This window comes from Centrocercus urophasianus, unplaced genomic scaffold (assembly GCF_019232065.1).
Source record: "Centrocercus urophasianus isolate 14NV4802_14NV808 unplaced genomic scaffold, USGS_Curo_1.0 seq_18, whole genome shotgun sequence".
Classification (NCBI taxonomy): Eukaryota; Metazoa; Chordata; class Aves; order Galliformes; family Phasianidae; genus Centrocercus; species Centrocercus urophasianus.
In genome coordinates this window covers 13,986,058-14,058,146 of record NW_024884733.1, presented here as the reverse complement: position 1 = coordinate 14,058,146, position 72,089 = coordinate 13,986,058, and the positions used below count along the sequence as shown (strand labels likewise).

General features: G+C 38.2%; 2 protein-coding genes and 1 long non-coding RNA gene across 5 annotated transcripts in view; all 3 read right to left on the bottom strand.

The window, feature by feature from the left end:
- Positions 1–10,833, bottom strand: part of ZNF644 (zinc finger protein 644) — a 74,722-nt gene extending 63,889 nt beyond the window's left edge. For both annotated transcript variants that reach the window (XM_042819234.1, XM_042819235.1), the window contains exon 1: positions 10,774–10,833. The gene's annotated coding sequence lies outside the window, so the exon portion shown is untranslated. The remainder of the gene's footprint in view (positions 1–10,773) is intronic.
- A 12,920-nt stretch (positions 10,834–23,753) lies between these two features.
- HFM1 (helicase for meiosis 1) lies at positions 23,754–55,737 on the bottom strand. Its single transcript, XM_042820190.1, has 39 exons — positions 55,667–55,737; positions 55,186–55,307; positions 53,760–54,072; positions 52,725–52,987; positions 51,723–51,770; positions 49,452–49,522; positions 48,613–48,745; positions 47,879–48,030; positions 47,390–47,517; positions 47,145–47,304; positions 46,527–46,727; positions 46,354–46,442; positions 45,460–45,503; positions 45,267–45,368; positions 43,413–43,558; positions 42,830–42,924; positions 41,953–42,086; positions 40,979–41,026; positions 40,412–40,492; positions 39,708–39,799; positions 38,891–38,997; positions 38,752–38,799; positions 38,448–38,545; positions 38,228–38,359; positions 35,940–36,025; positions 34,916–34,999; positions 32,741–32,898; positions 31,995–32,098; positions 30,327–30,479; positions 29,795–29,890; positions 29,290–29,408; positions 28,635–28,717; positions 28,376–28,485; positions 26,481–26,579; positions 25,678–25,738; positions 25,293–25,398; positions 24,891–25,048; positions 24,594–24,673; positions 23,754–24,328 (listed from the first exon to the last, which is right to left on the bottom strand). The coding sequence occupies exons 1-38, from the start codon at positions 55,735–55,737 to the stop codon at positions 24,607–24,609; spliced, it is 4,362 nt and encodes a 1,453-aa protein (XP_042676124.1). The 3' UTR covers positions 23,754–24,328; positions 24,594–24,606.
- Positions 55,738–61,839: 6,102 nt separating this feature from the next.
- On the bottom strand, positions 61,840–66,333 carry LOC122160846. Of its 2 annotated transcripts, XR_006168963.1 has the most exons (4): positions 66,089–66,333; positions 63,458–63,574; positions 62,441–62,474; positions 61,840–61,915 (listed from the first exon to the last, which is right to left on the bottom strand). It is a non-coding gene; the product is annotated as an uncharacterized LOC122160846 (long non-coding RNA). The 2 variants fall into 2 exon arrangements; XR_006168964.1 differs by lacking the exons at positions 61,840–61,915; positions 62,441–62,474 and adding an exon at positions 62,222–62,392.
- Between the last annotated feature and the right edge of the window lie 5,756 nt (positions 66,334–72,089).

Below are 72,089 nucleotides of genomic sequence, written 5' to 3'. Positions count from 1 at the left end.
TGCTACAGTAAAAGGACAGGTGAGGAAATGTGCTTAGGTTGATACATTTTTTGGCAGTTTTGCACTACACACAGAGTAGGATTTTTCATCATAATGACCTGCAGCTGAAACAGATGTTTTGCTTTAGTGTTCTAAAAGCACAAAACTTAGCATTAATTTATTCTCTCAAAGTGCAGAAAAAAACATGTTTAATATTGTTACTCACATAACAGAACAATGTGAAAAATGGAAACAGATGTTTCTCATTTAAGCATGAATAAGAAGGAAGCGAAAGAAGAAAGAAAGATGATGGAGTAGTAATGATTAAGAGAAATGTGATGGCTTGCTTAAGTCAGGACCATTTCTTCTGGATCTCCAGTCAGTCCTTAAGCATCGCATTAATGACGTGGTCCCCAATTCAGTGAGCATGCAGAAGTGCTCAGCTCCAGCTGGGGAAATGTTCTCACATGCCTCATTGATAATACTTTAAAAAACCATACAGCCAAATGAGTGCTTCGTAGTTAGCACTCATTGCTGAGGGTGGAGGTGTTGTTCCTGTGGATACTAAAGCACTGACTTCTCCTACTGCAGACATCTATGTTTGAGTTCCATCAGAGAAATTGAATCAAAATGAAAATACATTGTTTCCGGAAACCAGAAGGGCTCTGATTGTACAGCAGCACATGCAGCATGTTGTGTCACCCCAAAGCAGCAAGCTGGGTACCTCTGTGTGCTCCCTGCCAGAAGGCCCAGCTCCCGGGTTGCAGTGCCCAACACAAGCCCCATAGTGCCCGGCCGCAGGGCCCCACACTGTACAGGCCTTACGCCACTGTCCCCTGCAGCAGGGAGCACTCTGGGACTTTCCCAGTAGAAGCCTTTGGAAAAGCTGCAGTGACTCAGGTTTCACTGTGGGTAAACATGGCCATTCCCAGTCCACCAAAGAGGAGAAATAGCTAGCTTGCAGAAGTGAAGCTGGGAAAGGGGTGCAACGTGCCCTGATAGCTCTGAATAGTGGGATTTGTGTGCAGCCCACAGAACAGACCTTTCTGACAGGACCGGTATGACTTTCTGTCCTAAAGACCAAATCCCTGCTCCAGAGACCCCACCTGGCAGAAGGCAGGGATGAGCAGAGAGGTGCAGAGGCAGCCTGGCCCCTAGCAGCCTTGCAGAAGGGTAGCTACTCCCAATGGTCCCAAAAAGGAGGAATAACAAAAGAAATGTTCAGATTCCTCATGGATTACAGCACTGTTAAAAAAATCTCTCTTTGTCTCCAGGCTGTACTAATCTATAAGGAGTCATCAGACAGAAATACAAGCAGTATACAATTCCTTCCACAAAGAAATACTTGGAAGGAAAAACCGAAAGCCAAGAATCAAATTCTCTTCTTTGAGTTTGAAGGAAATGTCCCAGTTCTAGAAAACTCTCCTTTCCCTCTAACTTTTTAATATTAAAATAATATTTCTGGAATTGACACTGATTTCAGTACAGACGCTGAGAGAAATTTGGCCCTGTGTGCAGCCCACAGACTGTGCATGCAGAATTAATAATCTCGTTAACATTACTATATGCAAATGTTCCCAGAGTGCAAAGAGAGATTTGTATTTCAGATTAATATTTTATGGGAATTTTGTGTGTACACGATAAATGAATAAGTGAAGGGACACAAGGGGACATGCAGAACATGTGCATCACATGCAAAAACTGCATTAATTCTTAAATGTTTGCAATGGGCACAAGATGGTTAAGGAACAACAAGATTTATTATTGTAATTACATAGGAGGAGAGAGCAAGAGAAGAAAAATGAGAGATCAAGGGAGCTGCTTCATGTTACAGTTTCTCCAGCTGCAGAGCTGGCTTGAGGAGTCCTCCAAACCTTCCTGCCCCCAGCCCTTCTACCCTACATGCCTTCCCCTGGTTGCGGATTCCCATCCCTTTAATTCTACCACTCCAACCATTTGCATGTTCAAGCTCTAAACAAGTTCTTAACTACAGCATGGAATCACACCCTTAGTCGACTTGGTCTGCCATTCATTTTCAGCTGCTGTGTAACAAGGGGCAATGCCATATGACATCTCAGCATTGATACAGCACCGCCCATATGAAAAAGGGGCATGGAAGGGAGGACTGAGAATGGGTCTCAGAGGCTGGGGGTTGAGAGGCAGATCACTGCTTCCCCACTGCTTCAGCGCCTGGGTTTCCCCCTTGCCCACCTCTCCAGTTGTCCTTATTCCACTGAAGTTTTATTGCTACCCAGAAATGGCACAAAGCTCTCTTGTGCTTTAGCTATAAAAAATGTAATATTGTATTTGTCCAAAAACCTACATGAGTAAAAGAAGATCCCTGAGGGGATATTATTAACTGCCTGCTACTTATCATTGATGGTTATTCTCTGAGACAACTCTCCTGTTTAATCTTTATGCTCTCAACAATAACCCCTCTCTCTTTTTGATCAAGTGTTTAATTTTCTTGAAAGATTTTCTCCGACTTCAGCTATTATTGAAAGGGATTTTAATTTTACCCCAACTCTTTAATGGCTAAATCTTGCATATCCACTATTTCAGATAGGGGTATTTCAGTTATTCTAAGTAAATAGTTCAAGGATTTGGTCTTGATAGGTAGATGGAAAATTTCAAATCAAAACAAAATTGAAATTGCACTTCCTCTTCCACTCCAGAATAGACGTTCTTAGTCTCCCTGAGTGACCTGTCAGAGCACTGGAATAAGAAATGGAGACTGCCAGACTGCTGCAGAGCATCGTCCTGTGCCAGGGAGCTCCATCAGCATGAGTGGCAGCCCTGAGTGTGTGAGCAGTTAGCTGGGTATTTCATCTGCAGCTGATCAAAGATAAAAAAGACAAACAAAGGGAAGCGATGATGTAGAATGTATTCTTGCTTTCCTGGTCTCCACAGGCAGTATTACTGCTAAGTTTCCTCTAATTGCTTATAGAACTTTAAAGAACAACGGGAGAGAAAAATAAAGAAGCCATAAGAGGTTCAGTGGAGAGCAAAGCCCAGAAAGCCTTGCAGCCTGCTTACTTTCCCTTCCCACACACATCCTTGCTGCCACTTTATCTCTGCAGACCAGTGGAAGTTCTGATCATGGGAAAATTAACACTACAATTACACTTAAGAGAGCCTCTCGGCCTGATGCAAGACAGCCCTTAGTTCATCATCCTCACCCCTCTCGTACAACAGCCTATCTTCATGGCTGCCCTCTCAACACAGACTCCCTCACAGGATGAAATCAGCATTGCCAAGAGCTGTGCAGGACATGGCTACTCTGTGACTGGGAATTGAGGGGAGGAAGAGACTCACGTGAAAGCGAGCAGGGCCAAGCACCAGCAGACACAAGGCTACATAGGCCTGAATCTCTACATCAAAGCCTTGATTTTCCCTATCTGTAAAAGCTGCCTTGAGATGCTTCCCTTTTTCTCCAGGTTACCGGGGCTAATAAAATAATGCTTATATAATATCACATTGCCTGAAGACTATTTTTCCTAAATCAACATGTTTTCAAATATTCCACCTGCAGACAAACTAGTCTTCAATACAGGTACAACAGACTAAAATGAGGCCTAATAACATCCAGATCCCAAGATTAATCTAATATTTCAACATCTTTCAGAGTAAGCATCCTTCCTCTGTTGCATTTCTGTTGAGGCAGTTAGCCTCAGCAACCCCGTTTGCTTTCTCAGCATCTGACAGCAGAGCACACAAGCAGTACAGGCAGACGGAACACAGTGAGAGAGAGATGTAATCACCAAAGAAATGGAGCAACAGACTTAATAAGAGCGTGCTCTTCCCAGCAGGTCAGCTACACAGCAGCTGTGCACTTCTGGGCCAGTACCAAGTGTCTGCTACCACCCTGCAAGAGCCTTGTGGCTTTAGATTTTATTCCTATTGACTGCAATGTGTAAGTATTTCTAATGGTACTGCTGCTTCTCAGAATGCACTAGCTCAGCTCCAGCATAGGACAAACTTTTTCCAACACAATCTTTCTAATCTCTCAGCTCCAATGAGATGCGTAGAGAATCTTTCAGTGCTGCCCTTCACACTTGCATTCAAGTCCTCCCTGCTTAATGAGCCATGGGCTGTTGCTCTGAAACAGAGGACATTAACAGTTCAGAAAAAATAAACCCCTGCAGATTAATCACCTGGCTTCCTCATGGGCCCAATTCCAGTCAGCAGACAGTGTGAAAGGAGAATATCCCCATGTACACTGCCTGGCCGATAAGCGCGTTAGCCGATCGCTATGCCTGGCTTTGACAAGCATGTAGCATATGGGTCCTATTCCATTGTTTATTTCAGATGAATAACAGAGGTCTCCAAATGTCACTACATTCGCAACAACTGACAACTGCGTAACCATTACATGTCTCTCTTCACACTCCTCCTCCGTGCGAGCGAAATAATGCATGTTTCATACTTCTTACTTGTAAAGTGAACGTCTTATTGCTTTCTGAACAGCAGTAAACTGCTACGTATCCCTTCTGAGTCCACTACATAATAATCCTCACAAAAATCAGGATCTCATTTCACCTTGAGAGCTACACTTTGCTAGGACCAAGCTAATAATGGCATTCCTGCTTCTAGGTAAACCACTGGTAGCTTTACTGTTACTTAGCCTGTGCACTCCATTCCAAGAGGAGGTACATGAGTGTGGAAAAGAAGTAGGATCAAACATTGGCCAAAAGAATGGTAAACCCTTTGCTAAACTTCAAACATGGCAGAGGCATGACACAGCTTAATCCTCTAGAAACACAGAACAAAACCAGCCAATTGTGCTGTCAGCACAATCTCCTGAATCTCATAGCAAAGCAAGCTCATAAAAGACAAATGGGATATGGCATTAAACGGTTCAACAGACCTGAACTGCTTCAATTTATGTAATGACAATAACTCCCTTTTGCTATAACCCACCTTTTCAGCCCTGCCAGCCACAGCCTTCTATGGTTTGAGGGACTTTTTGAACAAGATTCTAGCATCAAACAAAGTAAATATCAGCCTTAACTTCTTGATCATTTCTTACTCACCTCCTATCTATTACTGGGTTAAAGCCCAGTCTCACTGAACTCCTGATTTAGCATATTAGCAGGGAAGGGTGAACTTCCACCCTCATTTCTTTCCTTCACATATGTACTAGCTTGTTTCCCAGGTTTCCATTTTTACAGTCCTTAGCGGCTATGGGAGTGTGATGCTTTGATTGCCTTTACCTTATCTTTCCTACAGGTCATACAGGTCACTGACATACCTGGAACAAACTGGGACTGTTATTTCAGCTGTCAGTCATGCTCCAGCTGGAAGGCAGCATCCCATCAGCAGGGAGACGGAAGCGCGGCAGAGCAGAGCAGAGGACAGTAGGGTCTTTGATGGCAGCTGTGAGCTTCAGCTCCTGCCTGCTAACAGGTATCCATGGGCACCGCTGCTCCCCTGGCTCTGTTTCCCTTTGATCATGTTGTGTTTCTATTGGAGCGTTTCAGTAAACAGGGCCCCTGTGATCATGTACCAGAGGCTAGATCCTCCACAGACTGAAAGTCAAAAAAGTCACAGTGCTTTTCCTGAGCCCTATATTCTAAGCCTCTCTCTGCCACCAAGCGGGGCCCCATCAGGCATGATGCTGAGCAGCACTGGAGTTAATGAAGATCAGCGTGAATGAAGCACATGCAGCATCACAGATCCCCTGAAACCAGTCCTTTTCAAAGAACAATCTGGATGTTACAAAACAAGCCACGAATGGAGTTCCCATAAATACAACAACACTTCAAACCAGGCTTCCTTGTAGACCTTCAGCCCGTGCTAGGATTGCAAGCCCTGGACTTGTGTGCACTAATTCCTCATTTCATAGAGGCAAAAACGCTGCCAGGAGGGATGCAAACGTTCGCTTTATGATGATGCATAGACTCTGCCTGGAGCTTCCCAAAGAAGCCTCTCCTTCCCTTCAGCAGCATACAAACAGCGCACACTACATGCTCTAAATGGGATTCGAGTCACTTCTTTCATCACTACTAAAGCAGGTACTGCTGGAGATAAAAGCCGCTGTCTCAGAAAAGCAGGTATGACATCTGGTACATAGCACCAAAAATAAATCTCTGACTTCCTCTCATACCTGCCAAACCTGCTCCAAGGAAATAAACCTGGGAAATGTTATAAATGCACACTGCTCTCTGATTTCAAAGGAAGAGCTGACCTATTTTTCAGTTTGCCCATTTTAAGCATTTCCTATGACAAAATCGGTTTGCTGAAACAACGGGTTATGTTTATAGTAACCAAAACTGTAAAAGAAAACTGCATGCATGACAAAGCCAAGCGGCCTGGTGTTTGCACAGGAGGTAATTCACGCTAATACTGCTATTTATAGTGCAGCAGCACCTCGGGGACCAGGGGCGCCCAGCACAGCTACCTGGTAGGCACTATACAAACATGAAATCGGATGGTCTCTCCCCTGCTGTGCACTCATACCTGGGATTTATGGAGCCCAGTTGTGTAAGTGGCCGTATAATGTGGGAGCGGTCCTCTGCTGAATTATTTTCTCTGCTCGTATTTGTGTAATAAGTATTTCCTACATTCATTCAATAGTCAGCCCAGCTTATAACATGGGAGATCTGGGTATTGGTGAAGGTGACCTACTTAAATCAGAAACAATTAAAGACCCGCTTCCCTGCTTCCTATTTACAAGCTTAACTAAGAAACCACACACAAAGAGATCACACTGAAGAAGCTGGGAAATGTTTCCCAGTGCTACAATTCTGGTCATACAGGAGGGTCTGCTGGGGGGATCAAAGAAGGAAGTACATGCGATTCTTTATTAGCAATGTAAATAGGACACATTTGGAGGCTGTCACCACCCCGATCGCTCATCTGCTTTTATTAGTCCTCATTCTTTATTCTTATTGTCTTTGGTTTTCTGCTCTTGTCGTTAAAGTTAGTTATGTTATACGCATCTGTTTAGCATATTCTATATGAAAATGCAAATGGAGATGAAAACAGTAAAATAAATATATGCAGCTCCCACATCACATATATATTTGCTGTGGCACATCAAATACAAAAGAATTGTTTATCATTTCTGAAGTCTGCTTCTTCATTATGTGCGTTACTTTTTTTACCAGCAGATGGCAGCTTTCCATTATTTTAAATAGGTTCTGTTATTATCAGAGATTTGAAAGCAGCTTGCAAAAAGCCTTGACTCACTTCAAAATTAATTTTTACTTCAATTTCCTTCTGCACCACCCCCTCTAGAAAAAGCAAGGGCTACACTGTTTGCTTCAGTTTACAACGCTGCTGCTGACTGAGGCTGACGGTTACCCCTGAGTTACCTGACCGCGAGTTCCGGCAGCGCTGTCAGCTGTTGTCCAGACTCAAACACTGCCTGCTGCCACCTGCTCTCTGATTCCCAGCCTGCACGGAGGGACTGCATGCAGCATTACTAACAGCAGCAGCAGAGGTACATGGGGCTGTACAGAGGGGCCAGGGTTTTATTTCCCTCGGTGTCACATGGACACTGAATTTAGAAAACAAAGAGTTACATCCACTGTCCTGCCAGCACCAGGCTCCCTCCTGCACTGCTGCTCAAGAAGGCTCGAGGGAACAAGACATCTATGCCAGGAGATACGGCCTGCAGGGTGCTTCCAGAAACCTGCTGAGGCCAAGAGCGGCCCTTACCCAGTCAGAGGTGCAGCTACAGGGCGATTCTGGCTGCCCTAGCACAGAAAGGAGAGTGATTACTTTATCCAGTGAAAGCTTCTAGCCGGGAGCACAAACGAAAGGGACAACTTTGTTGGTCCAACACGGCTTTAATAACTGGGCACAGACAGACCTTGGGCATTGCCTAACGCACACAGCACTTGCAGCAGTGTCATCCCCACCCTAAAACAGCAGGCCCTAATGCACCAGGAGTCACACTCCCATCAGCACTGTGCTGAGCCCCTCGGTCTGCATCAGCCCACCCTCCCCTTGTCATCCCAACAACTGCCTCCACCATGTCCCCTGTCTCTCGGGCAGCCTGATGGGGCTGGACCTGGTCACCACCCACCACAGCACGCTGCGCTCCTTTGGGCTGCGCAAGCCACAGGAATTTCGGCTGGATCGAAGCAATTACACGAACCCTGGCTTCTTGCAAGAGCAGCACAAAAATGGCAGCAGCAAGCAGAATTCCCCTCGCCATACATGCGGGCAGCCAGCTCGGCCTTGCACAGCATGAGGGTATTTCAGGCACACACCCATTTCTGCCAGCTCTTCAGCCACCAAGCATGGCAGCGGGTTAAAGCAGGCTGCACAGAAAAGGGGGTGAGAAGGAGGAGAGGGCTGCCCTCGTGGGCCCACAGGCTGGGACCTGACAGGCTTTGTAGCTTTTCATTCATCAGTTTTTTTCATTCTGCTTACACAGCAAACTGCCCCTTCCCTCAGGCTGTACAGGCCCTCTCACATCCTGCAACTTCTGAATTTCTGTGTTCCTTGCATTCTCAAACTAGAGAGGCAAACAGGTTACAATCCAGAGATCATTTTCCACCTGTTTAATACCTAAACAAAGATAAAGCTCCTAAACAGTGCGCGCAGATAAACACCAGTCTCTAAGCCATCTTGGGAACACAGCATTTTCCTTCACAAGCAGAGCCACAGAGCCTCTTATTAACGGTTTGCAGAGAGTGAGAAATTCACCAGGGTACTAAATTAGGAGAATATGAAAACAACAGAGCAGGCAGATGCATTATACAAATGGGCAAAGATAGATGAAAAACATGGGGAGGAGGAAGAACATCATTAGGGAAAATCAGGAATCCTGTTATGCTGTGAGAAACAACATGTACGTGATGTCAGGTGCAGGTAGGCCAGGGAAGGGGTTGACTACATTCTCTTTAATGCCACAGATTTCCAAAGAGGTGGGACACTCCACATGGGTGACCACCACGGGTCCTCATGCTCAGGACTGCGTTTGTAGAGTGTAATTCCAACAGTCTTTTCTAGGAATAAAGAGGAAATGGATGTGTTTATGAATATCATAATGATCTCCAGCCTTTGGTAGATCCTGAAACAATCACATAAGGCAGAAAATAGGCATCAGTCTCTTCCTATTGTGTGCCACTGTACAGAGAAAGCAGGTGTCCAAGTGAACGTGACGCTGTCCTCTCAACTTTTGTTTCCATTTGGGAAGTACTTTAAATAATATTCACAGTAGATTTAATATCGGTTATTACTCTGATTATTGCATTCCTAAGATAATAGATTTCAGAATTGTATTTTCCAGTTGAGGATTAAAGAGTTACATCTAGGCTTTCCACCTTCTTTAATAAAGAAAGATTCAACCTAGTCTCAAAAGCGGAACATTAATATAGAGGAGATTTGCTGTCATCTTAGTAAGGGTTAGCAGTAATCATTTAGCATTCCCATTACTTTGCCACCTAAGTCTCAATCTGCTCATGTTGAGAAGCAAACTGGCATTCTTAATACACGTCACCTGCATCACACAGATGCTCAGGGATGTGTCCCACAGCCGGACCCCAGCTTTTCCGCTCTACCTGGCAGAATGAAGGCAGCTTTGTGCCTCGGGGCAGGAGCAGGGCAGCTTTTCACACCTGTGCTGCACAGGTGCTCCAGACCCACACAGCCTGCTGCCCTCAGGGGAGGTGGCTGCAAACAGGACAGAACGTGGCTGCTTCTCTGGGTGGGCAATATGCAAACAGCATCTACAAGATGCATTTGGCACTGCAGCGCATAGCCAGCACTGGAAAGCCTTAGAGTGCCAGGCAAGCAGAGGTCCTTTCAACTGTCAGATAGTGCATGTCAGCAAGCAATCATTGCCTTCATATTGCAGGCACAGAGTCCCAGCTCCTGCTAACAGCTCATGTCCCCAGAAACAGGGGTTGGGGGATGGAGGAACAGAAGCAACAAACTTCTTAGGTGCAGAGCTGAGCCCTCTCAGCCTCACTCTCCAGAGCTAAGCTAGCTCCTGGCCCTGCTGCTGTTGAAGGAAACAGAGGGGAAATCCCACATACTGATGAGATGCTGTAGCTACACCCCATAGATTTTGGCTGAGATATAGTATTACTTCATCTCAAAGATGCCTTGGATAAAACAGGAGATCTAATGCCACACAATACAGGACGGAGACTCTTCATTTCCCCAGAATCTGCCCCTGAGCACTCACAGCTGGTTCACAGGCCTAGGCACTGTGTCACATTAAAAGTTAAACCAGCATCAGGACTCAGCCTCTGACTCTCTGCCACTCACTCTCTCACCGTGCTGCACTAGGAGGAAGGAAGACAGGCAATCCAAGCCCATAAGCTCAGCTATGAGCTTCCTCTTTGCCCTCTTTCTTTCTCCAGCTCTATCCCAAAAGCAGAACAGCAACCAGGTGACGTATTTGCTGCCAGTACCTTCTGTTTTCCTAAATTCCTATCAGAGCACAGAGAAGCCACGAGGCTTGAGAGCCACAGATTTCACTTGCAGCAAATTTCCCACCTCCCTCATGATTTACCATTCCAAACTCTTTGCCAATTGAGTTACAGAAAAAAGAAGAGACGAAGACTGAACAAAACTTGCTGTTTTGCCCAGGAAATTGAAAAAAATACCCAATTAGAAATTATACATATAGACTATGTTCTTGCCCCAAAGTATCACTACAGTGTCACGCAGAGACAAGAAGGGTTGAGAAGTCAGAATGGAGAAACATGACCATGTACCAGGCAGGGAACAGAAGCAGATCAGAGCCTCACAGCACTTGGCTCTACCAGGTGCTAGCGTGCAGGACAGGGACAGAACAGCCCACGGACAGAAGAGCTTCAGGACATTAAATACCTGGTGGCTGCAGCAACCAAGACAGGTTTGTCTTCATCCGCTCCTGAGCAGGGCTGTGGGCTCCTTCCCGGTGCAGGCGGACGTGGGTCGCGTCACGTGCAGCCGTGTCCCTGGAGTCCAGCTTCCTGCTGCATGCTCTGCAGAGGGCAGCAGCTCAAGCAGCTCGGGAACTGAAGCCAGCGAAAACAACTCAGCCTCTCATGTCACATGTCTCACTGCATGTCCTTGCACAAGATCTCTGCTTTCACCAGTTGATTTTGGGTAAATTAGAGTCCCACAAATGAGCATCCCCAACCTAGCACCACAAAAACGGAACTTTCAAATAAGTGGATGCTTGAAAAGATTTGCACTATGATGTGTTTAGCAAAGCTAGGAATTAAATGTATGGCTAAAATTCAGGATATGATTGTATGTGATAGAAGCCAGGCCGCAGCAGCAGCCAACCTATGATTAAAGTCAGGAATAAAACAAGGTCTGGACACCTACAAAGTGGAGAATACCCTCGAATGAAGCAAACACCTCAAACAAAAAGAACCACTAGAGCCCTTTCACCTTCTGACAACAGGTAAACTGAAGGCTAAGGGTGCTTTAGTGGCAAGTTTTCCCTGACTAAGAAATTGCAGTTTTAGATGAGCACCTGAGCAGGCCCTTGGACAAACTGCATGCTGCTATGTGCTCTGCAATTCTGCTTGGTTGGGGTGCGCGGCAAATGACAGGCAAATTCTCCAGCCAAGACTCACCTACTGTGGAACACATGAGGGAGCAAGAATATACTCACTGGGTCTGCGTGTCCCATAATATAAAAGTGTGGCAACAATTACTAACAAAAGAAATTGCAGCACGTACTGAATTTCATGCACGGCTTGTTTACTGAAGGTACGGATCCATACCCTGGAGTGAATCCTGCTCAGTGAAACTCCAAGTTTAAGTAAACGCAAATAGCCTCCACTAGAAATGTGAAAAATAAACAAAATATAATTTAATTTAATTTGAGCACCCAAGCAAGTCATTTGCAAGTCTGTTTAATGTTTAGGAAGAAAAAGCCTTAGTTCAGTCTCTACAAATGGTTTTACTTACTTCTGTTACTTTCCATCTCTTGAGAATAATCTACTCCTAATAAGGACAATTGCTTAGATTTATTACCCCACAGAGGCCTTGTTAAAGATCTAACAAAAATCCCATTTAAATGAAAGGACAATAGAATCTTTAAAGTCAGTGCAGAGTTTAATTAAAACCTGAAACAGAATCCATGTCTTTATGCATAAGAAAAGCAAAAACAGATTTCAAAGCTGTTAAACTACATGTAATTGGCATAAACTACCCATTGAGCCAAAGTTAAAAAAAAATAATGTAGGTTATTGTACGGAAATTGGAGTCCATTAATAAATAACAAACCTGATACATGTGCATAGGGGTGCATTTTTGCATGCGTTTTTTAATTTGTCTAATTTGCTAGGCATATCTTAGAGCAAACATGAGACGCGCGAGCTGTTAAGTTGAACAAATTCAAGTGGGACAAAAAGGGGCTGACTGAAATCAATGCATTAACATGCACCAGTATTTAAAAACGTTTCATAACGTTCCCAAAGAGAGCATGTAAACGGCAGCAGTCTCAGTGCAAAACTGCTGTGATCTGTGTTCCCATGTAGTCGTTACCCACACATGGGAGTATACAGCTCCTACAGTCATTTTTCATGCATGAATTCTTTAAAACTCCCAAATCACTGACAGAAATACACAGCAGGGCCTCCCTTTTGAAAGTTAACACCTTACGAACTCTTGGAGGGGAGGTGAAGGCAGATAGCAGCCCATGCATTGCACCGCTCTGGGACGCTCTGCCTGCAGCCCTGCTGGCCGGCCCAGCAAGGCCAGAGCAAAGGCCTGCAGCTCCACTGCTGCCAGCACACAGCCTGCATGCGCAGCAAAGGGAGGTGAGCCCAACAGCTGCTTTGGGCACGCTGCTTCCTTTTCAACATGCAATACATTTACAGGAAAAAAAGAACAAATCCCTTACTTCTGCATTAAATGCAAAGCACTTTTCCTTCTCTGCCTTTGCACACGCCGAGGGAGGCCCAGCTGGCAGGCAGACCTGGGCTGAATGCTGCTGCAGACGCTGGTAAAAGCAGCAGCAAGATGATGGCTGCACCCCGTGCGCTGGCTCTGTTCGCACCAGGTGGGTGTGAATGACGAAGCCGACCAGCTACCGGCTAGGCTTTTCCCCATTTAAAGTAACAGCTCTTTCCAGTCCTACACCACAAGGCCAGTCTTTGCTTCTACACTGCATTTCTGCACAAGCGAGAGCCGGCCGCACACCTGACTGAGCCACAGTGGCTGAAGGGATCGGCAGGGCCAACAGCCGCCGGCAGTCACAGACTCCCAGCCATTCCTCATGGAATTCTGTGGCCGTGCTCCTCGGACCGCACGGTCCTCCACAGCCGGGGCTCTCCCCGTCACCCACCCACCGCCGCCGCAGGGAAGATGGCGGCACCACCGACCCGCCCGCCCGTCTCCAAGGTGACGGCCGCGAGAGCGGCGCTCGAAGAAACGGCCGAGCGGCCTGCACCGGGTTCGAGCCCGGGCAGCGCCGCCTCTCCGCTCGCAGCCCGGCACGGCCGCCTGGCCCCCACGAGGCGGCGCCTCGGTCCCGGGCGAGCTGTGAGGGCGGCGGGAAGGCGGCGGCGGCTCCTGGCACCCGTCTGCGTGCAGAGAGGGAGCGCAGCGCCGCCTTAATTAAAAAAAAAAAAAAAAAAAAAAAAAAAGCTGGCTGCTTTCCGTGTACAGTTTTTCCAACGCAGATGGGCCATTCCTCAATGTGCCTCAGGCCGGAGATGGTTAGCGTAATTAAGAAAGAAAAGCCCGATGTGAGGCCGATGTAAGAGCCGTATTAGAACACTTAGCGTGCAGTGCATGCTGGGGGTTGTATTCCTCAATGACCTTTGTAAGGAAATATGTTTCCGAATGGCCCATCGCAGTCTGAGGGCAGGCACAGCTGCTTAGGGACGTTAGCCAGCGCTTGAAATGATGTTACCAATTCCACTTGGCTCATTTCCCTTTGCATCCGCATTGCAACTGGAAATGTAAATTTAATGCTACTCTTTGTTCAGCTCTTTCACTGGAGACACACGGCCAGCAGTCTCAAGGCCACATGTAAAGCTGCGAAGATGGGACGGAACCCGGGTGAATCCCAACACACCTGCAGCTGTCTGTGAGGCTACCAGGACTGCTAAGATACAATTAAAACATACACTTGAAAAGACATTTACTAATGCTAGCGACAGCTCTATTAAAGTTTAGGCTGTAGAATCTCTATTTTCTTAGTGTATTTCACCTGCCCTTGACATCCTATACATGAAAAAAAAGGTTATTTATTATTTTACAATTCAAGTATGGATGAATTATAATCTTGAAAGATGATTTTTCAGTCTGCTTTGTTTTCTGCACACCTGCAATTTATCCCAGTAACAGCATTGCTGAGAGGTAGGAGATGTGGTTCCCAGGGAGAATACTCACTCACTCACTGAAACTCATTACACGGGACAGCCCACAGAACTGCATTGGCACCACAGCTGGTGTCGCACAGGGCACAAGCAGAGCATGCTTTAACATGATATTCTCCATGAGTACTTTCATTATTGCTCATGTTTCACTTTCCCCACGATCACATTTCAGTCATACTGACTTCCAGAACGGCTGGCCAGTCAGCATAACCCAGTCTAGCAATAAGAATGCCTTCCTACTCACATCCACAGCATTCATCCATAGGAAAGGCAAAATGCTGATAGTGAGATGGAGGAATGCCCCAAACGTGTCACCACAAGCCTCTGTACTTCACAAAAGCAATAAGTGGTTCTTAAAGCCGTGTCTCTGAAGGACACCTGATTTTTTTTCCCCCCTTTTAAAAAATCATTATTTTCTTTTTTTAGTTAGGAGATGAACTGCATTAAGCCCTAGGCCAGATGTCCCTTTCCAAAATGCAAGTTACGGGACTGCATTTATCTCAAAAAGCTTTCTATGAGAATCTTCCTTAGGCATCCTACCTTGCACATCTCTTTCAGGGGAGCAGACTATGACCTGTTTGCACTTCAAGTTGTTCTGAGGTGGCTGACACTTTTCAGGAGGCTGGTCTGTGTGCTCGCCTTTATCCAGGGCCCCAAGACTCTCCTTGCAAGCCTGCATCAGGATGCTTCCATGTCTGACAGCGGCCTTACCTCTGATTGCAGCCACAAGTTTTGCAGTGAACACTTACGCACTGTCAGCACCTGACACTGTATCAGCCTAGCACTCAGAGAAGGTATGAAGGATATGAAAGAATACAGATTCTATGCATCCTCACAGCCCAGAAAAAGAAACAGTTTCTCACAAGGTTTGGAGTATGCAAAAGGTGTGGCCTGCAGTTAAGGCGGGGCCACCATACCCCAAGGCGCAGTGAAATATTTCAGTGCTAACAACTGAAAACTTGAAAGTGGAGGATACATTTTAAAATCAATCCCAGTGACAAATAACCCAAAAAAGAACATACAGCTACTTTGAAAAGCATTAATGCAGAATATATCTTAGTCAACAGCACAAGTCAGCGTTACTCATAAGCTCTTCTGATCCTTAGGTTTGGTCTTCCAGAAGAAAAGCACATTAAAAATGTGGCAGACATATTGTGTTTGAGTACACTCCTCTAGAGCTTGTACATACCTGAGTGAGCATGAGACTCAAGTCCCTGGCCTGGCCCTTCCCACAACAGGTTCAGAGGACCACCAGCCAGTGTTCTCTGTAAGGCTAAACCCAAAAAACAAAACCAGCAGAGACAAGGTCAAGTAATACTTAGCTCTTTTTGAGTTGAGTCATAACCTTGAATTATCAACTGTCCTTAGGTGCAAGCTTTGCTTTCTGATGAGCATATCCACAGGATCCAGATTTACATAAGAGTAGGTGTTATTAGAACCACAGGATAGAAATATTTGTTCTAAATCAAATCTGATCTGTTAGACGGCTAGATAAAATTTTAAAAGCTTGAAAATGAATGTCCACAGCGGGCTACTATAGAATAAATCTATCTTTCCATTCCTTCTTCCAATCTGATCATTTCCAAGTGATTTACAGAGCACCTCAGCCACTGCTCAGCCTGCTCTAGGGAGCTGCCCAACCTCCTGTCACTTCTAGAGCTTGGCTCTAACCTGCAAACAAAGTCCCAGCTCTTTCACAACACTGACAAGATCTCGGCTCACTGCATTTTCCTTCTTCATTCCACTTGGGAGTGCCAGATGTTCCTTCCCTCTGAGCACTGCTCAGTTCCTCTCAGAAGAGAAGACATCTGCCTGTCCTCTGGTAATTCAGTGGCTAATAGACAGTCACTGTGCAGCCTGCCTCTCCGTGCCCTACTGCATTCCCAGCTACAGAGCACAACAAGCAGTACTTCTGCAGCAAACTCAGCACACACTGAATGTTCATGACAAGCAGGCAGAATCCAAGGTGGATTACATGAGCTGTAACTGCAGGATTCTTTTTTCTTTGAAACAATCCTTTGTGTTTACATAGACTGTAGAAAATTCCAGTTTTCTTCAGCATTTTTGTTGTCGTTGTTTGCTTTTTATTTGCTTTTTTGAAGCTGGAGATATTTTATTCACTCAAAACCCAAAGGAACACACTTAACCATTCTAAACCTAAACACTCTTTAGCATTTTATTAGGCAGGCTGCTTCTGCTATCTCTATGACTAGTCCCATTTACTGTCACCTCACTTATTATTTTGCTCAGTAGTGCTCACCTTCATCTGCATGTATATGCAGATGCATCCTTCTAAGAAAAAAAAAAATGCAATCAAGCCTCTACTCAACTTCAGATCTACTTAAACTGACAGTGAAGGCATACAATACACTAGGAACTGCCTGGAAGTATTCTCAAGGAAATGCAATTAAATTTAAATAAAGTAAAAAAAAGATAAAGTTAACAGCAGGTCCAATATGAGTGCTGAGAATAGAACTTAATGCATTGTTTCTTTTTAGTTCCACTTACTTCCATTTTTTTCTTCTTGCCCTATGCTTAAATACTGAAGAATGCTAGCAGGAAAAAATGGTTGTGTTGTTTTCCTGATGTTTCTCTGAGCAGTATAAGATGGCCATTCTCCAGCAAAACTTCTGCAGAGGTAGGCTGTGATAATAGAATGCGCTTAAAAATGATGGCCAGATGGTGGCACAGTAAATGCCCTTCTTTTGAAGGGCTGTACGCACACGTTAGAAATATGCCTTGCTCAATATGCGTATTAGAGAGCATTAGACACATGCACTTCTCACACAGAGCAACTGCCTGCCAAAACGTATGTCAGCACACTATTTACTACCAAACCCAGAAGGAGCTTGTGATTCTAACATTGTTCCCATTAATGAGAAATATGTCACTGTACAAAAGCTTTTTTTCCTTTTTGTTCCTTCTTATCAAATCCTTCAAACAGCTGATAAATAGCTTTTATAGATTGGAGAATCAGACAGAATTCTGAATCTTTTATTTTACTAAAACCCCAGGGGTCAACTTATCACCTGAAAGCCATTTTACATGGACAATTTGACTTTCATGTGGAGTGTCAGAACATACCCTAGATGTGAATCTAAAATAAATTATACAGAATACTGCCTTATTTGTGCCAAAATTTATTGGTCCCACACTACAGTAGTTTTGAAAATTGTATTCCTTAAGCTACAGTACAGAGATATTAACTGCTTGAACCAAAAGTGCATTTCTGATTGGCTGCTATAAACTCTACAGACAAATTTCTATCGAATCACACACTTATCTGAAGCTATTTTCTACCATTCCAAGCAATCAACTTTACCTTCTTTCAAAACATACTCTGTTTTATTACCATGATCTGCCTTACACACTATCATTTCTGTGAACCTGTTACAGAAACTAAGCCTTCATGTAAGCCTCTGCTAATAGAATTGTCCAAAACAGTCACATCCAAGAAGAGAGAGATGCACTTGTACCTCTTACCTTCCTATCACAGGTTATTTTCCTCAAGCAAACCTCCAGCCTCTGAAATGCATCTCTGTGATATATCACAAGTCAAGCACATCTTTTCCACTACTATTAATCACTTTCTCAATCAATTCTACTGCCATCCTTTTGAAATAAAATTACTTTGATAATGTGTCGATGCTTTGCAAATGCTTCTTCTACACCTACCAGTACAATTTTTAGAAACCACTCAGCTGATCTCAGACCTAAACTTATTTTGACTGAGGAGGAGATACTGAAAATGTTATGAATGATCCAGCTGCTGAGTGACTATTCTTGGAGTAGAAATTTCCAGCTGGGCAGAAAAACCTCCTCCAGGCATAACTCATAAGACACGAAAATGGTGCCATGGGATGAAATAATTTTGTTTCTGCAAACAGCAATCTAACAAGTCCGAACTACAAAAGTTAAAATCACAACAAGCAAAAAACCTTTGGTAATCTTAGCAGTAAACTCTATTGTCACATTTCTATTCAAATGAATTTATAACACATAAAAAGCAAAAGAAATTGTTAAGAAGGAAGTTCTGCAAAGTTCTACTCCTAGCCTTTCAGGGAAGGAAGGGGCTGGTTGATGACAACAGCCCACATTTGCTTTCTCTCACACTGCCTGTCTTCTTAAAGGAATTGCTTGAGGATCTCTGGGAGCTCTGTCAGCTTGCTGGGGAATGGCAGAAGTCCACTTGCAGAACTTGGCTTTGCTTGTTGTCTAAGCTCTATGTGAGTATTGGTGCTGAAGCCGTGTTCAATAGTTGAAGATCTTTGTTCAGTAACTAGATATGACTATGTTGAAGGTAGTTCATTATTAAAATAGTCTAAAGCTATATTTCTACTGCAATAAATATATTTTAGAGAATTTGTGTGGTGAGCTGGAATAACTGCTATAGGATGGCACATGCAGCTTCAGCTTTGAAACACTCAGTGCTCATCCTGGCTGAGCACTCCAACTGATCAGTGATGGCCTATGTTGGATAGTAATTTTAGAAGCATGAACTTATCTTCAATAAAAAGACAACCTGAGGGAACTATCTGGGACAGCAAAATTAATACTGCACTTGTCTGTAATACGTCCTACCGTTTATAGAAGTGACTTGGGCAAGTTAGCAGGACTCTTTCTGTCTTATCTAAACAATACCAGAACCCTTGCACCACAAATTCACAGTACTGAAGAAAGAATGAAGAAATTGAAGTTATCCGCTTGCATTGATTAAGTATTCTGAGCATTTGTAAGTCTTTAAGCAGCCAAGATAAATGTTTTGGAACCCATTTCTAAAAAATGATCAGTTAATTAGCTCTAAAGCAGAAATTCACAATTTCATTGTGGATACAACTGATAGTGCCTAAATCTAGCTGGAAGTGAGATCAGATATCAACCTGCAGCAGCTTAAAAAAGTTACACAAGCTGACCTTAATATGTGTGACTATCGGGCTTTCACTGCAGAAATATATATATATTTCAATATCTTTTCTGTGCTGAAATCATGTCATTTATATGCAAATCAGGCTATATTCTACAGCTGTTTCTTCTCTGCTGAAGCCATGGGAATTATTTGCACTTAATAAAGCCTCATAAATAGGTTTTGCCTCCAAATGGGGGGGTAGGGGGGTGGGGGAGCAGCAAATATATCATAGCCATTTACAGTTACAAGCATCTTTTTATTTTGAAAGTTATATCCATCCCTTAATGGGAAGTTTCACAGTTATGAAAGAAACACTGTTACATTTATACAAACAAAATACCCTACCGGCCTCCAAAACAAAGTGTTTTACATTTTCCCCTATGGTCAGCCATCTAAAATATAAAAACTGTTATGTAGCATGAACTGAAAGGAAAGTCTGTGTAATTGTTACATACTAGCTCCATGTCCTCTATTTTTAATACAGACAAAAATCCAACAAATAAACAAAAACCCAACAAACACCTTGCTAGTATATCTGGGCACTACTTCTATTTGAAAAAATATACACCAGCTTTATACAAAATACATCCACCTCACGTACTGATTTCTGCAAAACGTGCAACATTATCGCACACCACTGCTCAGATGCCTGCAAGACCTGGCACATGGAAACAGTCAATGTAAAAACTGCGGGAGGACAGACCCAGTAACAACCAGAGCACATCTCACATGACCAAATGAAACCAAACGAATGGCTCTCACTGTAGCAGTTTGCATACTAGAGTGAATTGGAAAGCAGCTCACCAGCTGATATAAAAAACCTGTATCCGGACTTTGCATTCAGAACAGGACATGTAGTGCAGGACTGCAGGTTAATACTAGCACAGCTTTCCCAGCCACTTCACAACCACAGCAAAGCAGAACAGTGATCAAAGAACTCGTAGAGCAGGAGACAAATAGTTCCTGCCTCCTCCTATTACTCATGAGGTGCAGCCCAAGCCTACTTCATCTGAAAAAACCTGCCAAGAGCATATAGAGACCAGGAATTGTCTCTGGTAGAGAGGAGGGGGCTTAGAGGGATACAATTTTCTCTCATTAGAGGTTTGAGGAACAAAGAATGGCAACATGGTTAAACAGCAGACCTTACCCTCAGCTCTGCACTGGCAGCCAATAAAGCCAACAACTCTTCCAGCCCAAACTGAATTTCATCACTGCAAACTTAGCACAAAGTATACACCTCATTATATTCTTATGTAAACCTTCAATGAGATTTTAGTGCTCTACAGAAATTGAATTTTGCTCTGAGTAGTACTTCTCTATTTTTGGTTAAACAAAAGAGTGGGGGAAAAAAGGACATCCGTGAGTCTCATTTCATGGATATCTTTTAAAGATTGCACCAGTAGAACAACTGACCTACTGCTCTCGCTTCTACATATAAAGCAGAAGGGGTCAAGAGGTAAAGCATGGCACCCTTTCATTTAGATGAGAGACCACTAATTCTGGCATGATGGTGTCTTAGGGGCGTCATTTGTGCTCCACAAAATGAATGACTTTAATTATTTTCAGATGCATATTGGTTCAATTCAGCGGTTTCTGCTCAATCTTCATTATTGTCAATTGCCTTTACGAGCACCAGCTTTTATATCTCACTTAAGTAAGAACAAGTCCAAAAAAGTAAGATTCCTACTTGCCACAACTTTCATCATTATTTTAACAATTACTGTACAGTTTAACTCATTGAAGTGCTCAAATATATGAAAGAATTCCATGTAATTTAAATGAACACGAGACAAGATGCATACTCTTGTCACTGTACATTTGCAGTAATCCACATGCTATAAACTTACCTTATACAGAAACGTGTCTGGCAACATGTTTAAACACTATATATACTTTTCTGCTAGTAATTTTTGATCATGTCTTTTGAGTGCATATTGCATTTTCTTAAAGCACAGACACAGCTGACCTTACTTTATATTTTGAAACCAATACATTTGATAGGAAAAGGAAGCATATGAGGAAGACGAAGTTAAATTAAAAGCAGGTATGAGCATGTATTTTATTACAGAGTATCAGACAAGTAAGACAGTAAAATCTGACTCCTTGTCACACTGAATTTTCTTTCATGGCTCCACTGTGGGAAACAGTATTTTTATAACATACCTTTTATAGAATCATCCACAGAATAAAATCAGTGACATTCTGAAAGAATTACTTATACAATTCAAATGATTCAAACTCAAGTCACTTATTTAATGTTACAACACTATGCAAAATTAAAAAAATAACAAGATCCCCTCATACTTCCACAATATTTTTATTTAAGTCAGTATTTTATCAATGGGAAGCAGCTGAATGAAACAATCTTACAGTGAATTTAATTAGTATATTTTATCATCGACAAGGCACCTCAAAGGAAGCTGCATGCAGCAAAATCAGTGGGGCACAGCCGTCTTTTGCTGTCCAGAAATAGGACCATTCAACATAGAAAAATAACATCCTTATGGGGGGTAAAAGAGCCCAAGCACCTCATTTATGCAAGAGAAGCAATATTCATTTAATTTACTATTAATTTAGAGCACAGCAGCTTTTCCGCACTAACTGCACATAGTCACTTTCATCATCACATAATTTGATGGTTCCACTAGAGAGTAAGTCAGCCCACTTACAATCTGAATCCTCTTCTGACACTGCCTGCCTCTTTTAGGGCATATTGGTAAACAAGGTTTATGACCTTTAGATTATTCAGTTATATGACTAAAATTAGAGAGCTCTTATTAGCTTTGTCTATGCACTCCTTTTGGGGCAAGAGTAGGATTTTGGTCCCCGAGTCGTTCATATCTAGCATCTGCAGAGAAACACCAGAGTTCCTGCTATGGAAATCAGAAATAGTTTGGAGGAGGTAAACTCTGCTTTTTACGTGTCATAACACGTGACTAAGATTTGCTTACCTGGGACTGCTGGTCTGAACACAGCACTAGTACAGTAACTGTGAGTTACCTCTATTTGAATGTTTTAATTTAAAAAATAAACAAAAAAATACCAAGGGGAAAAAAAAAAAAAAAAAAAAAAAAAAAAACCAAAAAACAAGAAAGCCCATACAAACAATCCAACCTTGAGTAGATATTTCTAATTCTGCAGTCAGTTGTCCATATAAGTTGTGAAGCATAGTCACTGTGTATCTGAATACAGTTATTGCCAGGGAAATACACTATGGTTATCAGTTTCGATCTTCCAACTATTATGATTTGAAAAATGGAACAATAAGGAAAAAGATGTTACCATATGAAAAAATCATTCCTTCTTGAGACAGTGAACACTTGTACCACCAAACTGGTTCTCTGAAAGTGACTTAAACTGTAAAGAGACATCGAGCTAATGCAAATAATAAAGTAAAACAACAACAAATAAACTACTTATCTTTGAAATAATGTTTTTTCATTAGTGTTTAACATTATTATAAAGGCACTGCAGTACTGAATATATTTTCTGAAGTGTTGCCAGTAACAATAGCACATTTTTGTAATTTTCCAAGTAAGATATGTAGGACAATGGCTTCCTATGAAAAATAGTCAGGAATTGATCTTAGAAACCATATGCAACATACTTCAAAAAGCCTTGAAAGTATTGAAGTGTATTTACTATAGTGTGTTCTGAGTATGGATAAAATTAGAAGTTAAAGCCTTTTAAAATCAACAGAAGGAGAAATACAGTATCCAAGTCTGCTGTGTTCTGCTCTAGTAGAAAGGAAACATAAAAACAGTCAAGGAATAAGAGAAAACTTAAAAATGAAAAGATCTTGTTACTGCCACCCACTTCTTCAAGTCATGAAAGGGACTAAATACCAGAATTTACACTGGGTGCCAATAATCAGGCTGTCTAGGGACAGCTAACTCCTCTGAACTTACCTTTGTGCAGAATTCAAAGCAAAGCACAATAGTATTCAAGTTTATGTTCAGAGTTTAAGATAATCTTTTCAATTTTACCTAGAGACCATGACAAGCCATTTTCAGTGCCACTACAGCTTATGATACTGTGTATGACTAAAAGAACACAGGGATACATTAGGTCTTGATTTCCAATTGCAATCTGGAACACCTCTGGGATGTGAAATGATTTCCATACGATACTCACGTGGGTTTCATTCTGAGGAAACCAAGTTGCAGGCAAACTAGTGTTTTCCATACCTAACTCTGGTATCAGACTGTTCTCAGTTTCAGCCTAGATATAGTCAACTACTGGGTTGAGAGTAGGAAGGATTTGATAAGAGATCTGACATGCAACTGTCTTCTGGCGGCAATTAAATAACTGAGGTGCACCGAAGTGCGTTGAAAGATTGAGACTGCTGGAAACTGCACAGTCTAAAACACGTATTGTTTGGGTGTTGAGGCTGCTTGTACTTGGTCATTCTTTCTTATGGAGAAAGAGGGATTTTTATATATGTAACATATTACTAGCCAAGAGCTATAGAATCATGCATGGGAGTGAAACATCATTGTGTGTGCTTGCACTGCAAGCAACATTGCAAGAACAAACAGCTAAGGTTCCTTGCGCTATTTTAAAACTTTCACACATTTTGAATAATTAACATTGAAATTTAATATTGCCTAAAATCCAGATGAAGAGAATATCATATTTTTCTATCCAATGAACATGCGATGTTTATTGTTCAAACACAAGAGCTGTAAGAAGATAGCCAAATCCAGTACCTGGTTACCTAAGTATTGAGATGTGTTGAGATGCATACAGGTCTTTTTTATGAGATCAAGTATCAAAGTGAACAGTTAAATAAAGCTTTAGAATACTTTTTATAGACATTAAATAACTGTTCTGTTGAGATCTAGGACAGATGCTAACATGATGGAAGTTGCAGTTGTTTTTTTTTAAACAAGCTGGTAGTACTATCAGAAGGAGTAATAGCCTAGAGTAACTTACTATTCCATCACTCTTTATTTTAAATCCAACTGTTTAACAGAATCAGAAAAATTCAGCGTTAAAAAACTGACAAACAAAATAAAAAAGCTTTAAGAAATTTCCGAGGAAACAGTTTTTCATTCATTTAAACAGTACTTAGGAGCAGGCCATGTAATTCATAGCTTACAGCGTCAGCATGAGGGCTCCTCTGACACATTCCTATGTTGTTTCTTTCCATCTGAAAGCAATGAGGTCAACAAATGAAAATGTAAGCAGTTTTCAAAATGAGATAACGTACCCAAATTCCATTAAATAAACAACAACTTTTTCTTTTTTTAATATGTAATGATCTACTGTATGGCAGTAATCCCATTACTGGTAAATAGCTGCAAAACAAAGAAATTCTTTCAGTAGTATCTGAAATTTTGGAAAAATAAGTGCTTTTTTCTTTTTCTTTCTTTTTTTTCTTTTTTCTTTCTTTTTTTTTTTTTTTAAACACTTACAATATATTCTGTTTTAAAATATGTCATCAAGTAGTCCAAGTAAAGGCTTGACATCACTGGTCTCATCATCAGGAAGATATCTAATGAATATTGAGCAAAATAAAATAAAATTAGGTACAGTACATAAAAACTTATGAAATAAAAAACACTATTCAAAATATTTTCTTCCTAAGAATAGTTAACTGGTAGTACTACCATGCAAATTCATCTTTTGAATTTGTAGTAAATCAACAAGTTGCCATGAAGAAATAAGCACTTCACACGTAGACAGTACAAATAATACATACAACTTATTACCTAGGTTCCATTTCTTCTTTCTGCTCCTTCATGAAAATAAAAAAATTCTCTTTCCTAGTGAATTTGGAAGAGTCTGGGATTATGTTTGAAATTGAAGAATATTCTATTTTTTCCAGCTCTTGTGAAAGATTTGAATGTTTGTTTTCTTGAGAAGGGAACTGCAAGGTAAATGTTAAAATGTTAAAAAGAACTGCAGGATGGATTCTTGTAGTCCTAGTTCTTTGTGACACCAACATCACGCTGAACACAGAAGGCATGCTTGTCCAGAGTTTGGACAACACAGATAAGTTCAGAAATTCTGTATGTTCAATTCAATTCACATGTCAGATATGATAAATACATTTTCATATGGAAGACTAATTTAATTACTGGAAATCCTGTTATAGAAACATTTTCACTTACCATATTTACATGTCCACTCTGTACAGATAATTCCACTTTTGATGAGCTATTAAACACAGAGAGAACTGAGTTCTGAATACTGGTATCACTTTGTAATAGGCAAGAGCTGAAAATGCCAAGTGGAGAAAATGAAGTTATTTTTACAGAAGTGCAAAATGGCTTACTTTTCAGTTCAGGATTTTCCCTCCACACCTAAATGAAAAGTCATTTCAAATTAGTCAGCAATTCCTATTGTTCTAAAATTGAAATTTTACTCCATGCTCTCAGTAAACAATCTTCTACATATCCAGTTATGCATGTGAACATTGAACGGTGAACATAAGTAATGTAAAATATAGATAATTTTAAAAATGAATAAAATTGCAATAAATTACATAATGCTTACTCTTCTGAAATGTCACTTGTGGCTTTACTTGTTGAGTACTTGTGAAGCAATTCATGCTCATCTGAAATGTGAAAGCAGGTATTTTCACGTTCCATTTAAGAATCAAACTTTTAAACCAGCCACCAAACAACAAAAAAACATTGCAAATGTTTTACATATCATAAATAATAAATATCTATGTGCCCCAGTAGGAATAGTCCTCAGGCCAGAGCTGCAGCCTGTGGAAAAAAGCCTGTGGTGGAGCTGCCACCCATGGGGATGCATGCTGGAGCACCGTGCTCCTTGAAGGATGGGCCTCATGATATGCAGCCATGTTGGAGCAGTGCTTGGTGAGCTGCAACTTATGGGAAGCCCACAGATCGATTTGGGAAGGAAGGCATCTTATGGAAGGGGCCCCACATGGTGAAGAAGGAAAGAGTGATCGTTGTGGAGCAGCAGAGCCGAAGCATTGGGACTGACTACAGCTCCCGCTCCCCTGCACCACTCAGGAAGAGAAGTAGAAGAGGGTGGATGAGGGGAAGGTGTTTAGTTTGCTTTTTCTTCTCACTGCTCTAGATTGTTATCAATAGATAAATATATATACAAAAATAAAAATTTTTTGCTGAGTCTATTCTGACCATGACATAATTGGAGAGTGATCTCCCCTTCCTTATTCCAGCCCATGTGGTCTTTTTCATCATATTTTCTCTCCCTTTTCTGTTGAGGAAGCAGGGTGAAAGTATGGAGGAGCTGAGCTATCTGATGTATTTAATCACCATAATCCTGTAAAATAATTTGTACACAGAATTCGTACATAATCTTACCTAATTCTCTACTGAAGAGGTTGCTAGCAACTACTAATACTTCATCATCAAGATCATCCCAAACGTCATCTCTCAGTTCAGCATTCACACCCAAAGCATCTGAAAAAAAGATCAGCTTTTAGCTGTATCAGTCAAGTGAACACACACTGAATGATTCAAAGAGAAAGCTGTAATCCATGGACAAGTGCAATAGAAACTGCTCTGTTTTAAGACCAGTTCTTCAATCTATTGAAAGAAGGACTGTCACATATGCGCTTTTTCATCAGCATTCTTTGAGATAAGTTTTCAAGCATTTCCAAGCATTATTAAGATTTTTAATTAAAGTGAGATACTTGATGTTTGAAAATACACTGTTTTCTGGTGCACAGTCAACTTCTCTCACTTTCTCTCCCTTTGTTTTGTTCTCTTTCTTCATCACCAATCCAATTCTCTGCTTTTTACCCACCTCCCTCCTCAACCTCCCATCTAGCACCAGAAAGTGTTTTGCTTTGTTGCCACAGTCCCAATATAGTAAAAGAACTCTGATCTAGATATCCCTTGCAACACAGGGGAAGCAGGACAGGCTGAAATAAAAAATACTGTTCAAGAGACACCAGAAAGCACCCAGAAGGCACTTCTATTGTAATTTTGAGAATGCAAAGTCAGCGTGGTGCACGACTGCAGACATACACACAGTTTAAAATACTTAACTATAGGTTACTACAATTTCACAGCATATTCTCAATTTCCTGCATTTATTTATACAGAATGGAAACATACCATATTAGAGACATAGTTGATCCCACATAAATCATAGAATCTGGGGCCTTATCTCACTAAAATTATTTCTGGTGCATTTTTAAAGTGTAGCTGGCCCAATTTATATGGCTAAGGTTATGTTTTCTGGTACTACTCAATCAAGATGGTTTTCAGTTGGCAATATTTTCCCTTGATGCTGTATGATTTGCCTCAAGATTACACAGCTATAATGATACCAGAATATTCACCTGTCTTTCTGTGAGTTTATCCTTATAACACAATCATATCACATACTAACTGGCTCACACAGCTACTGATGATATAGCAACAGTTTCCATCTGAAGACCAAGGTAAAAAAAAATATATATATATAGCAGGTGGTGAGTACACGGGCAAATCTTTAGTATTAATTTAAAGGAATATTCCATCCTCAAGATATTTGGTAAAAATGATATGATATAGTACAGTTGCTATCACTTAAGGCAGCATGAGCCAAAAATACATATATCAGTCTACCTCAACAGTGTTTCTTATATGTATGAGTATGATCTAAACGTTGGATCTGCTACTTAACCAGCAGACAATCAAAACCTGACTCATGTAACTCTGCAGTCACCAAGTAGAATGGTAAAGGGCGTGCATTAAGGAGAGCACCATGGTTATATACTAATAACAAAGACTGATCATTTAACCTCACATAAAAAAACTTTAATGCCCTTTCTAATGAAAGATAAGTAGAAAGAATTTTTTCTTTTTTCTAGATAGTGATGCTTTACTGGTTATGGACAAAAGCTCCTATTTCATCAACTTCTTCCAGTAGAGAAGGAAAGAAGAAGAGATATAGAGACACAGGTAAAATGCCTTTCACACTGCAAGTGTCTTCAGTGGAAATACCTTGCATAAAGTATTTAGTTTTGTACTCTCATATTTGAAATTCATTCTCGTATTTGAAATTCATCATCATTGTTTTATTTAGAGATATATGACTTAGATCTACATTTGCTTTTCTTACTGATTTTAGAAAGAAAGCCAATTAAGGCCACACTATTTCCCTGTACTGGGTGCTGTAGTGATTTCAGCAAGTTTCAGTTTACACACAAGATACGCTCAACACAAAACAACAAATGTTATGATTTCAAACATTAGTCATAACTTACCACTCTTTCCATAGTCCCAGGACTGGAATTGTTTTTGAGATCTTCCTAAGTTATTAAAACTATCTACCTGGTCCACTGAATGTGACGAAAATGACTCTTCATTTCCAGACCTATTTAAAACAAAACAAAACATTGACGTGTCAGTGGAACTGATGAAGAAAGCTGCAACAAAGAAGAATTTTATTCAGAAAACAGGCACTAGTTAAAATAGAACTACTACTTAAATATATTAATTACTGTTATTTGTATTCATTAGTACCTTGATGATGCTGGCATCAAAGATTTGGGTGCAAAAACAAATTGTTTGAGATCCACACTTTGAGCCTGATTTAACATCTGCATCTAAAGAAAGCAGGTTATTGTAATCAATGAGACAAAGACTGAAAAATGTTTTTTAACAATCTGAATTATATCATTAATATTCTATCAAGCTAGCGTATTTTTAAAAAATTGCACATTATATCTTTCTGGCATTTAGTTACCTCTTGGGATCTCTTAGAAAAAGGTTTTTTTAGTCAGCAATATTTTCCCTTGATGCTGTATGATACTTCTCAAGATTACACAGCTATAGTAATACCATACTGAATTACATGCTTCTATTACAGTTATCCAAAAAGCCAGACTAGGTATCACTAACTTTGTCTATATTAGCTGCAGACTAATCATTCTTCTCTATTACAAACAAGCAAACATTAAAATAAAAACATGGAGAGAACTGCATCACGGGAAGTACTCCAAACATCAGTGGAACGTCTCAAAGATTCCCATACATTTACAACCTTTCTACTTCTTCACTTTTTGCATTCCATGCAGACAATCTTGCAAGTTTGTATTTCCTTATGAGAGGAAATACATACAAACACAAAACAGATTAAAAAAAAAAAAAGGCAGATGTTGACTGTATTCAAACAAACCTTTAACCGCTTTACTGGGGGTACAGACGAAGTAGAGTTCCTGCTCCTTAAATCTGCCAGGTACAAACTAAACTTTGAATCTCCACTCATCTCAGACTTTGGAAGTACTCCAGTTTTACCTGAGAAAGGGTATTATAACAATCTTCAATTAGTTTAAAAGGGATAAATCATAATTATTTCCAAATCAATGGATATTCTGCCACTAAGTTTGGATGTCTTCTATTAAGAGATACTAAAGATTTAAGACACTAATATTTACACGAGAGGTCAAGATTGACATTTCTCTTAAATCATATGCCAGATGATCTGAAAACATTAATAGCCATTGTAATCTCTATAAAAGTTATATTAACAAAATGTGGGTTTTTTTTGTTTGCCTTTTTAGCAAAAACGTATGCCTGAGTTGCTTGTGTCATTGCTGTTAATGTAGACATTGGGATAAACAGAACTACTGTAAATTATATCATCAAAAAGTAACAGAAATAACGTATTTAATGAAACTCACAGCACTCATGTCCACACACATCTTTATTTTTACAGCGATGGTTACATTCTCTGTTACTGTATTTCTTATAGATATTTTCTTCTTTACATCTGCTTCCTAGATGAATGGAAAACCAAAGTACTCATTTTTTATTTTGTATGCATTGTTGAGAGAGTTCCTCGTGCAGTGTAGGATGGGCTAAAATAGTCTGGATCCCTAGAATTTTGTTGCCTTCAACAGAATATTGAGCTGCCCTAGCACTATAACTGGAAACAAATTAACAAACACTATGAAGAAACAGAGGCTCTAGTGCTATTTCCAAAATCAAACAGCAACATTAGATAGCAAGCTCACAATATTTTTCTAACTTTCAAATTCAAAGAATTGCATAGTAGTACTTGATAAGCAGAAACAGTAAAGCAGTAGCATTACATATTTGTTATAGTTGAGAACTAAACAATATGGATAAAAGAGATCTAACTTTCTACTGAACAGAAAATTCAGCTTTCTGTTGACTTTGGAATTAGCCAGATGCTGTGATATCATTGTTTACCTGTCTCCACTTTTGCTGCAGGTAGGCTTTGTGCTGTGCCAGAAAATGTATCAACAGAAGACTCAGCTTTCCGTTTGTTTATAACTACTTTACTTCCCACTGCTCTTGGTGTTAAGTAGAAGGCTGTATATGTTTGCTGTATATCAAGGCCAACTTTGAAAAAAAGAAAAAGTATTTCAGTGCTGTGAACTATTTCTTGAACTACTGATTATTTCCACTTTTCTGAAGAGTTCAAGGAAGTATGAATCTTTAACAAAGATCATGGAAATTTGTTAGGAATATGGAACATTAAAAGCAAGCTTATTATTTGAATGGATTTATTGCAGATAATGTTTAAAAAAAAAAATCGCACATCTTCAGAAATTAATGCCATCACTACTATGTGAGTAATATAGCTGTACTGTACAGAATACATGATTTCCATTAACAAAAATTTTCCTGTATTGTTGTAGAACTAGGTTTACTTGCAGTGCAGGTATAATTTCCTGTAAAACTGCACTATACTCTATATTCTACACTATAGTCTAACTTATGTGACTGCAGCTTTGCACTGACAAAGAAGTAAAATGACAATGTTAGTAGAATTTTTTTATTTGAAAGCTAATTGTTTTCAGTTTTAACAAAACCAAGCTTGGTAACAGACTATGAGAGATAACAGTTACAAAAAAAGAGAGTATTTTGGACTTCAATTAGGCAAACATTACTGAAAAACAAGGCAGACTTTTCAAAAAATGTGAGATTTTCTTAATGTATGAAACAGATGCAGACTGAAGTAAGAAGGCACTAAGAAAACTTGCTTTTAATGTAACTTCAGTGTTGCCAATGGGACAATTTCAGAAAAATTAACATTTTTTCCTCTTCAAGATTTATTGCACTCAGTACAACTTGTAGATAGCAAAATATTAATAAAATTACAACTCTTTCTCCATCTCATTTGTTTGGAAAACATTTCTTCCTGCCTGAGACACAGGTTTGAACGCAGGAGTAAGTATTATTCTAGGCTGAATTATTGTGATTGTCTTAATATTTAATGGTTTCCTGGAGGAAACAAATATATTTCAGTTAATCTGGCATGGAGAAATATTTTTAATACTGGAGCAGGATGAAGAATTTACCGCAGCCAGTTCAATTTTTAACATAGTTAAATTGTGTGTTTGAAATATCATTACTGTTCTTCATCTACTCCTGTAGCTTCAGCTTCATGGAAACTGGCACTGAGGGAACAAATGTTGAGATCTTCACACCTTAAGAAACAATACTTTTCATTGTAGAAGTTTCATGCTACTAAAGAGGAGATGAATCTGCATCAATACATTTTATATGCAAAATTCAAAGAACAGAAAACCTCGCCATTTGCAAATACAGTTCTTCCCAGTGCAAGTAACCTATAAAGCTGATAGATTCATGCAACTTAAAGGTAATGTGAAAAAGAAAATTTTAAATTGTCTTAACTGAGCAAAATTCTCTCTCAAGAACAGTTTTGTTTGAGAACGTTAATATCCTACCAAGTAAATGGATTTGTAATTAGGGCAGATAGGTAATACTCAACACTATAGAAAGAATTTGTTTTCCAGTTGATTATATTTTGATCTGATGTAAAGTGTTTTAATAACATATTTTATATCTTGTGCAGATGTTTTTCTATTACAAGTATGTTAATTAACTCACCATAATCAGAACTAATTAAATTTATACTAATGTCATCTGATTTAAGAGCTCTTTTCACTTCAATTTTCTTCATCCAATTTCCAGTTTTCAGCAGCACAGAATCCCTGCAATGCATCAGTAAAGCTTCATGAGATATGGTCAGTGAAAACAAGACTGCATACAAGACTGTATCAGTAATTACGTAAAGGTTATTGAACCTTTCAATTCTATATCATCTATGGTCTTAAGCCAGGATCCTGCAAGATCAGTTTCAATTCTGCCAAAATTCTGTCAGACAGTGGCCAGGACTCTTGTGTACATCATGCAGTTACAAATGACTTTGTCTCTTTTTCCATTTGCTCCAAACATAAGTTATCTAACTGGAGAATTGAATTTCATCTCTGACATAGAAACAGTTGTGACAATCATATTACTAAAGAAAGATTGCTAATACTCGTAAGTAACAAGTTGAGAAGATATATATGTATTTTAAGATATTTTACATATTTTGACTGTCGAAGATTTCTACAACATGGCATCACTGCCGTCCAGATATTTACACACACCCTCTGTGCTGACATGCGTGTAAGCATGTTTTTCTTTTTCTTTTTCTTTGTATTGAGTTGTGCAATATTTTAGGAGACAACTGAGTAACTACAGGATAAAGACTAATATTTGCATAAATAGAAAGTATTGCAAAAACTGCAAGACAAAAAAGGAATAAATGGCAACAAACTCAAAAGATGAAAAAAACTGATTATACATACATTATTTTCTGAATAAAAATTACTTGATTGTCAGCATCTCCTACAACCAACGTAACATAGTGAAAGTCTGATGCTGTTCTCCTTGTCTGTAGCTGCTCAAAGTTTGTCAATATGGTGGTTACTAAAATTTCAGCCACTGTATCACTGTATTTTGGAAGCTAGGAAAAGATTATATACAAGATGACATAACAGCTAAAATACGCGAAGTAAAACATACATCCTTCCATAAATTTTTAAATGTGGATACAACCACAAAAGCTCAATTTGAGCAATTTGCAATACAGTTTCTATGTAGTTTAGACTCCTAGACACTCCTGTATGTCCAGGTGGAGGCCAGCCACGAGTGGTGTCCCGCAGAAACCCACCTCAGGACCAGTGCTCTTCAACATCTTTACCAACAGTGTGCATCCTCAGCAAGTTCACTGATGAGACCAAGCTGAGTGGTGCAATTGACACAGGAGAAGGAGGGACCTGCACTGGCTTGAAAAGTGGGCTTGTGTGAACCTAATGCGACTCAACAAGGTCAAGTGCAAGGTCAAGACTCTTATACTTGAGTTGGGGCAATCCCAGAAATGGGTAAAGACTGGGAGAAGAACTTACAGAAAGCAGCCATGCGGAGAAGGAACTGAGAGTCCTGGTGAACAAAAAGCTGGACAGTAGCATGCACTTGCACCCCAGAAGGTTAATTGTACCCTGGATTGCATCAAAAGGGGGGTGTCCAGCAGGGCAAAGGGAGTGATTGCTTCCATCTACTCTGTACTTATGAGGCCCTACCTGCAATACCATGCCCAGGCCTGGAGTGCCCACCAACACAAGAAAAATGTGGAACTGCTGGTGCAGTTTGAGAGGGAGGCCATAAAGATGATCTAAGGGCTGGAGCATCTTTCTTATGAAGAAAGGCTGAGGAAGGTGAGCTTGTTTAGCTTGAAGAAGAGAGGTTCTGGGGAGATCTCACAAGCCTTTCAGTACTTGAAAGGATCTTATAAGCAGGAAGGGAAGTGACTTTTTACATGGTCTGATAGTGACAGGACGGGAGGAATGGCTTTAAACTAAAAGAGAGGAGATTTAGGTTAGATGTCAGGAAGAAATTTTTTTGTTCTGAGGGTGTTGAGGCAGAGGAACAAGTCGCTCAGAGAAGCTGCAGATGCCCCGTCCCTGGAGGTGCTCAAAGCCAGGTTGGATGGGGCGCTGGGCAGCCTGATCTAGTGAGTGGCAACCCCTGCCCATGGCACGCTGAGTGGAATTAGATGATCTTTAAGGTCCCTTCCAACTCAAACAATTTGATAATATGGCACTATCTTAGCCATAGCTGAACACTCTGTATTTAAGTACTGAGAAAAGAAAACGATATATCAAGTCCCCCTAAAAACTTCCTCTGTTCAATGCAAAGAATAAAACTATTTTGATGAAGTTTTCAGATTCAAATGTTTGACATTCCAGCATACCTCTATGTATGCCATTGCTGAATCTTCCTTCCGTGACTAACTTTAGGGATGCTTATCAACAAGTCAAATGAAAAACTAAAATAGAACTTGCTATAAAAACAGCATTTTACACAATACAGCTTTTAACCTCAAAGGCATCTTCATTTGTACTGACCTCACAAAATGCTATAAATTTTTTATTTCAGAAAACTGAGGCAAAGTGGTTGTTTGATATAATGCTTATCATAACCTCGAAGAACACAGAATTAGAGCATTAGATTACACCCTACCATTGAAACGGTACCAGTTAGGTTAATATAATCACTTATTCTTTCTATATGTTGCTAAGTGAGACAGAAAGTTAACGTTAGCTAATGCTTGTTCAGTAAATTTTATTATAAGGTTGTTTTTTTTGTCTCTCGGATGGAGTCTTTTGAAAAAATATCTAAATATTTGCATTATATTTAAGATATTTACATATAAAGCTAGAACGTGAATATATTGGTTTGCAACTCTAACACAAAATGCTATTAACAGTGGAAGGGAGAAGGAACAAAGTTAATGTACTAGAGGGAAGGTTTATTCAAAATCTGTCCTTCAGAGTTTGAGTTTCACGCTAAGGTGAAAGGTCATGATATTGTACACAGTGTACTCTCAGAGAGGGCTGGAATCTCTTAACAGCAACATATGTGCTTTCATTTAATAATATAAGGAAAAAAAAACAACAATAAAACAAATAGAAAAGCCATACCTGTTCAATGTTAAGTTCATATTTTGGAAGGTGCAAAACAGATTCTTTTATCTGGTTTCCAAATGGAGGATGTCTGTTCAAAATCTGCAAAAATTTAGTTTCATTTCTGATAAATTCAACTGATCAGTGATGCTAGTACAGAAGTAAATTCAAGGGATCAAAGTCACCAGAGTAATTATACCATTAACAAAAGCCCTAATCACTCCTAGTTCTCTACTGTCAGTGATATCCAGTATAGAAAAATAGCCAAAAGAAAAGAAAATTCCAACATTTTTTCCACAGTGCTCTCTTTTCTGTTTGGTATCAGCCAATGAACTAGCTTACATGTTGAAGAATTAGGCAGGTTTTGTGTGCTGACACTTCTATGCTACCCTACCTTTAGTGAAAACAAAACAGAAATGAAAGGAAAACTTGAAAAAAGGGTAGAAAAGAAAAATTAAATTCTGAAAGCCAGAACAGAAATAACTGAATAAGATAAATTTCATTTAGAAATCTGTTCCAGAACACAGGAAAAGCCGTTTCCTCAGAAAAGAAGTCAAGAGCCTAAGAACTCGTTCTAGTGTAAAATCTAATTTGCATAGAATTAGGAATGTTTTATAGATGATTCAAGCAGCATTTTATTCTATGACTATCTTTAATTAAAATATCAAGAATGGAAATTCAGGATTTTCATCATTAAGATTAATTAAGAATAACATTAAAAACAGAAGAGATATTTACAAATATTATTAGAAGGGGAATGCGCGTCGCCTTCTGTTTCAAATCGTGTTAACAATGAAATTCTATGTATTTAAGCAGCCACTTTCCAAAACTAGCCAAACCCACAAAGTCAGTCATATTAAATTTCCTAAACTAAAGTATTACACACATTTCCAAGAAAAAGCAAAACAAAACAAAACAGTAACTGCACTTTTAAAATTCTCCAGCATAAAAGAAGAAATCACTTTGAATGCTCAATTTTGCTGGCATTCATACAGCAGATACATTATTTTCTTAATGTTTATCTGCATACAAAAAGACTTACCAATTCCAGTTCCCTTGCATTTATGTCTTCTATTTTTTTAAAGGATGTGAGCCCAGCATTTACCATAGCATTTGACAACGACACACCTGTGAAAAAGTTTTATGTTGTTAAATGACAATTACTAATCTCAAATTATTCTAACTGTATTACAGCAAGTAAATACAAAGCAGAAAACACTTTATGGTATGCTTTTTCTAATCTTTTTGCCTAGCAAATAGCAAACATCTTTTTCTCAACTAAATATTTAAGTATTAAATTCACTCATCATTAGTAAAGGCAAAAAGAAATGCATGGAAAGCAAATATGAAAACATTTAATATTACAATAATGACAAGTTTTATATAAATTCTCTAGTATAAAAATCATGTTAGATCACTTTCTACAGGAGTAAACACCACTTTATACACATTTTCTAGTGTAAGACAGATTTTAGATCAGGTTCTACAGGAGTCAACAAACAAGCATTCTGTGTATGTATGATTAAAAAACAGAATGTCATTCACATGGAACAAAATTTCTGAAACAAACAATTCTATCCAAGGAATTACTTAATTATATGTCAAAGTCAAAAGGATCTCAATGCATTCAAGCAGACTAATAATAAAAATAACTCCAGGAAAAAATATTTATGATAATCTTCTAGGAATTGATGCAAGTTTAGCAAAATATTTTCTTGTTACATGATAAGCAGACTGGCAGAGAATTCTACATGCAACCTTATTCCTCTTCATGATTCTCCATTCTCTTACATTTTAGTCAGATTTAGTCAATGCACTATGTATGAAAAGGCATTTTCTCAGCTAGAACTACAGCCTACCACAATGACCAAAATAGTTTTAGATAAAAGGTAGTATCATATACTTAGAATGAGCATATACTTAGAATAATTCTATAGGAACATTAAGAGAAACCGGAAAATTAGGTGGGAAGCTGCTCAAGAGAGAAGCTGGAGAACTTGATTTGGAAGCTGGAGAACTTTGGAGAACTTGATAAAGCAAGGATTGATAAAGCAATCTTTCAAGAAATGACTCATCTCAACTCAAGATCTTCACAATTTGCAAAAAACATAAGGGATTGTTAAATTGTTAATCTCTTCTTCCTTTTATGTATATTTCAACACCTCTTGGATGGACATAAATACAGATGAGGAGAAAGTGTCTTATATCATTTGTCTCTTATGTCTTCTCACTAATGGAAACCTTTCTACCATTTCAAGAACTATGACAGAAGAACTAGCCTTCAGCTTTACTTAAAAGAAAGGATGCACTATAGGTGAATTAGCTGCAGAACTAATAAGTGACATCCTTAGTTTTCAGACTGTTTGCAGAGCTTCTGCAAATGAGAGGAGAAATGACAAAAGGTTTTTTTCCCCCAATTTATGTCCAATCAAGAAAGAAAAAAAAAGGAGACAGAAATAGAACCGAATAAGCAGTGAAGGTAATAAAATCCTGGATTGATACTTAGCATAGATCCAGAAATAGTGGAAACAAGTTACCACCACAGAAGCTAACGCCTTAATCTCTTATCTTTAATCCGCATGAACGAAGCAATACTGCTTCTGCACATGAGCTGATAAATTTGTCATGCACTGTACCACACAGATTTCCTGGCTTAATTTGCAGACCCCTGTACCATACTGTTTCATATAGAGTAGATGTGTCTTTAAATAACAAACACAGAGAACTGCAGCGAATTTTGTAAGCATGAAAGCGTGATAACATCAGACAATGGCAGGAAGATACACTATTATATTAAGCATACATACATTTTTGTTCAAGAGCTTCAACATTTCTGAATTCCCTTTCAAGTAATTAAAACAAATCAGAATTCCCAAACAGAAGTTTATCTAGTAATACAGCATGCTGATAAGGAAGAACACCATCAGAAGCTTGAGAACACATTGAACCTTGCACTATAAAATTATTTCTATTTTATGATTCCTATCCATCTCAATGCCAATTAAGTAGTTTCCATGCATATGAGTAGTAGGACAGACACAGCTTTTTAGAGAGAAAGTTAAAGTCCACTGAGAGGTATGCAATTATACAAATGTGAAATTTGTTCAAAATATGGAGATTAACATTAAGAAACAACATTCTGAAAGCATGAATAATATCAGTACATGGACTATTTCTATCCAAGAAGGTAACGACAAATTCGTAATAACTTTGGTAGTTACCTGTAGACAAACAGGCAATTGGGAGACATTCAATTACGTAAACAGTCACTACAGAAATTATGAGCTGTTTCACTCTACACCTTACATCTCATTTCTGACAAGTACATACCAATTTTTTCCAATTGCTTGGACACGTAAAGTGAATTTTCCCAAAGTCTGCACTTGAAACACTTAGCTAAAATCAAAGAGTTTAATAATGCAGAAAAGTTGTCTTTACTTGATGCCAAAAAGTCAGATAACCCTGAAAAAATAAAATTTACTACATATCAATCAACAAATATATATTTTTAGTTATTATGGTTATAGAAAAGGATCAAATTTTACCGTACATCTAGTAACTCTTATGCCATTTCTAAATATTTTGCCAGTATCTTGTGTCAAAGTAAAGTCTTGAACAGGAATGCATCCTAGGTGAGCCTGAATAAGACTGGAAAAGAAATATTTATGTCTTGGTACATAAACTCTACTCTAAGCTACACATAACAACATAGAAGTTCCTTCTGGAAAAAACAAGAAAATTTGGAAGCGTAAAATAAAAGATCTGGTCCATTATGAAATGACACATTGTAGCAGGGATTTCAACAGACGAAGTGAGAACTTTTCATTAAAATGTAATCATAGTGCAATACTTACCAGTTTACTTTCATTTCTCTTGTTTTAATCCTCCCCTCCATTGGAAACCTATATGTGAAAATATACTTATTGTTCACTATTCATAGCTTTTGTTGCTAAAAGCAAACTTCACTTTTCCTATGTACATAATTTTTTATACCTGATAGTTATTTTGTCCTTGTCTTTATTCAAAGCATTCAGTATTTTCTTCTCATTTGTTCTTAACTTGACATCTAGAAATTCTGCGCAGTTGGAGATCATTGTAACCTGTAACAGTTTAACTTTTTTCTTATCTTTTTTTCTATAAAGGTTATTCTGTGACAGATGGGGAAGATTTTTCAGTTTTCAGATGATTATTCCACTTGAGCTTATCCAAGACCAAACACATTGCCAAGACTTCATTGAATGCAAGGTAAATATAAACAGTTTTTGCTATTTCTTATTTATTTCACTTTACTTTTTTTATCCCCTAGTAACAAAAACAGCCAGGGGAACAGGCATTCCATTTATTCATGGCCAATCTACCACAAGATCTGTTTGAAAACAAAATGCCTTTTGTAACGTAACTGTTGCAATAATAACTTGCTAAATGATAGTAAAAAATGACTTAGAAAGACAATAACATTTCTTTAAAAATAAAAGCTGCTCTTCATACAGCTGGTATTTACAGTAAAATATAGATAACTAAATAACTCAATAAAGTATTTTTTACATAAGCAGAACAGCCTTGGCAACTTCATATTTTCCTAAGAAGGGATAGTGATGGAAAGAAAGAAAGAAGTGGAAGTCAAAAGGTCTCCCAACTAAAAAGACTCAAGAGTGCTCCATGTAGAATTTATTTAGATGTATTCTCTAAAATTTTATACATCTTGTTAACAAAGCCCAAACTTTTTGGCAGACATAAAAAAAATTCTGAACGTTGTTTTTTGTTTCTGTTTAAAATCAATTGCACATCTGTGAATTTTGATTAAAATTACCAATTCCTTCAAAGTTTCGGTTCCTTTAATTCTGAAAAACTGCTTTACTGTATCAAATGCAATATAATACCATGCCATTAATCTTCCAGTCTCTGTAAAAGAAGAACATACCTTCAAAAATTTATATGCCAAGTATTTTTTTTTCAGTGTATGCATTTTTTAAGTCACAAAATGAATTAATTTTCTTATTAGAAAGCTGCATGACATTTAACACCACTGACTCAATATGCTGTGTGATGGATATTACTGACCGCATCACAGAGACAGAAAAATATGCACCATTTAGTTTTCTCCAGTGAAGATTAATTCACACTAATATCAGACTGTGAACTGCAGTTGCTGAGAATCCACCCACTGCTACTAGAGGATTGTAGAGAAGACCAGGTAGCCAGAAAGCCTCTCCTTCATTGGATTTTGTTATAGCCCATTATCCTGTGATAATGTTCTATAATTTTCCCCTATCTGCAACAAAATTTTCTGTGACATTAAAAGAGAAGACGTGTTCAGGCATTAAGAGAATGAACTTCCATGATTTGCTGGAAAAACAAATCACGTATTTCTAGGCAGAGAATTTTTCAGATTCTACTCTCTATAACATTTGTGTACTTCTATTAAAGGTTCACAGGAATAGCTGTGAACTTCTGTAGTTAATTATCTCAACATCCCTTCTGAAATTTAATTTTTTTTTTTTTGAAAAGTGTTACCTGTTGGCTTGAAATTATTTTCTTTATCCATCCTGATCAAATTGAAAGATGACAAATCATTCAAGTTCTTCAAACAGAGTTCTGTCCACAATTTGAAAATATACGTATTTTTAGCACATATTAAAAAATTAACCTTACGTTCAAGTCAAGAACAACATCATCCAATTACAATAAATATATATCAAAGTAATTCCACTGAATTCAAATAAAGTTCTTGCTTATGCAACCAGAAGTATTTCACTTTGCACGTGCGATGTATGAGAACATCAGTAACTATGAAAATTATTACAGCATATTTCATGTATGCAGGGAGAAGAAGCTACAGACGCTGGAATAGAGGAAAATAATTTGTTGAAAGGGCTTTTTGAAAGTACTTTTCTACCAATCAAGACATACTGATCATATTCCAAAGTGTTAATAATTACATAATAAAACAGCACAGCATAGTAAATGTACTTGTTCTCTGACTGGTTGTATTGAAATAATAAAGTTATATAACATGCATAAACATGGAAGAACCTGGCCTAAAACATAACATTTTATTGAGACAGCTGACAAGCTACTTACCTTGTAATTTTGCTTCAATTCCAATTTTATCCAATCCAGATGAAAAACCTTCAAGAAAACAACAATTTCTTTTTAAAAATTTAATACAATTATATACTTTCTCCTTAATATCATAACAAATCAAAAACAATTTCCTAATTTTTTAGGAGCTAGATGGCCAAAATGAAGAACTGCTAAATGTTTCTATTATTCCAGGAACAAATAAAGAGCCTCAAACAATATCCAAGTTTCAACAAGTGTTTGTTAGAACAGATACAAAAGGATAAATGCTCTACATGCTCCTCCGAGACACACATCAGAGTCCTAACAGTTGTAGAAACATCCATAAACATTAGCAGAGTGCCAAATTCACATACGGAATCTTCCTACTGTAGAATACAGGAAGCTTCCTAAACTGTAACACTTGTTCAAGTAGTACATATACTATGGTCTATTCCATTACATTCTTTTTTTTTTTTTTGGAGTTGTTTTCAGCAAGTGAATAGCCACTTCATAACTGGATGTGGTACAGGTGTCAATAATAACAAGGATACGGTCATGGCTGGCAATTAAGTTGCTGCTCTGGACAAGACAAACTGAAGAAAGGAGCGTATTAAAATTTTGTTTTAGCAACACTATGAAATGCTAGACAAAGTCTTCATAGCTACAGACTACCTATTCAGTGCTGAAAAGCACATTATGACTAGAAACTGTATGCGTACATGGCTGAGTGTACTAGAATGAAAAAAATAGATCACTATGAAGCTATAAATGGCTTCTTCATAGTTTTTAACATTACATCACACTGAAATTCCTACTATTTGTATTAATGCAAATAAGATTACTTTTCCACGAAGTGTTATGGACCACATTACACAACTTGTCTTCAACCCCTCAAAAAAGAATGGCCCGTAAGAAAACAAAAAAAAGCAAATAATACTGATTTAACACAGGCCAATGTCAAAATGTAGAACAACTGCAAACAACAAACAAACCATAATGAGCTGGATTTTTTAAAGCTCTAATGTACAAGAATGTTGATCGTATCCATTCCAAAGCTACAGTGACATCTGTGATAGTATGTAATGCTATTTCTGCATTTAAATGCTCCACAAGATGTTTGTGCAAGCTGTCAAAACCAAAGAAACAAACAAAAAAACCCTCTGTAAGTATATTTATCAATTAATAATACAAAAAAAACCTTTTTTTTTTTTTCCTTACTGTAAACTATTCATTTTAATCAGTGAAATTAACAGGAAATAGTTTTAAAAAGTAAACAATCAATAATGTAATTCACAATGTGGCTTAGCATCCAGAGAACAAAAATAATCATCTTGGGAACTATGAACTTTCGTAAGTATTTAGAAAAAAAGCTACATGCATTTCAAAGTTACAGTGCAGTATTGATATTTTGAACATATTTGAAAAATTGAACCATAAAAAAACCCAAACATCTGTGACTAAAATTTTGTGTTTCAGAGTTAAGGTTAGCATCTTAACTTTGGTATAAGTGTCTCTCCTGATATTTCATTCATCCCAAGTGGACTCTGCAGCCTGCTATTTTCTAAGCTCTATTGTCTAAAAATTCAGATACATGATCTGGCTTCAGCTCTTGCTGTTCGTCTTTGTAATATATATAATTTAGGTTTCTTAAGTTTTCCAGCAGGAATCTAGAGCTAACTTTAAGATGACCTAAAATATGTTTTTATCTATTAAAGCAGAGGCTGTTATCTCTGATTAGCTTTCTAGTTTTCTGTCTTTCTTTCGGGTCCTTAAATTTCTTCTAAACAGGAAAAAATTCAGAGAAAATACATTCTGTAGAAAAAATGAAATGTTTCTGCCACCTATTTCATTTTATGAAAAAGTAATTACCTGCTCTCTATTATATCTGCACCATTTAGCATTTGTATATACTTCTCCCTTGTACTCAAACGAGTCATAATTACTGCTGTAGCTGTTGTGTCAAACTGCAAAAATAAATACATAAATCAACAAACAAACCCAACAACAACCCTGCCCTCCTCTTGTGGGAGCAAAATGAATTGGGATATTGTGAAGGCAGTGTTTCCAAACTGCTCCTCTCTTCTTCTAACATAGTTTTCTCATTCTGAAGTCATGAGAAGTACATTGCAAAGTAAAGTATGCTGTTAAATGTTTCAGATATTTTTATCATGCAATCTGTAAATTGTGTGCCAGCTTCCTAATTGTTCTCCAATCCTTACTCCACACACACAGTTCAAGTGTAATCTTTGGATCTTTTACTACAGCAAGGTGAAACAATGTGTTTTTTTTAAACAGATAACAGAAAAGCAAGTATTTCTCTCTCATTAACTATTAACAACAAAACTTGAAAAAAAAAATGCTGCAATGAAAGTTTTGGAATTGTTTCTTTGGCAAAGTTAGTTTCTACTTATCTGCCTTTAGAAAGAATTGCTGTAACACAGCAGTAACTTACTTGAGGCCTTCCTGCTCTCCCAATCATTTGCAGAATATCAGTTTCACTGTACTCTTCAAACATTCCTCCAACATAGTGCATTGTGGATTTTATAACCACTAGATGTGCAGGTAGATTGACTCCCATAGCTAAGGTGCTAGTAGTAACTAGACCAGATCAAAGTATAGTGACATCAGGATGAACACCACTGTTACACAGGCATTAAACAAATAAGCACCTAATTTTCATCATGAAGAACTCATGTTTTCTAGCGTAGCCAGTGAAAATGGGGACATTACGCACTAGAAAGAATTAAATCTAGGATACTGACACATATTTGCATAAGAATTCTGTACCTGATTGTCAAGTATTATCGAGAATTCTTTACCAGAATACATCTGTTTAAAAGTAAATGTTCAAATATTAATTAACAGAATATATACTTTGGATTATCTGCAAATGCTAAGGAATTTTTTCAAATAATCCAGAACACAATCTGTCTTCAGTAAAACACAAACATTGAGGAAATATCATCTGTAGTTCTTCACAATCAGTATCTTTAAGAGTTTTGTTTCAAGTCATCCACCATCAGTATTATTTGTATTCATGGTAGCAAAAAAAATGTATAATCACCAATACTATCATCATTCTCTACCAATACACACTTTCATGGAAGACTCGTTTACATGCAGATTATCTCCTTCGTAAATCTGTTTTCTCTAATACATGATGAGATTGCAGAAATTCAACATTGGATGTCAGCTATGCAGGCCAACTGACACAGTTACTCCACCACTAGGAAACCAAAGTATTATTTTTTAAATGAACCAATGGCATGAGAATAATACTGGCTTTCATACTACGTACATACTACATACATACGCATACTGAAAGTTTGCTGAAGCATAACGAACCAAGTAAAACATGGCAGAGAAAGTAACCAATGCAATTGCATTTGCAGTCCATGTATTTGTACACCTACAGTGTGAATAAATCTATACTCCTCTATTTGAAGACCAAAGACTTCTTCCCCTTCACAGTAGTTATAGAAGAGTGCCCAAACCCTATTCCCACTCATGCTCTCAGACGTATTAAGCAACTTTGCATTCTTTTATTGGTAGTCCATTTGTGCATTCACACTGTGTTCAAACTGTGGCACAGGGTTGTCTAGTTTTCATTGCAAAGAGCAATTTTTGAACTACTGTCTCCTGGGGTTTCAGGAATAGCACTCCTATAAGTTTTGCTAGATCATAGCAAAGGATCTACCTTAACGTTTAATAGTGAATCAAGACTATTGCACAGATTGAAAAATCCACCAAGATTTCACCGTAGTACATAGGCAACACAGTCAATTTTCACAGGGTCTGAATTCCTGGATATGAAAAGAGGAGGCCTTAACAAGACTATCATGTCTCAAACAGATATCTTTTCATTTTACATAACAATACATGAAATATTTCATAGCAACCTCCCTGCTCAGGGAACCCATGGCTGCAAAGCACAAGCCAAGAAAACATCATATGAAAGCTGAGAAAGGAAACATTAGCAGAGAATTCCATGTCAACAGGATTGCTCATCTGAACAAGAAAGAAAGTACTATGAGCCAGCCCTGAACCAACATATCAAGGAGGATGACCTCCATGTATGCAGAAAAGAAGTTCTCTGGATTTTAGTAATATATGTATATTTTAGTAATATGTATACTGAAAGAGCCAAAGTATATATGAAATACAAAAGCATCTTGACCTGCATTCTACTAAAGAATTCCTAAGGTTAAACAGAAACACTAGAATCATAAAATGTTACCAATTCCAAACTCCCATCTTTTCAGAATATATTCAGAACATTTTGACTTTCAGATTTAAATTTACTTACAAAGTACGGGTACATCTCCTGCAGTAAAGGCTCCTTCAATTATTTTCCTGTCAGAAAGCTCCATACCCGCATGATGATAAGCCACACCATACATCAAAAGATCTGATAATGTAGTAATTACATCCATTACCTGATTAAGTTCACTCATGCAAATATTCATTCACTAGGTAGAGAAGTAATAGGTTATACTTACCTCTGAGCTTGGAATCTTTCAACGAATTGGCAGACTTCTGTAACCTGCACAAAAAAGAATAAATAAATTACAAAACAGATTCATTAATGTCAGCATGCAAAGACAGAGCTTCACATAAAACTAGATGCACAATCGCACCTTTAAAGATTATAAGCAGCACTCCTTGGCAAATACATTTTTTTACATACTTTCTCATAGTACTACTGTATTTTCATTTTTAAAATATGTTCTTAGCTTGTGACTACATTTTAGACTATCAAAAGGATATTGTCTTAAAATAACTTCTTAACCACACATTTTTAGCATACTTTCAATCTCCACTTTTCCCAAAGCAAACAAACTTTTTGTTTGGAACAGCTGCTGCACCCTTTCCAGCCCAATTATCTTTCCAAGACACGACACACAATACAGCTCTCTGACTCAGACACAGAAATCAAATATAAATAGGGTTGGCAGAAATGTGGGAAACAAGGAAAGCAACAGAGATGTATTGCTTGTGTAACATGGAGAGGGCAAAAGTTGGATTCCAAAAATTGGGAAGTAGCTTCTGTGGTTGTCAAGTTGATGATTAATATACATTTTTAAAGGTATCTGATAATGCGTAGACTTCTCATGAGCTTAACTTACTGCACTAGTAAGATCTCGTATACTTAGTCTGCATAATACAAGATCTTACAGGTCCATGGAGATTAACATTTTATGTTGCAAAAATAAGTTTTTAGAAACAACAAAGTATCCCCCAAAAAGTGCCAGTTTAGCAACAGAAATGTCAGCTGTGATGATTTTGTTGCAGATACTCCTCTGCTAGAAGATGTATTAGGTCAGCATCTTTGCAAATGTCGTAAGATTACTAGAACACAGAAACATAGATCAAAAACTTAAGCATAGAAATACCTTTGTTTCTGCTCTACACTCAGTAGAAATTTGGCATCTTTTGAAAGAACAGAAGCAGCTTGCTGCACTCCTTTTCTTGTGGCACAGAACTGTAAGTAAGAAAAATTTTATTTTTTAAATCAACACTTGTGAGTAAGAAACAATTTCAAATGTAACTAAAAAACAACTCATACCACCAGCACTGGTTTTTGATTAGAGTATGCTTGTATAACACTAGCAATTTTGTAGTTCAGTGTTAAGTCAAATTTGAATTCTGTCTGACTGTCACTGCAAGGAAAACCAAGAACAATTTTGCGTAGCTTCACTGGTCGTTGATCCTCATCTACTTTGTGACATACAGCAGGGATCTTCCCATCTGAAAGCCATTCTGCAATCTTTGAAAAAGAAGAAAAAGAATTTAAATAATCATTTTCTGTTTTCAATCATGCTTTACTCCACCTGCATTACACAATAATTAATTTTCTTTTTATCACACAAACTACTACTGCATTGCACAGTGCTCTCACCATTAAAAACATAGGTGAAGTTCTACTAGACCAGTATAATTGGGACTGTAATCTCAAGTCTGTTTAGATATTAAAGTATTAAAGATAAAAAATCCCAGATATCTAAAACAAAAGCATAGCCACTTTTGGCTGATACTTCTCTATGGCTGAAAACCATTTCTTATGATAACATCAACCATGTAGCTGCCATCAGCTGACAGCTTCAAAATGACAACTCTGTTATTCAATCTTTACTTAGAACTCTATTTTATATTAATTCAAATGCGGTTAAAATGCAACTCTTACATCTTCGGCGTTTGGAATTGTTGCTGAAACAGCTACAAATCTCAAAGGAGGAACATGGTGATTCTCTGAAAGACGCCAAAGAGAAGACTGAACCGTCTTCATCCGACTGACCACAACTTCCAACGTTGCGCCACGGCTTTCATGCTTTATGACATGCACCTATCAGGAATTCCAAAAAACATTTGCAAAATATTTCTCGTTATACTCCAGACGATTGTTAAATGTTTTACTTTCTAAGAGTTTTCCTTTCTTCTTCAAGAAGAAAAAGAGCGTATAGGATCATTAATTTTCTTGCCTCATCTATGAGAAACAGTCGCACAAGCTGAACTATAGAGTTGTCTTTCCACCTCCTAGTCATGCTATCCCATTTTTCCTAGGATACAAAATGTCAAGAGGAAAACAATGTTTGAAAGACAAACATATGCCTGAAATAAAGTACATGTAGGCATGCTTAACTTTTAACACATCTTTAAATAAAATCTGTTAAATAAAGCCAAGCTAACTTCAAGCTAACCTATCATGTAGGTTTCATCTGACATGGTGTTATATTATTTGCTGATATATGAAGCAAAAGCATGCAACAGCAGTTTACAGACAACTATAAAGATCATAACAATGTTCTGAAAATTGCTACTCTTTGTTGAAAAAAATGAAAAGCAGACCTGGCAGCATATGATTGGTTGACCACTAAATCTGCTTATTCTCTTTCTGTAAGAACTTGAACTGAAACCTACAGGTGTTGTGATAATAATATGAGCATGATGTATTTCAAATAAATCGTCCACCACTGTATCTCCTGTCAGTTCCTTGCAGCTGAGTCCTATGGGTCCAAATTTTTCTTTCCAATCATCAAAACGTTGACTGCATAGAGCTTTTATTGGCGCCACTAAAAATAACATGACATGATCAGTTACATCACGAACACCAGACCTTCAGCAGTACTGATACAAATTCTAAGTGCAGATGCGTTCACGAATTCTCCAATTTTCAGTTTTGTTCTCAAATCCATAACGGTAACAACAGGTTATCATACTCCTTGTGTGTAGATCAATTTTGAGCTTTAGGCCAAGAACCATGGCTCTGTTGCCTTTGAACAATAGAAAGAATAGACAGAAAGCAACAGTATGAAACCTTTCCAGATAAGCAAATACAGAAAATGTATTCTCTTAAAGCAGCAGACAGGCACACAAAAGATACTGCTTAAATTCTGGCTCTGCCCACATGCATTTGATTTAGTTTCATTTGCTTAATTCTCTCCTTTTCATGTACATTTTGCCTCATAAGAGAACAAACTCTTTACAGGATTTTTATTTTTATCTGTATTAAGCTATGGTGGTCACTATATTTATACACTACTGTTACTTACATAACTTCAGTATTATTAAAGCACTCGATCTATACCTCCACACTCACAGAATGACAATTTCTACTGCTGTCATCAAAATGCTCAAAGCTGCATAATACTTACTATAAACAACTTTAGTATTTAACCAAGGCATTGGGACTTCCATAAGTAATCTGGTAATAGCTAGTTCAAACATTACAGTTTTTCCAGAGCCAGTTGGAGCACAAATCACAAAATTTCTATCTGTATAAAGAAGCTGGGAAAGAACAGCATAGCAGTAAATATAACATAGCTATTGTACCTGTTCACACATTCCAAAAGAACTGTCTAGGTGAAAAGGACACACACACACAAATATTACATTGATATACATAGTGCCATAGTGAATTTTGTATGAGGTGCAAAACTTAAATTAGAGCAAAATAAATGTGCTTGCTATACACCTGCCACACAAACAAGAAAAATATTGCTTCTCTAAGGTTATTATGCAAATCTACCATTCTGTGACAAGCACAGAAATGCCAGTAGCTTAAAAAATCGCACTTAGAAGCTGTGATGAATGATGCTGGTATTTCCCATAGAGTTGGATAAAATTTTTAAATGCTTTTAGAGACTGCTAAGACTGATTTCCCCTCTCCGCAATATGTCACAATCTCAAGTTATTTGCTTTTAAAAAAGCATACCTGATAAGAATAAAGGATGGGTAAAAGGCACTTTCCCAAACGGACATCCTTCACTAAAGTTCTCCTTTATACTCCTTTGAAAACCATTTAAAACCATTAGCAATCTGTGTAAGTACACGCTGAACAGAATCCTGCTTAACTACTTCAGGAAGAGATTCGAGATATCTTGTAGCTTTCAATTTCCTTTTCAGTTTTGAATATTAAAATTTCATTTACATTTATGCAATACGTTTATCTGCAAAGTACTACTTACAGCTGCAGCTAATGTTTCATACTTACATCATCCAAAGCTTTAGACTGTGCATAGTTAAAGTATGGAAACTCCTTAAAAATACACCTAAATTGGGTTGCTTGAGAGCATTAAGGAATTGAAAACAACAGAGTGAAAAGTTTAACATTTCTTTTAAAATTGTGAAACGGAGGCTTTTCTTGCAATTTAAATTCAAGTCTAAAATACATCACAGTTATAAAAAAGGAACTCATTAAATGATTCAGTAGCACTGTTTAGATTTAGATACCAAGTATTTCACTTTACAAAGAAAATAAACCCAGCACCTATCTAAAAGATCTCAGGATTATACCACAAATCAAGAACCTCCTCCATAGAAGCATCATGGAAGTGCATGCAATTATGTCATGTGAAAGCATTTATAAGAGCAAGCAGAGCACTGCTGTTAAAAGTATTTGCAGTGTCAACTGCCACATTTCTGCTACATAACAAATGTAATTAACAAGCACAGTATTGTATGCCCAGTTGTAAAGAAATCCACCTATGATATCTAAATGCTAATGGTGGTTTTAAAAGTATTTTCAATGGCTAATATTATGTATTTTTCAGACAAATATGTTCCTATCCATAATACAAGCAAGAGGAAGGAGAGCACTGTTTCATTATAGATCCAAATGAGCAAGTTGATCCTCGCCTGGACTTGCACTGAAGCCACACAAGCAGTCTAACCACAACCATCTGATCAGGCTGCAGGTGGATGCAAACACAGCTGGATGTAACACCAGCAGCAACACCAACAATGAACAGCTGAGGACTTGGATGAATGTTACATCCATTTAAAAAGACTCAATAAAAATATAAAGAAAAAGGAAGAATTAAAATAAGAAATCAATTAAATTAAGAAAAGAAAAAAAAAGATTTCTTTTAAAGGCTTCTCTAAAATTACTCCCCTAAATAAATGACCCATTTTCAAAAGGATAAACATCAACCACCTGCAACAGGAAGCACCAGAACTACTGAATAGTTGCTTGTTTAGAATACTATGTCAGTTCTCTAACTGTTCACCTGAATTCAGTGGCTAATGTAGCCATTTACTCTTCATGATATTTAGCCTATCATTTGATATCTTACTAGCAACAAAATATTTAAGTGTGAAAAATGCAAAAAAGCAGTTTGTTATACCAATGGATAGTTACTTATGTTAAGGATTCAAAGCAGGAATAATAAGAATTTGCATAAAATCTGCTTAAAATTAATGAATGGAAATATACCATATGCATACAAGACCAAATATCTGCACAAGACCAATGATCTGTAAGAAGTATGCCGGTCACTCTGAAAGTAATGCCTTCTATTTATTTCCACAGATAAAAGAGTGTGATAATGCCACCTGATTGAGCAAAAGCTACAAAATACTGTTTTTCAACGTAGACACCACCATCAGCTGTGCATTTTTGCCAGCCAAAAAGAAGAGCCCACATGCCATGCCTGTAAAAATGCACGAGTGGAGGCACTGCTGTTGCACTGCTGAAATGCAGCACCCACCACCTCACTGTGGTCACATCTGCTGTGTGGTCTCCATATGCGTTCAGCTGGCATCAATGAATTTCAAAGGTTCGATTTTTTTCCACACCGAAACATTCAACAAACACCTTTGCTTCATACACACTTCCACATGGAAGGTCGTTCTGTCAGACTGCCCCTCTGCTGCCATCTGTCGTACAGCAACAAACTGAAACAGAATATTGGTGGGAAGGATCAACCTCTGCTGCGACACGACCGACATCCACCTCTGATATCATGGGCCACCATCTTAAAATAGCAGGTTTTGCTTTCAGAGCAGCCCTCACATGTAAAGCCTGTTTTCTCTTGAGAATTTGGGGCAAGAAGTAGGATTCATTTTTCCTAATAACTCTAAATACTGATTTACTTTTTTATTTATTTAAAGTATTAGAGATTATGTATGTTTATGTGTGTCAGCATATATAATGTAGCCTTAAAAATATATTCTGCAAACTAAAATTTTCACATTTTTCATTTTAAAAATAAGTTGCTCTGAGGATAAAATGTGAACATTTGAAATAAGAGCCAATTTGCTTAGCAATGAATATGTTTATTATAAATTGTCCTATTTTCACTCTAGCTTAGGAAATCCCAGGCATAAACACCCATTCATCATTTGATTCCCCCTGGTACTACGTTGCAATTCAAAACTATTGCAGAGTAATGCATGAGTTCCTATGGCTGCAAATTAAACCTGTAATTTTGTAGACATAGAAGCATTGTAGATCAGTAGACCAGATACAACAGATAAAAGATACGTATTTCTGTAACAGCCCTCAAAATTTCCAAGCTTCTTCCCGTAGTTCCTAAATAAAAGTAGATACATTTATAAAACCAGATTTCGTTATTTTCAACCAATAGCCATGAAATCCTGACTCTAAGCTACGCATTTTGTGAGGTGCTGCAAGGCTGTATGGAAAAAGGAACAGGTGACACAGAAGGAGCTGACAGGACACAGAGGACAGAAGCCTATCATCTGAAAGAATCACTTTGTAGCCCTTTGCTGAACTCTGGTTCCAGGGTGTCTTGCTCGTATCAGAGAGCTAAATCTGAATGCAGTACCTACACATCTGAGAAGCGAGTTAAAAGTCATGCAGAAGTGCTGAGAAGAAGGGGAGAATCCACTTTATCCATATTTATTTCCTGACATTTATTTATTTATTTATTTATTTATTTCCTAGTCAGCCCATTCCACAGGGATTCCTCCTTCCTCAGGGCAGGACTTGGCATTTGACCCTACTGAATTTCACCAGGTCCCTGCTGGTCCCTCCTCCGCGGATGGGTCTCTCTGAAGAGCAGCCTGGCTCTCAGATGCGCTCACTGGTGTCCACCCCCATTTACTGACATTAATAATTCCTCAAGCTCACTGCACCACTTCCCCAGGTCACTGAGAGGGATGCTGTGCAGCCCAAGTGCCAGGACAAAGCCCTGCTTCTGCACTGGAGACAGGCATACGAGTAGAGCACAACCCACTAACCTGCCTCTCTCAGCCAACCATTTTGTAACACACTTGTAATGGATTTGTAACTCATTCAGACCTTAATATCCCGATCTAGATGCAAAACCATTGCAGAAAACAGTGTTCCTCAACTCTAAGATCCCACAAAAACCCTTGCTGAACTCAGTGACATGCAGTGCTCTCATCCTCTCATAGTTGACTAGTGTCTAGTAACTCAGCACAGCAAGCAATCAGACAGGAAGCCATTCCTGGCCAGCCTCCAAATCTCTCTTTCTACTTTCAATAGAACAATAATAATTACCTGTCATATCCAGAATCTTTGAAGCACTGGACAATGATTTTATTTTAATTCCAATTTTAGATGCCATGTCCCCATCATTTACCCTATGTAGGGTAAAACCTGAGTCTGTAGTTACTGGAGGCTGATGATTTTCTCTCCATGTATTTTTTTTCACTTCTGTCACGTTTTCACTTGTATTAAAGTGAGTATCAAATTCTTTCACATCCATTGAACTATCTTTAAATTCTGTATTTTTATAAATACAACCAGGCATTTTAAATAAGCTGCAAAAGATGCAGGATTTTTATTACTCTGTTGTATGTTAAATAGTTTCTCCAATATTTGAAAAATAAGCATATTTATATTAGAAACACAACTAAAATGTTACAATAATAAGAAAAGTTTGCATCTAGTTTTATTGGATCTGACATTCCTCTACATGAAGAGGACTCCTTTCAGGGTACATTTTAACTTTAATTTCATTCCAGAAAGAATCTGAAAAAAAAAGTGAACTCCTTGTCCAGATGCATTCTGAATCCCAATAGTACATTAACTGCCAATCTCTGCATAATTAAAAAAAAAGAAAAAAAGAAGAAAAAAAAAAGAGAGAGAGAGAGAGAGAGAGAGAGACATACGAGGTTCAAGGACTGAGAACTGGGCATAGGAGAGGTGCTTAACTGTAAAACCTCATCTCCTTGGCAGCACTGAAATCGTGCTGTGAACTGTTAAAGATATTCCTCTCTGATCTGTTGTCTTGCTCTTCACAATAGATAATGAAGTTGAAATGGTATTTTCAATAACCCGTCCTATCTAAAAAATTATTGACATTAAAAAAACAACAGCATGCTTATCTTCCTCATAGAAGAGCCTGAACTCAGGACACATTTAATTACAGTACTAAAATACTGCCAAAAGGAAACTTTTTTCTTTACACTGAAAGGATTTAATGTCTGGAGCCCTATTGAAGTACACAGAGGATCAAAAACTCTGCATTTGAGAAACAGACCTAAAACAATCCTACAATCGCTGAGTTATCAGAACTGACTGCAAACGTACCTTTTCCGAAATGCTGAGTGAACACTCTCATCATCACCAATTTCTGGAAAATCAGTTAATATTTTAGTCTGTGGGAAATTTGAATCGGGCTGCTGAAAAATCTCTGTTCCCATTTTATATTTAGCTTGATTGGGAGAGAGAGACATTGAAGCCATGTCCCGACTTCCATGCTTTTTTGTTCTTTCTCCTACACATAACTGGAACATTTCTTTTTCAGAGGCTATGCCGAAATGAGTAGGTGCTGGTGATTTGTCATTTACTTCCTCAGTGATACTCTTACATTGCTGTATGAACTTTTGGTTCTTCACCCCTCCTAGAATAGACAAGAATATTCATTCATATTCCTATTTATACTCATTTCCTTAAACATCTTCCAGATAAAAATCAGTCAACTTCACATTTATTACATGAACTTACCCTCCTGTTTTATTGCAAGAACTCTACATTTTATGACTCATTCTGACAAATACATCTCCTGACAGTTAAAAATTAGGGCCACTTTCCTTGTTTGTTATTTAAAATAATGGAACAAAGCCACTCCTGAGCACTACAAAGTAGATGAAAATTACTTCCAGACACATATTTCACTTTAATCCCAGAAATTTGTGAAATGGAAAACTGTTACTGTGCCTCAACATTTAGACAATCTGTTTTAAAAAATGATTCAATGACTAGACTCGAAGTACCTGCTAAGAACAGCCGTGAGATAAGACCTGAGATCTCAACAGCAAAAATTCCTAATGAAGTCAGTCATCTTAGTTATCTATGATTTGTACACGTAGCTCTTGGTGGAAGCAGTGTCCTGATCTGAGTGACTTTACAAGCATTCTCATTCTCTATACTCAGCAAAAGAGGCAATAGCAGAAATGAACAATTGAATGCAAAAAGATTAAAGGATAGCTGTATTACACAGCCTTCACTTTGACCTGCTAATCCTTTAACAACGACCAGGTTCTAATTTATTTATTTGTTTGTTTAGACTTCTGAGCATGAATGTGGGAAAGTAAGAGGAGCGAGAGTGAGAAGACAGCAAGAGAAGAAAAAAAAGGAAAGAGGAAAATACAAGGGGGGAAAAAAGTTAGGTTCACACAAACTCTGTGTCTTGGGTGGGAGAAGGTCAACAGGTTCACATGCTGCATTATTCTTGTAATTGCTTCCCACCTTTCCATGAAGCACCGTAACACAAAACAAAATAGCTTACTCCTTCCGTCACCCACTTCTGCACAGTGAACTTGCAGGCTGTATGTGCACAAAGGGAACTAGGCCAAACCTTTCCTATAACCAGGACCGTTCCTCTGAACTAAAATATGTTTGCATCTGCATACATACAGTACTCAATAATTCACTGCATTAAAAGAAAGAGGAGGAATTGTATGTCAAGTTAATTATCTGTCAAGTCATTTAAAAGGAATGCCAAATATTTTACCCATGCAACTGCTGGCTGTGTTTTTTTCAAGTTCCCTCTGTAACTCCTCTGCAGGTGGAATTTCATCAATTGCTGGAGCAGGTGCAATCCACCAAATGTTTGACTTGTTATTTTCTAGATCTCTATCATAAAAAATGCAAGGAAAAACCATTCTTAAAGCAACACCTAGATTAAAACAACCATTTCTCCTGCTAAAAAACTTTTAAACTCATGTGATTTTTAATCACAGTAAATTTAAGAGGCAAAAATTCAGCCAAATTCTTCTTACACTCGGAAGATACACCTGCATTATCCGAATCTTGTTAGCTAACCTGAGAAAAATATTTGAAAGTATGAGTTCCTGGAACTATGAAATTTCTAGCCTCAGATTTCTATTAAGAAGTGGAAATGGAAGTTACATTTTAAAAAATCTGCTGCTAAACAATTCACAGTCTGGAAATACTTGGGAAACAATTATATGTATTTAACTGTAAATATTTACCTTTTGTTTGTATCTGGTCTTTCATAAAATAAATTATCCAATGAAAAAACCTCGTCCACAGAGCTGAACATTTTTAGATTGAATGTTAATCTCTAGACCTGTAAAAGGCAGTACAAGTAACTGAAATTAGTTTTCTAGAACTGGGCCTGTACAAGGAACATGTATTTCACCAGAGATACATGTGCCAGTATTTCATCTCTAAATTTACTTTTGCTTTTAGAGATCTTGTCTGAACCCTTAATGAGGCTTCATAAAGAGAATCTCCCTCATGACATAATATAGATCCTATTAACTATGACCAAAACATCCTTTAGGACAGTACTTCAAACAACCCTCACATTACCATGTGTCAGTAGGAAATAACTGGTTAATACTGACGATCCAGGTAGAGCTTTCTCTATCTCATTTTTAAAACTAATGCTGAAATTTGTTTAGATGTTTGCAGACTCATTCTTTTCTCGGACTGTTTCCATTTTGATGGAAAAAAATACAATATTTACCACTGGAACAGACTGTCAATTTTACAAAATAAATGAATGGCTGTATTATTTTAAGTACATGTATATTAATTCACAAGTGAATCAGACTTCTTTTTCACTTATAAGCAAGATACTCACCTGGTTAATTGGACTGTGGGCCCAATTCCTTAATGAGATTTGTTAGAAAACAGCAGAATCACAATTCACAAATTGTTTTTAAAACATACATTAATAAAAGTATCATTCTGTTAGTACCACCTCTAGGCACTATGCTATGTTTACATGTTGTGTTGAAAAGTTCCATTGCTCTTTATTTTGCTTAACGATGGACTGAAAAAGCAAAGATCTCACTAGAAGAATAGCACAGAAATGATCTTATGAGTCAAAACTTTAGGTTCACTTATACTTAGTAAAATAGCAAAGCAACTTTAACAATTAAGAAATGCCAATTTAAGACAACTCTGATAATAAAATAACAAAGCAAACATATCTTCTTTGCCTATAAAGACAAACTAAAGATAATGATCTTTGTTGGTTCTTTTTTGCTCCAGCATCTCATTATAGTAACATAAAAAAAAAAAAAATTCTTACAATGCTTTGCAAATAGAATTCAGGTTCACTTAATTACTGTGTACTGTCACTTGTGAATGTAAATTAAAAAGATATATTTTTCTTCCACAGAAGCTGCAAAACTTCAAATACTCCATAAGAATCTTTCAAATTTAAAACAGAAAACATTTCACAATAGGAGCAGAATATTGAGTGTATAATCATAACTGTGACAACAGTGATTTAGATTCCAGAATTTCAAACAAGAAACCTGTCAATGCCCCCACCACATTCCTTTTCAGTGTAAATCTGCAACATTTCTGTAAACCTCTGTCATTCCTCAACACCAGGTTTTGCCATTTCTTCTAGCAGCAGCGGCATTAGAAATCATAGTAATGTAACAAGACAGGCTAATTTTGCCACCGTTCTATGGCATATGCAATGCCAGTAATCAAAAGCAGGAGTTGTCACTTTGGGTATAAGAATGGGCAGCAGAAAGCATCCATCAGTGCCACCAAGCTGCATTCAATCAGTGAAGGGCCACTGAAGAAATAAGCACCTCTCCATCAGCTCCAAGGAGCTGCAAATGCTGCTCAGCAGTATTAAATGGTTTTCATGCGTAAAGTACAGAATGTGCAAGCCAAGGTTGTGCAACACCATCTGAACACTTTTTCTGTATGCTTCCCACCTTTGAGTAGTCTTTGTTATTCACATTAGTTAAACTCCAAGGTGCTCCAGGCTCCCTCTCTACACAGCCTTCATTCTTTGACTGGCTCTGTTAACTCCAATTGCTCAGTGACTCAAATTGATACACATTGAGGGGAAAACCCTGGCTCACCGCTCCTTTATGTGTTGCTGTATTCACACATCTGCTCACTGCCTGCCCATCAGGATATCTCCACAAGAATCCTGAGCCAGGAAATTGTAAAAAGTTTCTCAGATTCTTATGTGCAATAAACCAAAAAAACAAAACCAAACAAAACCAAGGAGGCCTCAACACTTAATGCTGTCGGTTAGCACAGGGAAAAAATACTCAAGATGGCAAAACTTAGATGTGCAGGTGTCGGCAGGAGCACCACCAAATATTGATTCACTTACAAAGGGACACGTGCCAACTCCTGTAAGCAAAGACCTTTCTGTGTATCTGCTTAAAGAAATAGCTTTCTACAGACACATGGGATTTTCTTCTGTTTTGAAGCTGCGTTGCTCTTTATTTCCCCCTAAGCCTCATTGCCTGCCTCAGCCGGCCGCCTTCACCTCAGCGAATTCTCCAGGGGGCGCCAACGGAAGGTCCCCACCTGCAGGGACGCCGACCTAAACAAACGTTCGTGCTCGGTCCCAGCCGTGGAGAGGTGCCCTTGGGCTGGAGGCAGGGGTCATCCCCACCTGCCAGGCTCACTCCCCGCTCCCACAAGGCCGAGGCCTCCCTCTGCTCTCCTCCCTCGACCGACGAGGGCGAAGCTCTCAGCGCGCCTCCCGTCACCCCCGCACAAAATGGCGGCGGCGGTGAGGGAGAAGCGGTGATGGAGCGCGCTCGCTTCCCCTCAGCCCGCTGCGGTCAGAGCTCCATGCACGCGCTCCGCGCTGCAGGTGCCAGATTTAGGGCTTGGCCAAACACGGACTTACCTGAAATTACTCTGTTGTCGGGAAGCCCTTGCTAGTTTTTACCCTGACACAAATCAGCATAGGGGGCTGATATCGTGTGACTGCATTATGAAAAGGGTTCCTACAGGAGGGAGAAATGAATACACTGGAAATACTGCTCCTTAAAATATTTTCTAGTGGATTTCCGAAAAATTGTGTAGATATATTCTTGCTGCTGCATTAGAGCAGCAAAGGTGCCTCAGACAAATTACATGCACTGAACCAGCACCACGTGAAGGATTTGTGAAATGCAGAAGTGGGTTGCTATTATTCTCCCCCAGAAATGCTGGAGCTTGCAGTTCAGGACTTGCCGTTAGAGCACAGCTTCCGAACAAGTAAATTTAAAATAAATTGCAGAACTGTCTCAGAAAGACTCAATTTTGAGCTGGTTCAAAGCTTCGTGCCATTCAACAAATACTATAGAGGCAGCAACTGTAAATATGTATTTCCTCATACATAAATAGATGAAAAGGAGACATAAGATTTTCTCAAATACTGATTGATTTTAACATGAATAATTTTTATTTAAGCAACTTTTTTGTTTCACTTTCTTGAAAATATTAATTTTTAACTTTCGATTTCATATTTGTACACATTGTTTACATATGTATATTCTCTAGTGCTGTGGAAGTGCCTGGTCAATTGAAAGTGTGCAGGAAAGTCTATATTCATTTTTACAATTCTTTGTATAGGAATTTTTTTTCCCCCTTTATTATTACTTCTGATTGCCGATTATTTGACTCACATCAAAACTCTTTAATATTACAGTATTCCAAAGCTGGCACCACGTGTAGATCTTTCATCCACCTCTCATCTAATGACTAGGCAAAGAGCCAAGGGCAAGAAACACTCCGTTCCTACTTCCAACATGACAGGATTTTGGCCAGAACAGAGAAACAAAAGATTTTATGATAAACAGCTTAGAATGCAAACAAGATTGCTGATGAACACATTGTCCGAAATTAAATTCTGAAACCACCAGAATTATTCACTAGTTTATATAACAATGGGAACGTTTTTGAGGACTACTCATTGTATTCTTGCAATAAATTCTGAAACCAGAAAACATTTTTACTTCTTACTATTAGAGAATGCCTGCTTCAATTCTGGCCTCAGGCAAGTTTCCATCTTAGTTCACAACATCTGCTTTTAGCTGACCAGACTTTAAAAGTTTAAAGCGATAATACAAACAGTTCATTTTTAAAGCTATTTTTTCTTCGATTCCCTTCCCTAGGTGACATCTCCCTCAACACACATACACAAATCACATAAAATATATAGCAAAGCAGTCTCTCAACAGCTCTGAGACAGTTTAATTTTTGATTTCCCTCAAGCCTAACATCTGATCTGCCATATGCTTTGAGTCTTTCCAGCTCATAGAGATACATACTAAGCCATAAACCTCCATATTCTGGAGAATGCAACTAAAAAAAAAATCACGAACACCAGACATTGGTCAGTGATCCATATGATAACAGAGTAATCCTCACACTAAACGCAAATTTGTTAGAAGCATCAGTTTTCTCCAGAACTTACAAAGTGAACAGATCAATTAAGAACAAATTAAAAGCAGAAAAACAACGAGACCTAAGAAGAATGACAGTTGCCAGTATCCTATCTTAGTTTCCTTTGTCCAGCTTTATCCACAATTTCAAAGACGTGACAGCATAAACACTGGTCTCTAAAAAGTGCCTCACCTCATAACAAATCACTGTGAAATATCAGAAGGTCTTAAAATCACATACAAACCTTATGATTTTGTACCATGTGCTTGAGATTGTGGCAATGACTCATTTATTAAAGAAATCATAGTAAAACTTAAGAATTCAAAAAATATCTGCAGTTGTAACATTCTTTTCAGTCAAAACCAGGCAATAAAAATATAGCACAAACTAGGTTGCCTAGTTGAGGAAAAGCAGGGGTGAATTTCTTCTGTTTTGTCCTGCTGACTAGCACTTACTTGGCCCTGTTGTTGCCCCCCTGCAGGAACTTAAACCTGTAAGTAACTTGACTCATGGAAACTAAAGTTACTCATGTGCATAAGCGTTTGCAAGATTGGGTCTTAAGAGAGCTAAACGCAGCTTCCCCTGGAAGCTGGCAGTGCTGCCCTGCATGTCAGCCAGAGGGGATCTCCCAGACTGATACACGGCGCTGCTCCCCTGGGTCCCACTGAGCAGGCTGTTAGTGCCTTGCCCCTAACATATGCTTTCCCAGGAAGTGTAGGTCTTGAACTTTGATTTTTATGCGGCTAAATATATTTAGCATATGGTTTTTCACAATGAGTTGGGTGAAACATTTTTTACTCCTGTACTTCTTTACCTTCGTTCCCTGTTTTTACTTTCTCATCCATACATTTTTTCAGACATGAACTTCTCCTACAAAACCTGTCAAGCAGACTAGCCACCAAGGACCGTTTTTATTATATATAGTATTTGTATCTTACTTCTAATTAACAAAAGAACCACATTCCATATTTAGAACTCCACCCTGAACAAATCTCATCATGTACAAATGTCATTTTATATCACTCAGTGTTTAGAGAGTAGCAATTTTGCACATAGAAGAGATAATATTGAGAATAGATCTTATGGTTCACAGAGCTGATACTCTGTAGTTTTTGTATGTTTAATCTGTTGGCTCAGTTGATAACATGAGGTACAGACAGAGGAAATAAAATGAGATCAGTGCTGTGGGAGCGTGTTTCATCAGTGTGCACTCCCTAGGAGGCAAGTCAGTGCTGCTTCCCTTAACATATGTGGAATCTCCCATTGATAAAGTCCAGGTGCATTCAGATTTTTAATAAATAGCAAATAAAGCTGAAAGTTGTATCTGCAACTGTTTTGGAAAACAACTGCTATTTTCATCTTGTCATTTCCAACAATCTGCTGTTTTTTGTTTTTTTTGTTTTTTTTTAAATGTGAGGATGGAGACTACAAAAATTTGTTGTAGTCAGAGCTTAATAGAAGCAAAAAGTATAAAGTGCCCTCAATTTATTAGCTTTTTGTTCTAAATTGTTGTGGATCAATGATATATTGGTCCATGTAACATCTGGATGCTGAATTCTCTGATGGTTTGTTCACTGTCACAAAATCCTGTCAGCATTTCTTGTTTTGCACTGGAGACTATGGTTTTCCATTGGGAAGAATGATTCAGAAGATCCTGAAAAGTAATACATCTGTACGTTTCTTCTTTTTCTCTAATGTATTACAAAATGTACAGATTCTCCTTCTGGAATAATTTTATCATTTGTAAAAAATAGAAGCACTTTTAACAAAAACAACATCATGAATACTCTTAAGCTCTACAGTAAGATCCCTGTTCCTGCACAAAACTTAAGTCATATTTGATTTTTGCAGTGTGAACCTATTCATAATTTTATCAAACTGGTTCCCTGTGAAATAGCCTATTTTGCTCATGTTTTGAAGTAGTGTGAACTGTTTATGGATTTTCAGCTTCAATAATGAAAACAAACAGAGCAATCTTCAAAGATCAATCCAAATCACCAGGTAAAGGAGAATTTTGAAAATTACATCCAGTCTTCCAAGTCTTTCTTTCTACACGTATTCCGAAACACCACCTGCAGAACAGTTAACTGTGAGTTCAGATTATAACCAAAAGCTTGCTAACTTGCAGCTGCTAATTAAACTGGCAAAAAAACTCAACCCAAGAACTATGGAAAGAAGTCACCCACAAAGTCAGTCAGGATATGCAGGAAAATAAGGGAAATAAGATCTTACCTTGGAAAACTTGCTCATACAAACATTTTAACATCACTGAGACATTTGTCAATGTTAAAGGAACAGTTTTGAAAATATGAGTCTAATAAAAAATGAATACATATTTTGTTTTTCACATGGCATTTTTATTTATCACATGAGTTTCTGTTTAATGAGATTTTTTTTTTAAATTTGACATATAATGGCATCTGGAATAGACCAGAGGTAAGGAGACTTCCATCCTTGGTATGACATTCTGGCCACTTAGTCATCTGTATGTCTGATTCCTTCTCTTGAAAAAAATTTATGTTTGTGATTCTGCGTCCATTCCATTTTCTCTAGGGAAAAAAAAAAAGAACCCAAAAAGACAGCAAGTAGGTACTGACCTCTTCAAGATATTCATCCACACTCCATTGCCTTCTGAAAATAAACACAAAGGTTTCTAGAGAAGCTGTTTCTACTCTCTCCCTTCCTTCCTTGATCCCATTCCCTTAGTAAGCTCAATTTGATTAAGTTCCTGAAACACACAGACTGTGTTTAAAGAATCAACGTGATGCGTGTGTAAGGTGAAATGCATTCAGCCTGTATGATTAACAGCTTGACGTAGTCAGGTCAAAGACACATGTGTATTCAAGATAATTCTGATAGTTCTTACCATCTTTCCTGAGCTGACAGTCTGCTTACTCAGTTATTTCTAATAATCTTCTGTGCTGTAGCTGTGCAGTGCATTTTAAGTTAGACAGCAACAATGTGCCAATTAAGTTTCTGCAGAGTATGTCATCAGAACGCACTACAGATCCTTAGCTTTTTCAAACTAGGTCCGTGTATACAGATTTTGTTTGATCTCTGTTCCATGTCAGCCTGGTTTTGAAACAAACTGTAACTAGAAGATAGTTCTTTATGATATGTTAGTTATCAAGAATGTAATCTATACTGATAGAGTGAGAAAGAGTTCATGCATGAACTGTCACAACGTGGGCCTTTGAAAGGTGCGAGGAAGCCATACTGCTGTAAATGCACAAAGAGGTTGACATTCTAGTGCACACAAGAATGGTGTAAGTATCTAATATTAAAGCATCTATTATATCATAGCTATTGGTCTCACTGACTTTCTTCTACATATCTATTGCATGAGTCTTGAAATCATTTGAACAGGATATTTTTCCCAGTTTAACCAAATGTGTATCTATTTAAATTTCAGTGATGTATATTTGGTTAGAAAATCTTCTTGAAATAAGTGTAGTTCAAAATTTGAAAATAGTGTCTTACATTCATATGCAGTTCAGGTAATTCAGCTTTAAGCTATGGCACTTGAGGCAATTTCACCCGTTTTGACACATTATCTTCTGAAAAAAATAAGGTTATATGAGAAGCAGCAGAATTAAAAGCCTGAGTACACTCACATTTAAGAAACTGTCCATCACCAGATGTGTTTATTCCAAGCAAAGTGCAGACTCCATATTGCAGGACGTCAGAAACAGGCATTGCATCAAACTGAACATGTTCTGGGAAAGTTCCAACTGAAAAGTAAAGGCAGTGACTGAAGCTTAGGGATTTCTCACCATCACAGAAACCTTTGAGTTCAAACTCCCTCTGTACTTTGGCACAAAATGTTGAAGATGGTTTACATGCACTCAGCTTAGCCTCAAAGTAACACAACAGCTTTGGTGACAGTGGAGAGTCAGAGATAGCAACATGTTGCAAAGGAGGAGAACTTCTGTCAAACTACATTTACTGATAAAAATGGAAGAGGCAGCAAAGAACACTGTTGAAAAATGCAGTATGCCGACACACTACCAAAAGAAACAGAGCTAGAAATGAAACACTTTTATAACAAGCTGACTACTGACAACGATACAGAAAGTAGGTGACAGCATTTCAAAGTCAAGACATTCTACATACTTGTTGATGTGTTTACAACATAGATGAAAGAGCAGTTTCAAGATTTCACAGAGAAATGCAGGCTGACACATTGACATTGATAAAGTTTTTAAAACATCTTCTTATATAAAACCATGAAGAAAACTTTGCAATTTGCATATTTAGTCCAGATAGTTACTAATCAGTCCTGACACTTCTTAATTCAAGCTATATAAATTTACCATTGTTATTATTTTTTTTTTTAAGATACAAAGAAGGGGACATGTTTAAATAAAGATGAAATGGTCAGTGGATTGAAGACTGTAATTATGGAAGAACAGAGGATGTCATAACACTCCACACTGACAGCTTTGTCAGCCTTCTTCTGAAGGTGTTTTATATATTTTCTATTGGAATAGTCTATTGAAAATTGAAAGCCTTAGCTTTCGATTCTGGGGAGGATTTGGGAACTTAAAGAAACAAACAAGTTCCTGCAAAGCGTAGTTGTCTTCTCCATTCCCATTTTCCAGACAACATTGTTACCACAGCACTCACTGAAGAATTCTTCCTTTTGTGTAAAGCAATTTAAGCACACATCTCTCACTTCAAGTGAGAATTCTTAAGCGCTCAGTTACTAGGTTTTGTGGTCCAGGTTTGCTTCATCTCTCTGTGGTAAAACTGCCCAAAATGGTATGGAATAATTAAACCTTATATAGGAAGAGTGTGTATGTGGAAGCATGAGGAAAGTCACCTGAGGATTGGGAGGCTCCTCCAGCCAAACCACAGCATTCCCCTAGGCTATGAGAGAATACAGTCTTGTGCTCACTTGTCCAAATATTTAATTCATGCAAAAGAGCCCAACCAGATACTCACTGTAATTAAGCAAAGTAGGTCTAGTGACATTTGGTTCACATTCGCAAGGAGAAACAAAGGGTCAAATCAATATTTAAGAGTGGAAAATTTGATCTCATTCTAATAACTCTAAATTTCAGGAGCAGATTCTATGTAACTTTAAAAACTGTTTAATGTATGATGAAAGAAATGGAAAATTAAGAACTGCCTTAACAAAATGCTTTTGGAACTCATACTAACTTAGAAAAAATTAGTAAGATCAAGTGAACTGCTGTTGTAGCACTGCCAACATATATATAAAAAGAAAATCTATCATCTGTCAGTGTCACCTTGTTTTATCTTGTTTTTCTCTTGGCTTTTGCAGAGCCAGAGTTGTAAGACCAAGGAGGCCATGTTAATCTCCAACAAGAGCCCCTGTGTGTAAAAACTCAGAAAATTTTATCAAGTCACCACCTTTTAAAAACAACTTTTCCTTTACTCTCCACTCTTTCTTGTTTTCTCCAAAGCGTGACCTTTGGACTGTATTCATGGTCTGTACATTGACTTTGGAAGTGGGGGGATTTGAGACAGAAATATCTCCTCAGGCAATAGAAGTGGCAACAGCAGGAGTACCAGGGAGAACAAAGCATTAGGATAAATCTCCTCTAAAAAAATAAAATAAAAATAAATACAACACAGTGTTAAGCTATTCCTCCCAGCTACTACATACCACAGGGAAGAATCTTAATCACCAGCACATAAGGCATACAATATAGATCTTCAGGAACTTAAGACTGAACTTACCTAAACCTACATTAGCCATTAGAAATAATAGTCATTAAAAAAAATTGAGTGTGAGAAAGAATTGCACTAAAGTGTTAAGGCATAAGGCTGGTGCTGATAAAATTTTAAAGCACTTATTTATGGTGTTGCCTATCAGCAAACTGCATCTGACAGCTCTGCTGCTCTCGTCTAGCTACTGCTTTCAGGAATGCCATAGGAAGGTAAAGAGAGACAAGGCAATTATTGTGATGGAGGCAAGATCTATCAGTAATAATGTAACAGTAACAACTGTGCAATAAAACAGTGGACATCAGATCAGTGAAAGAGATTTACTCAGTAGAAGAAAGGGAAAAAAGGAAGACCAGAGGGAAGGGCTCTGAGTGGCTGAGAGACTCCTGGAGCAGGCATCCAGACAAAGAGGACAGGTAAGTAAGAGCTAGTGAAATACTAAGGTCAGCAAAACCATGACTTGCATTAAAACAGAGGAACGGAGGAATAAGAAGCATGTTTCCACTTAGAGTTGGTCAGAAAAGAGAGTTCTCCTCCTGGTACTCAGATACCTCAGACTGTTTTGCTTTTAAAATACTTCAGTTGTTTCATGACTTCCCATCAAAACCTTGGGCAAAGAAGCTGAACATTCTGATTATGGTGAAATTTCAACAGATCATGGCTTTGCTTCAGAAGCATTTCAGTGGTTTCTAATTCACTCACGAGAACCTTGTAGAAAAAAAAAAAAGTATTCAAATGAGACTTTGAAGGAGCAGAATTCTTTTCTTGATTTCAGTTATATTTTTGCAACATCTACAATTTTCTTAGTTTCAGTCTCATAGTGGAAATCCTGGCAGTTATATATTACATATTTATACATTCCAGTCTTAAAAACAAGCCATCTTTTTACCACAATGATTTCCACAGCTAGAGAGTATGTAGCATCTATTCCTGAAGCCACAGGTAGTTGAAATTTGCATGAAATGGTATTTTTATATCATATTTTGATATTATAGAAAAAACTGTTGGCCATGTGTTTGAAAAGGATTAAAAAAGCATTATCCCCCTATTAAACTGGGGAGCGGGGCTTGCTACATACCAAATTTCTGTTGTGTGTTCATAACATTTCAAATGAGTGCTGTTTTAAACATCAAAACCCACATGAAATATCTATAGAAATATTGGAGAATAGAGAAAAAAACTGATACTAAACACCAGAGGAGGTACTGCATTTCATTACTATGATCGTTGCATTAAAGCAAGCTTTTAGGTTAATAATCTAGCAGTTCTTAGAAAAAAAACAATATTTCTATCACACACAGCCAATTTCTCTGGCTTAAAATGAACTCCTTTCAAAGAAGTTAACAGTTAATATTGCTAAGGGATTTCTACCCTCTTGCAAAGCTGTCTAGTTCTAAAACACTGGCTGGAAATAGGACTTCAAGGCAGTAGAGGGAAGCATAAGCTGAGTTCAGGAGCTTTCTGTGATTCTGCATCCATTGAATCATTAGTACTTCTGAAACTCGAGAAAACTGGGTATTGTATAAAATAGCTGCAGGGAGCAGCTTCAGAACATTAAAATACAGTCCACAGGCAATCTTCTAAAAGAACTCCTCTTTCCATAGTTCTGTCCTCCTTTTTAATATTTTAAGCTAGATGCCTTAAGTGATATATGTATTACTTTCCTTTCAGTATGAAATCCCTATCTTTGATGGGCTGCTTTGGTCTCGGGGCCCCAGTGCTGCTGTCTGCTGGGGGCTCCACAAGCGCTTCTCAGCCTGCTGGGATTCAGCACACCTCAGCCAGGCCTGCTGGAGTGGCATACGGCACAGCTTTCTTTGTATGTATTTCTTTGTTCCTCTGTGTAGGGCTATGAAACAGTTTTCTTAGGAGCTGCAACTCTTTGTTCTTGCACAGGTAGCTCTTCAAAACTGGAAGTGCAGTAGACAAATGGAAAACAACAAGTATACTGTTGGTACTTTTCATTAATCAGTGAACAGAGGGTTTAACGCTACTTCTGTTATGGTGAGCGTACGAGCAGTAAATACAACATTGCCTATAACACTAAAGTAATATGAAATAAATGTGTAAGGAGAGGAGCAGAAGCCTGGAGTTTTGGGGAAAGAAGAGGAGTTGACAGGTTTTAAAGGTTGGTTTTTATTTTTAAAATTCCAGAGGTTAGAGGCAAAGTTCCCTGGGGGTTAGAACTTTAAAAATAATGTAAGTGCTGGAAGTATAAAAGATGTAATAAGGAAAGGTCTCAAGCCAAGTCTGTTTTTCTGCTTATTTGTTCTGGGAGCGGATTTTCCTCTTTGGTCCTTTTCGCACCACTGATGCCAAAATATGGAAAACAGGAATACTGACAATGTAAAAAAAGCAAAACAAAATAAAACCCAACACCTAAATATTTTAAAATGAGGATCAATAGGTGGAATGTACCTAGAATTCATAGATTTTAAAAATGCATAAAACAGTACACTAGTCAAGCAAGAGTCTTGTTTTCCCCAAATGACCTTTAACTTAAACAATTCAATTTCGCTGAAGCAGAACACAGACTTGAAACAGAGAAATGTTCGCTCATGGAAGGTGCACAGAAGAAATCTGCAGTATCTAAAGGATCACAGAAGTAACAACAGTGGAAAAGTGAAATTACAATTGCCCAGAAACAGTTTAAGACACTGAAAACTTAGCTCTGTGCACTGATTAAAGAAAAAAAAAACAAGGGGAAGCAAGCTTGCACACATGTTGTTAGATCATATTGAAAGTGACATAGTGCTAAAAGGATTCAGCCAAAGAAGTTGCACCAGTGTAAGGCAGGGCAGAATTGGGTTCTATCACATATATTATACATGCGCTGCTTGTTCTCTTCTTCTGTTCTGTTTTATTCTGACCTAATAGTTGCCCCCCCCTTGTCTGCAATGCGGACTTCATCCTTGAAGCTTCCCAGATAGCTTCCTTTTCCTGTGTATTACTACTTTCATTGCTTTGTCCATCTGTTTTTCTACCAGTTTCATCCTCATTGTAATCTCCCATTAAGAAATCTATTGAAGCTATCATGAGATCTATTTGCATCCCTAATGTGAGATGTTTGTATTTTGACTTCATTGTTTCCCATTATAAGCACACAGTAGACACTTTGAAATAAATCAATTGAAGGCAAATTTTAAGGTAAAAATAGACTTGTTTGTTTGTTTTTGTTTTTAAATCCTCAGCTATCCCCACAGGCTCTTCATTGATTTCAGGATCTATTCAAAGTTTCTTTCCTTTCCTCCATGCATTTTCTCCAGACTCCCCTTTTATCTAAAGGGTTTGACTTTCCATTCCACCTTTCCTTAGAAAGAAATTTTCATCAGAGTTCTGTGGGCGCCAAACACTATCAAGTAATGCTGTGTCACACACACAGTATGTACTGCTTTGCATTGCATGTATACAAATAAGGTTAGCAGGGAATAAGTTCCCAGTGGCCAGTACCATGCAAAAGTGCCCTGGGATAAACAAACCACTCACAACACAGAGTATCCTTAACTGTGACTGAGGGGTATATTTTTGGTAAAAGCAAAAGGAAATTGGGTTTTCAAAGCCAAGAGGAACGTTTAGGACACAAAGCCTGTGGCTACAAGAAGATTGAATGTAGTAGGATTGTGATGGAATAACCTCTCAGCCTTTCTTCTGGCATGAAAGACAGTGTTCATAGGGAAGTGGAGCACTGCAGTTGCCTTATTTCTTTGCTTTACTCATAAGACAGCTTGCTAAGTCGTGGGTTTCCACAACAGCCTCAAGATTCTTGTAACTAGGACAAACATGAAGCCTTCACAGTTTTCCTCAGCAACTACCAAGTTAACACCATAATCTTCTAGCAATTTTTCCCTGATTAGCACTATTTTCCATTCTGTCCTTTATTAATTTTACTGACATTCTTTAAGAAACTGCAGCAAGCTGTTTTTGATGTCTAAAAAAATTTTAAATCCTTCCATCCAAAAAAATTTATTTTTGATCCTTCCATCTAATCCTACTCATTTCCAATTTCTTATGAAACCTTGTAGGATAATACCCATCTCTAAATGACTCCTTTTATTTTGCTAAAAATTCCATTTAGCTGAGGGACAGTAAAAACCAATGATCAGTATGACAGCAAGCAACACTTGAGGAATGCACACAAGTGACAGTTTATTACCAAATTTGTACAAAACCAGTGACATCTCAACACCTTACTTGTATGGAGCATGTGTGGGTAGCCACATAGCTGACAATTCTGATGTACAACATATGATCATCCCCCTTGCCTCACTTATTTTCCTTTCAGGGACACTAGTAGGAAGTCCATTTTTTGGTAGACAAAAGAACTGAAGTTCACTCATTTTTGTGGTTTAACCTGGCTGGTAGTTACACACCACAATGCCATGGGATGGCCGAGAGAATGGAAAAGGGGAAGAGGAGGAGAACTTATCAGCTGAGGTAAGGGCACTTCAACAATAAATGTAAAAACAACACAGCCAACCATTGAAAAAATAACCAACCAAACCACAGCACACAAAAGGGGAAAAAACAACACAAAAACAAATGAGTAAGTGATGCGTTAGTAATTGATGCACAAGGCAATTGCCGACCTCCAGCCAAGCCACGTCCAAACAGGCCCCAAGCAGCAGCAGCAGCCACCCCTGCCACTGCTGATGCCATAAGGACAGGCACTCCTTCAGTAGGCTGAGGCCACCTGATCAGTTTCTGCCACGGCAGTGAGCTTACTGGCAGGGCAGTGTCAGAAGCAGAGCAGTCCTTGACTGGGTACGAGCAGTGCTCAGCAATAACTAACACTGTGGTATTACCAACATTATTGTCATCTCAAAGCCAAAGCACAGCACCGTGTCAGCTACTAGGAAGAAAATTGACTCTATCTGCTGAAACCAGAATGCTCATGAATTTATTTCAGTTATCTTAACATTACATGTTTTGGGAACGTCTGTTGGATAGCAGTATTTCATTTCCCAGAGGTAAGTGCTTGGGCTTTGCTGCCTTCTCAAAAAGCAACATTATTTTTGATCCATTTAACTCATCACCTCCATGTTTTGTAGCTATAATAGGAAGCAGTTGCATAACGAGCTCACACGTTTCTGTAGCTATGCCATATGGTCCTGTGGTTTGCATACTGCAGACTGAAGAACAAAATAATTGAAATGCAGTCATCCAAATTCTGCCCAGAAAGCAAAGTGTTTGGCTTGCACACATTCTATCTGGAACACAGCTACACCAAATTGCAGTATTAAAATATTTCCTCACAGAGGACATGAAGGAAAGCCACAAAGTCTGAAAATTGGGTTTTGACTTGAGGAAATGTAGGAGGACTTTTCGAAAAAAAACAACAACAAAAACTAACGTACTACATCCTGCCCCTCAAAAACATAAACAGAAAGCAAGCAACCAGTTACAGGCAACATGACAACAATAATGTTTTCCAGATAAGCTTCTGCTGCTTAGTGGAGCATTAGAGACTTACAGCATTTGAGGGTTCAAAAAGTTTGTTTTTAAATGACTGTCCCACCTATTCCAGATACAGCCATCTTTTCTGCTTGTACTGTCCCTGATGTGTCTGGAGACCACTTGTCTGCCACTTTATCGCATAGGGACTTAGCACACGGAGAAACAGAAAGGGCTGTTTCACATGCTCCAGCTCACGAGTGCATGTGCACTGTGTACTTGTAGCACTCTTAGAAGAGTGGCAAAGGACAGCTCTGTGTGGTACTGAACTGAGGTGTGCACCTGATTGCTGGTCACCATGAGGAAGCCTGACACCCTGAGCAGATAGTGGAAATGTTCAGCTGCCTGTCAGAAATCCCAAGCTGTCCCTCATCTTGCAAGTTTCTCCACTGAAATAACAACAGAGCTGAAAGTTTCTGAGGATTTGGACTTATTTTCTAATCACAGGCTGCCTATTTTGACACTTCCGTATGTTTGGGATGGGAACAAGGAGGTGGCAGAAGAAACCAAACAGGATTCTCACATCACTGCATTGCTGGCCACGTGCTGGAGCCTGAAAAAAGGACTTCTGCAGCATTTTAACACAAACATTTCACAGGACAGAAGCCACAATAAACTTCAATGTTTTCCTGTGCCAGCCTGGAGAAGTTATCACCTTTTCATGTAATTAGCTAAGTTGATTGCTACAGCTTTCCACATAAAAAGAAAAACAATTTCATTGCTGTGATTACTTGTAGCTGAGAGTGAAAGAAAAAAAGAACAATATCAGACAATTTTCTTGAAAAATAAATGGATCAGTCAAGTTGCTGAATTCTCACGAGAGAACTCATCCTTGAAATTTAATATAGTATAAGTCAGCAGTGTACCAGTGCACACTTTAAATAATGCTTTTCCAAGACATGTTATCCTCTCCTTTTTATGAAAGCAAAAAAAAAAAAAAAAAACACAAAAAAAAAAAAAAAAACCAAAGAAGAAAAAAAAAACCCCACAGTAAGCTACATATCTATGTATCTAAGTTCAGTAACTATCACCTCTGCAGCCGTGCACTGCAGTAGTACTGGAGACTTAAAGGTACAACTACATCAAGTATGAACACATTGC

Excerpts from the sequence above, each read along its gene's own strand:
- HFM1 (XM_042820190.1), bottom strand. The coding sequence starts at position 55,737 with ATGTTCAGCTCTGTGGACGAGGTTTTTTCATTGGATAATTTATTTTAT. Across the intron at positions 48,746-49,451 it reads AGTCTAAAGCTTTGGATGAT|CTTCTTTATACAGATAGAAA; the intron begins GTAAGTATGAAA and ends GTTCTTTCCCAG. Across the intron at positions 28,718-29,289 it reads CCCCAGTAAAGCGGTTAAAG|ATGCAGATGTTAAATCAGGC; the intron begins GTTTGTTTGAAT and ends TGCTTTCTTTAG.